Genomic DNA, 72,089 nt, shown 5'->3' with positions numbered 1-72,089 from the left:
TAAAAGCAGTAAATTTCATAAATGAGATTGCTTTTAGTGCAACCCTATAAAAATGTTAAACAGCCCAGTTGTTAAAGAATTCATACCGAATACTATAAGGCATGACATGTCTTCACCTTAGCTGACAATTCTGCAGAAAGTAACTCACCTCCTGTCACCCCCATACCTGTTCACCATCTACAGGCACAACCTACCTCCAGGCAGCAGACAGCCAAACCATTCCTGCTACTCGGAAAATGTCTTGGTGGCAAGACTGTGTCGGAAAATTCCCCAGTGTGGGTCCCCAGCATTATACTGGCTCCCATTTCTTTGTGTAGATAGTGGTACCTTAAAAGAGATGGTTTAAAGTGTGGCATCCTTAACTTTATAATGCTACAGAAGAGCTGACTGATCTGTCATGTCATTACATCTGGAAAGAGCTGTTTTCTATTGAGTAGAAACCAGTGTGAGTTGGCCAATATAGCATGGTATGCCTATCAACAGTACTACAAAGCAACAACCAGGAATTTACAATATAATTGAAGGGTTACATATGCATTTCACTTGAAAAGTGCTCAGGGTGCAAGTGTCTTATTCACCATTGCACGATCAGAGCAGCTCCACAAATAAACCATATCACTCACAGCCAGCCCATGTTTTTATTTATTGCAATAATATACTTTATTCATAGAGAGAAATCTTTGGTACATGTACAGTTAATGAACCTGCTCAGATCTATCCTCTCTTTACTCACAGAGAATAAATTAAGTCTTTGATGTTCACTGTTCACTGTACTTTATATTTACAGACAACCTCTTCGCATTTAGCTGTGGCGTCAGCGGGGCCCAGTTTCTCAATGAATCCCCTGTTACCTCTTCAGCAGAAGGACCTTACATCATGGTCTTTCCCCACCCCTCCTTGGTGGCAGCTGCTCCAAGCTTTATGAAAGCCAATACGAAGACACATCACGCGGAAGATTTAACAAAACCCATGTTAATGCTGGCAGTTTTAATACCCATTTTAAAGTTCATACGGTTACAAACATCCATTCACCAATGTCCTGTCATGGCGGGGGGGGGGGGGGGGGGATGCGGCTGCCTCCATCCCATGGTGTGGGTGAACTGTTGGAACCTTGCAGGGCTGAAGTAGCTGTCCAGTTCCTTCCTGGGGACATTTCCCCAGGTCTGGTGTTGTCACGATGAGAACAAAGTCAACAGAGTCCAGTTCTGAGTCTGACAGAGGGACTGTCAGAGGATCATAGCTCCTAGCTTCCTGGAGCAGTGGTACAGTGGGTACCCCCTTGTTCTCACCAGGTGGGGGCTGGGCTTTACCAGGCCCCTCAAGGTGTCTGTCATTTCCAGGTTGGGGAATACTCCTCTACACTTCCTCCGTGGCCCTCTGCCTCTTTTTCTGATGATGGCCATCCTTCTGCCCCTCTTTGCTATCAGAGGAGCTGCTGGTGTCTTTCTCATGTAGCTGTCTCTTTCCGCTGCGTGGTGAGGCTTTGAAAGCCTGGCAGGTTTTCCTTTCCTTATTGTATTACACTGGTATTCACTCTCCCACCTCCTTGGTTTTCTCCCCCTCCTCTATTGCCTCTGTCTGTTCATTTGGAGGTTGGGTGGATTGCTGTGCCTCCACACTGGCTACCGTCTGTTCCGCTCCATCCTATCTTTCTTTCTGGGTATCGCTTGACTCAGTTCCCTTGCTGGATGGTGGTGCCTTGCTGATAATGCCACAAACTTTGGTTTGGGATTGGTATTTTTGCAGTGCAAAGTAAAGCTAGCAGACCCTTTATATAGTTCCATCTCCACCTCACACTGAGCTCAGATACAAAGAAGCAGCATACACATTTTTTGATCGGGGACAAGGAGTTTGACTCCTTGATTGTCTTCAATGCTATACAGCTAAATAAGGAAGTTTGCTTTTTTGCTATTTATCAAAAGGAATTTGTAATAGAATTTAAAATAATCCTAGAGGTTCAATGGACAGTTTTGATTAGCAATTTCTACTTTGGAATCGTGCCACACCCTACTTGATGTGAGAGTTGACCAGCGAGAGTCGGCATTAAGAGTGCTGATATAATACTGACATTCTTCTGCCAATTTTGCATTAATGCACTTTGAAGCTGCTTTGCATAAAAATGAGAATGCACTTGAACTGAATCAGTCACTACAGTGCCATCTGGTTTCCATTAAAAGATGCTTGGTTCAGGAAGGAACGGAAATTGGGAAATTTGTTGGTATTGGATAAGAAGAACATTGCAGTCCTGGACAGAGACGATGTCCCAGAGTAGCCAAGGACAGAATCTGTTCACCTGGAGCTAAGGAATAAAAAAGCTCAATTACTTTGCTCAGTGTAGCCTCTGGATAAAGAACTACAAATTTGTGAGGAACGTACAGAAAGATGCAGGATTTTTTAGAGCAATTACAATAGGCAATTTTAATTATCAGAATGTAGATAGCAATTGTCTAAAAGACAGAGAGAGGTAAGAGTTCCTGGAGTGTGTTCAGGAGAATTTCTAACAGCATGATGTGTCAAGTCCAATTGGAAAGAAAGCATTGCGAGACCAGCTTCTTGGGAATAAGATGGGTCATATGGATAAGGTATCAAGAGAGGAATGTTTAGAGGTTGGTAATCATTGTCTACCAAGTTTTATGTTCGCTACGAAAAGGAGAAAGATCAATTCACTGTCAGAATAATTTACAGGGTCAAAGTCAATTTCAACACCATAAGAAGGGTTCTGACACAGATAAATTGGAATCAAAGATTGGCAAGCAAATTGTAGTGGCTACAAGAGCAGGTCAAAAGTTAAGAATCCTGCAGTGGGTAACTCACCTCTTGACTGCCTGAAACCAGTCCACCATCTACATGTCTCAAGTCAGGAGTCTGATGTGATACTCCCCATTTGATCTACCTTGTGCAAGATTCCTTCAACTGTGTCTTCCAAGTGATCACTACTTCCAGCCTGAAGGACAAGGGTAGCAGATACACAGGAATTCCACCACTTGCAAGTTCTCCTCAAGGAAACTCACCATCCTAACTTGGAAATATATCGCCATTCCTGCAGGGTCTTTTGGTCAAATTCTGGAATTGCCTCCCGAATGGCATTGTGGCTCTACCTACAGCACATTGACAGCAGCAGTTCAAGAGGCAACTCATCACCATCTTCAAGGGGATCTAGGGATCTGAAATAAACGCCAGCTGAGCCAGCAATGGCCATATCCTGTGAGTGCATAAATAAAATGAACTGCAAAGAAGATCTGCTTGGGGCTCAGTCAATGCATATTTCCACAAGTCAAGGGTTACAGTGTAGGTGGATGTGAGAAATTCAGATCAACTGTGATCCTATTGAATGGCAGAATAGGAAGAATGACCTCTTCCTGTTCTCCTTTCTTATGTCCTTAAATGGAAAAGTAAGGACTGCCTAATACAGTGCTTCTTGGATGACAAAAGAGATTGAGATTATGGGGAGGAAGCAAACATGAGTTTATAGCTGATGTAAGGGATATTTTACAACTGAGTGCCATACAGTCATAGAGATGTAAAGCACGGAAACACCACCCCGATCATGCCAATCTGTTATCCAAACCCAATCTAGTCCCACCTGCCAGCACCCGGCCCATATCCCTCCAAACCCTTCCTATTCATATATTCATCCAAATGCCTTTTAAATGTTGCAATTGTACCAGCCTCCAACACTTCCTCTGGCAGCTTATTCCATACACGTACCACCCCCGCGTGAAAACATTGCCCCTTAGGTCCCATTTATATCTTTCCCTTCTCACCCTAAAACTATGCCCTCTCGTTCTGGACTCCCCCACCCCACAGAAAAGACTTTGTCTATTTATCCTATCCATGCCCCTCATAGTTTTGTAAATCTCTATAAGGTCACCCTCAGCCTCCGATGTTCCAGGGAAAACAGCCCCAGCCTGTTCAGCCTCTCCCTAGAGCTCAAATCCTCCAACCTTGGCAGGCTGAATACAAAAATTTCAGAGGAGAATTGAGAAAGGAAATAAGAGAAGCCAAGAGAGAGTATGAGTTGAGGCTGGTAGCTAATACGAAAATTAATCCAACAGCCTTCTGCAGGCATAAATGAGTGGTAAAAGAACAATTAGGGCAAATTAGGGATCACAGAGGGAATTGATGTATGGAACAGAGACCATTGTTGAGGTATCAGATGAAAGATTTGTACTTCCTCCACTAAGGATGAAGATACTGGGCACTTCATGATAAAAGACAAGGTAATTCAGGAACTTGAAGGATTTAAGATTCACAAAGAGGTAAATTGATAAAGTATTAAAGATGGTCCTGGAGTGAGACAAAGATCAGATAAGACACATACCAGGATATGATCAAACTGAGAGTGGATATTGAGAAGGACATGGTCCTATTTTGTCACCGTGTCTTAGACTAGAGGCACCCAAGATTTATGGAATTGCAAATGTTAAACCTTTGATCAGAAAAAGTGTAAACATAAGTTCAGCAACTATAGGCCAGTCAGTTTATCCCCTGTGGTGCTAAAAACATAAACTGGGATTAAATTAATAGGCACATGAGCTTATATATGTTAATTAATGATCGTCAGCCCAAAATTGTTAATGTCAAATTCTGCTTATACAACTTGCTTGAGTATTTTTCTGAAGCAAGAGAAGATTAATGAAAGAAATGCTGTTGAAGTGGTGTATACATAGACTTTCAAAAGACATCTGACAACGTATCATACAGTATACTTTGAAGTAAACGTGAAGCTCATGGAATAAAAGGGAAAGTACAACATGGATCCAAAATTAGCCGAGTGAAAACAAACAGAAAGTCATGGCTAAATGATGTTTCTTGGTCTCAAGGAGATTTATAGTGGATCTCCCCAGGATTCAGGCTAAAACATATAATTATTTCGATAATGGCGTACAAAGCATTTTATCAAAATTTGTAGAAGATATGAAACTTGAAAGTGTTGTGAACTGTGAGGAGGATAATATAGGACTTCAAAGGCCATGAAATTAGCTGAAGAAATTACATCAGAAATTTAATGTAGAGAAATTGTGATGTAATTCCTTTTAGAAACAGGAAGGTAAAAGGTACAATTCCAAAGTAGGAACAGGGGGCTTGTATTTTGCTATAAATTATTGAAGGTTGAGCATTCAATTATTAGAGTATATAGTATCCCAGTCTTTATTAACACAAGCAGAGAGTAGAAAAATATGGAGGGAAAGTTAAACTTGCAAAAAGCACTCCTCAGCCTCAATTGGAGCATTTAGGTCAGTTCTGGACACCATATTTAAAAAGGATCTGAAGGCTTTAGAGAGGGTGCAGTAAAGATTGATGAGAGCTGTTTCAGGAATGATAAGATCTATAGTCACATGACACCAGATTGCAGTCCAACAGGTTTATTTGAAATCACAAGCTTTTGGAGTGCTGCCCCTTCATCAAGTGAAGTGAACAGAGTACCCAGGCACAGACTTTATAATCAGAGAGATCAAAAGATCATACAAATGGTGTGAGCGGAGTGGCAACAGGCCACGTAATAGATCTCTGCAGGTGATCAAGAGTGTCAGACTGTATGAGTAAAGTGTCAACAGCTGAACAACAAGTGAAGGGATGACCTTTAACATGATTAATTGAGGCAAAGAGATGATTACAAAAAAATTAAAATAAGATAGTTCTGGAAACAAACCAAATGACTGGAATAACATGCTAGGTATAAGAGTCACACACTAGATATAAAAACTTCAAAACTATACAAACTAATTAAAGCAGAGCGATCATAACAATTTATCAAGGTGACAGTGTCAAAACATGACAGTCAGGAAAATTTTGCAAAACTGAACATTATGGTGGGGTCAAGTGTAGTGCGACATGAACCCAAGATCACAGTTGAGGCCATCTTCATGTTTACAGAACTTGACTATCAGTTTTTGCTTGGCGATTCTGCATTGGAGTGTATCTCGAAAGCCGCCTTGGAGGATGCTTACCTGAAAGATCAGAGGCTGAATGCCCTTGACCGCTGAAGTGTTCCCTGTCTGGGAAGGAACATACCTGTCTGGTGATTGTTGCGCGGTGTCCATTCATCCATTATCATAGCATCTGTATGGTCTCACCAATACACCATGCCTTGGGGCATCCTTGCTTGCAGCATATGAAATAGACAATGTTGATCAAATCACATGAGTATCTGCCATGTACGTGGTGGGTGGTGTTGCCACATGTGATGGTAGTATCCATGTCAATGATCTAGCATGTCTTGCAGAGGTTATTGTGGCAGGATTGAGTTGTCAATGTCCTGAAGGCTGGGTAGTTTGCTGCAATTAGGTCTGTTTAAAGTTTGGTGGTTGTTTGAAGGCAAGAAGTGGAAGTGTAGCAATGATCTTGGTGAGATGTCTGTTGTCCTCATTGACATGTTTAAAGCTATGAAGAACATGGCATAGTTTCTCCACTCTGGGCAACGAAGGGTACTCCATCGGTTGTATTCTGTATCCAATCTAAAATGGCACCTCCCCACTAGGAATGACAGACATCAATATGTGGTTGGATTGGAGAAGATGGACATGTTTCATTGGAGAAGAAATGGTTAAGACAGGATTTGATAGAGATATTCAAATCATGAAGTGTCGAAACAGAAAATTGTGAAAGGGTTTGAAACCAGATGACACAGACTTAAGGTAATTGGCAGAAAAATGTTAACAAATTACTAGAGTCAATACTGTAAGATTAGATTAACTTCTACTAATCAGTAAACAAAAGGGACTTATTGGGTAAAATCAGCAGGGTTCTGTGAAAGGAAGGTTGTGTATCATTAATTTTACTGATTTTGTTTGAGTAACAGAGGAGAATTGGTGAGGGTTCTGCAATGGATGTTAGTAAGGAATTTGGCAATGTCCTATCTGGCAACCAAATCAAAAAAATTAAAATCTTTAAAATACTGAGGAATGTGGTGAGTTGGATCCAAAATTGGCTCAGTGACAGAAAACAAAACGTCATGGTTGATGGATGATTTTGCAAATGCAACATGGTTTGAAGTGATGGGTTCCTTCCTGTTTGTGATATTTATTCATCAGTCTGTACCAGACATTGGTTCGGCCACTTTTGGAATACTGTGTTCATTTCTGGTCTCCCTGCTATAGGAAGGGTGTTGTTTAACTTGAAAAAGTTCAGAAAAGATTTACAAGGATGTTGCCAGGGTGCAGGTGTATGGAAATGAGCTGCCGTAGGAGCTGGTGGAGGCTGGTGAAATTACACCATTTAAAAGGCATCTGGATGAGTATATGAGTAGGAAGAGTTTAGAGGGACAAGGGCCAAATGCTGGCAAATGGGACAAGACTATTGCAGAATATCTGGCTGGCATGGACGAGTTGGACCAAAGAGTCTGTTTCTGTGCTATATACCTCTATGACTCTATGTAGTTGACAGTGAAGAAGATGATAATTCATTGCAGAATGACATATGCTTGGATTCAGTGCACAGAAAAGTGACAAATGGAAATCATTCTGTAGAAGTTCAAAGTTATGCATTTTGGGAGAAATAAAACACAATTGAAACAACGTACTTTCTTACCTATCATTGACTCATCTGAAAATGTCACTACCATGCCTTCACACACCTCATCTACATGGAAACGATCTCAATTAGTGAAAGATCCAGAAAATGGTAAAACAACGCGTCAAAATATGGATCAGTTGGACAGAATGATTTGTTTGCTGTAAATGATATACAAGATGCAATTGTGAAAATAATTTGTCATGAGTTCTCTGTTGCTGAGAGAAGCAGAAGTCGTTTTTTTTTAAATCAGTGTTCACAATCTGATGTTAGTGGCTGCAAAGCAAATCATGACATTCTCAGAGCAAATTCTTCAAACAGAACTGGCATTCAGAACGTATCCTGCTTTAAAAACTAATTATTATTATTTCTATTTGTGTGAGAAGTAATTCATGAATCTTAAGAAAACATGATATCCAATTTTGAAGCATTAAAGCAATTAATAGGCCATGAAATTGTAATGACTCTTAAGCAATATTAATTAGCTAAGGTTGTTCTAAGTCTTAGCAATGATGTCATCACAGAAAATTTCACAAATTATGCAAGTTTTGGAAGCCATTCAATCTTTTATTTTAGCAACCAAATTGACACACAAAGGAGTGGATCTTGACTTTGTGGAAAAATGTAAAATGGATGAGTTGACAGCTCATTTTACACCTCTTCCAATTTGACTTCAGTAGGAACAAAAATAGGGAGAGGTATAAAATGGGTGACTTGCTTACTGTCACCTGTATCACATAAAGTTAAAATATATCACTGTGTGTTGAAGAGTAGCAGCACACCACCTACACAGACTGTTTCCAATTATGGGGACATAAAACCAGAGGTTAGTTACCAAGAAATCTAATAGGGAATTAAAGAGAAACCTCTTTACCAAAGAGAGTGGGAAGAATGTGAAACTTGACATGGAGAGGATGAAGTGAATTGCAGAAATGCCTTTGAGGGAAAGTTAGGCAAGTTTATAGAAAGAAAATAATAAAAATGTATTTTGTTAGATTGGAATGAAGGATAGTAGGAAGAGGACATACAGTCAGAGTTATAGAGCTATACAGCATGGAAACAGACCTTCCAGTCCAATTCATCCAGGCTGACCTGAGATCCTAAATAAATCTCACCCCATTTGCAGCATTTAGCAACTGTCCCTCTCAAACTTTCCTACTCATATACTCATCTAAATGACTTTTAAATATTGTAATTGTAAAAAAAAACATAATTGGAGTTGTATATAGACCTCCTAACAGTGGTCAGGACCAGGGATACAACATGTACCGGGAAATAGAGAAGGCATGTCAGAAAGGCAAGGTTACATTGATCATGGGAGACTTCAATATGCAGGTGGACTGGGTAAATAATGTTGTTAGTGGATCTAAAGAAAGGGAATTCATGGAATGCTTACAGGATGGCTTTTTGGAACAGCTTGTCATGGAGCCCACAAGAGAGCAGGCTATTCTGGACCTAGTGCTTTGCAATGAACCAGACTCTATAAAATATCTTAAAGTAAGGGAACCCTTAGGAAGTAGCGACCATAATATGATAGAGTTCAGTCTGGAGTTTGAAAGGGAGAAGGCAAAATCGGATGTAATGGTGTTACAGTTGAATAAAGGTAATTATGAGGGCATGAGAGAGGAACTGACTAAAATAGACTGGAAGCAGAGGCTAACCGGGAAGACAGTAGAGCAAAAATGGCAGGAATTTGTAGGTATAATTGAGGACACTGTACAGAGGTTCATTCCCAAGAAAAGAAAGATTAACCGGGGAGGGATTAGACAACCTTGGCTGACAAAGGAAGTCAGGAAATGTATTAAAGAAAAAGAGAGATCCTATAAAGTGGCTAAGAACAGTGGGAAATCAGAAGATTGGGAAGGATACAAAAGCAAACAGAGGATAACAAAGAGTGTAATAAGAAAGGAGAGGATCAAATATGAAGGTAGGCTAGCCAGTAATATTAGAAATAATAGTAAAAGTTTCTTTCAGTACATAAGAAACAAACGACAGGCAAAAGTAGACATTGGGCCACTTCAAACTGATGCAGGAAGCCTAGTGATGGGAGATAAGGAAATAGCAGGAGAACTTAACAAGTACTTTGCGTCAGTCTTCACAGTGGAAGACATGAGTAATATCCCAAAAATTAAAGGGTGTCAGGGGGCTGAGTTGAGTATGGTTGCCATTACGAAAGAGATAGCGCTAGACAAGTTAAAAAGTCTTAAAATTGATAAATCTCCTGGCCCCGATGGGATACACCCTAGAGTTCTGAGAGATGTGGCTGAGGAAATAGCAGAGGCATTGGTTGAGATCTTTCAAGAGTCACTGGAGTCAGGAAAGGTCCCGGATGATTGGAAGATGGCTGTTGTAACCCCCTTGTTCAAGAAAGGATCAAGGCAAAAGATGGAAAATTATAGGCCAATCAGCTTAACCTCGGTTGTTGGTAAAATTCTAGAATCCATCATTAAAGATGAGGTTTCTAAATTCTTGGAAGAGCAGAGTCTGATTAGAACAAGTCAACATGGATTTAGTAAAGGGAGGTCATGCCTGACAAACCTGTTGGAATTTTTTGAAGAGGTAACAAGTAGGTTAGACCAGGGAAACCCAGTGGATGTGGTCTATCTAGACTTTCAAAAGGCCTTTGATAAGGTGCCACACGGGAGGCTGCTGAGCAAGGTGAGGGCCCATGGTGTTCAAGGTGAGCTGCTGGGATGGATTGAGGATTGGCTGTCTAACAGAAGGCAGAGAGTTGGGATAAAAGGTTCTTTTTCAGAATGGCAGCCGGTGACGAGCGGTGTCCCGCAGGGTTCGGTGCTGGGGCCACAGCTGTTCGCATTATATATTAATGATTTGGATGAGGGAACCGGGGGCATTCTAGCGAAGTTTGCCGATGATACGAAGTTAGGTGGACAGGCAGGTAGTACTGAGGAAGTGGGGAGGCTACAGAAGGATCTAGACAGGTTGGGAGAGTGGTCCAGGAAATGGCTGATGGAATTTAACGTGAGCAAGTGCGAGGTCTTGCACTTTGGCAAAAAGAATAAGAGCATAGACTACTTTCTAAATGGTGAGAAAATTAATAAAGCCAAAGCACAAAGGGATCTGGGAGTGCTAGTCGAGGATTCTCTAAAGGTAAACATGCAGGTTGAGTCCGTGATTAAGAAAGCGAATGCAATGTTGTCTCTTATCTCAAGAGGGTTGGAATATAAAAGCAGAGATGTACTACTAAGACTTTATAAAGCTCTGGTTAGGCCCCATTTGGAGTACTGTGTCCAGTTTTGGTCCCCACACCTCAGGAAGGACATACTGGCACTGGAACGTGTCCAGCGGAGATTCACACGGATGATCCCTGGAATGACAGGTCTAACATATGAGGAACGGCTGAGGATACTGGGATTGTATTCGTTGGAGTTTAGAAGATTAAGGGGAGACTTAATAGAGACGTACAAAATAATACATGGCTTGGAAAAGGTGGATGCTAGGAAATTGTTTCAGTTAAACGAGGAGACTAGGGCCCGTGGACACAGCCTTAGAATTAGAGGGGGTCATTTCAGAACAGAAATGCGGAGACATTTCTTCAGCCAGAGAGTGGTGGGCCTGTGGAATTCATTGCCACGGAGTGCAGTGGAAGCCGGGACGCTAAATGTCTTCAAGGCCGAGATTGATAGATTCTTGTTGTCTAGAGGAATTAAGGGCTACGGGGAGAACGCTGGTAAGTGGAGCTGAAATGCGCATCAGCCATGATTGAATGGCGGAGTGGACTCGATGGGCCGAATGGCCTTACTTCCACTCCTATGTCTTATGGTCTTATGGTCTTATGGTAATTATAATTGTACCAGTCTCCACCACTTCCTCTGGCAGCTCTTTCACTACTCTCTGTGTGAAAACGTTGCCCCTTAGCATCCTTTTGGGGCAGCACGGTGACTCAGTGGTTAGTACTGCTGCCTCACAGCATCAGGGTCACAGGTTCCATTCCAGCCTTGGGCAACTGTCTGTGTGGAGTTTGCACATTCTCCCATGTCTGCATGGGTTCTGTTTCCTCCCACAGTCCAAAGATGTGCAGGTTAAGTGAATTGGCCATGCTAAATTGCCCATAGTGTTAGGTGCATTAGTCAGAGGGAAATGGGTCTGGGCGGGTTACTCTTCAGAGGGTCGATGTGCACTAGTTAGGCTGAAGGGCCTGTTTCCGCACTGTAGGGAATCTAATATAAACTTTTCCACTCTCACCTTAAACCTATGCCCTCTAGTTTTTGATTCCCCCACCCTAGGGAAAGGCCCTTGTCTATTCACCCTATCCATACAGCTTATAATTCTATAAACCTCTATAAGGTCACACCTCAGCCTTTCACGCTCCAGGGAAAATAGCCCCAGCCTATTCAGCATCTCCCTGTAGCTCCACCGCTCCAACCCTGGCAACAGCCTTGTAAATCTTTTCTAAACCTTGTAAAGTTTCACAGCATCCTTCCAATAACAGGGAGACCAGAACTGCACGCAGTATACCAAAAGTGGCCTAACCAATGTACTATACAGCTACAATATGGCCTCCCAAGTCCAATACTGAATGCACTGACCAATGAAGACAGTATAAATACTGTGGGATATAAAAACAGTTTTGTTTAATAGCCTTTTCCTCTACTGTAAAATTCTGTGCAATTCTATGTAATTATCTCATATACTTAACAGAATGTCATTGAATACAGGAGCTAGATTTTGCCATTTGTAATGTTATATTTTTAGTGAACATCAAGGAAGAGTGTAGTTTTAAGAAAACTTCTGCCGTGTAAATTAGCAACCCTGACAACTCTCACTTAAGGTTTGCTGGCACAAGAAACAAGCTGGAGGAGGCAGCTTCACACATTCAGCTTCACAGGGGCTGAAGCATTGCAAGAACCTCCTGAGGCATCAGCGAACAGTGACATCTGTGCACAGATAGTCAGATGCCAATTTCAGAATCTTTTTTGCATTTGTGTAATTCAGGGTAATGTCTCTCCCCTTCTAAAAAAAAACACCTGCTTTAATTCCTCTTATTTCTTTCCCTATCATCATTAATTGCAGTTTTTCAAACAACATCTTGCTCATCCATCTGTTAACGAACTGCCCAAGAAAAAAAATTAACACTAGCTCATAATCACTTTCCCTGTCTGTGTAAGTATGTGAAGTGAATCAACCATTCCAACTGGTGAGAGATTGTTCTTCTACCATGTCATAAATTCAATTGAACGTAAACTTTTAATTTGTTTAATGAATGTTTATGGAAGATCGCAGTTTTCTTTTGGATCTTTTACCTTTTGAGAAGCAAAGTACACAATCATTCCCTTGAAAGAGCAATTGAAGTTGTAAGGATGAAAACCTTCGAATATTTAAGGATTGGATAACGTGCCAGTTTACTTTCACCCTCAAGCAATTGCCTAAAATTACTTCCAGTACACGGCATCTATTATTGTTGGATTCAAAACAACATTTGTCCATTTGGTTAAATAAGCTTAATTAGCATACATTCTTGGCCTCCGTTAAACAGATCAATGTAATTTACTTTCACATTGAAGTCAATCAATGGCCTTCACTAAATTATTTGTACATTAATCTCTTTATTCTCAATCTTACTGATTAGTTTGGTGAATAAATGCATACACATGGAGCTACAGCCACATGGTCCAAGATTATCAATGCTTCATTAGTCGAGACAGAGGGTACAAAATCAGGGAGGTTATACTGAACATAAACAGGACAACCAGTTAGCCTGCAACTGAAGTATTGTGTTCAGTTCTGGGCACCGCACTTTTGAAAGGATGCGAATGCATTGGGGAAAGTGCAGGAGAAGTTGATGAGAATGATTCCAGTGTTGTGAAACATCAGTTATGTGAATAGTCCATCTTCCCGGAAGAGGAGAAAGCTGATGGGGGATTTGAGAGTTTTCAAAATCATGAGGAGTCAGGTCTGAGTGGACAATGGAACTGTTCTTAATCATGAAAGGATTTAGAACCAGGTGACACCGTTTTATAATGTTTTGTAAGAGAAACAAATGCCAGGTGAGAAGAATGTGTTGCATACAGTAAATGGTTCGGGTATGGAACACACTGTCCGGACGTGTGTGGTAGAGGCAGGTTCAATTGAGGCATTCAAGAGGAGCACTGGATGATTATTTAAACAGAAACAACTTGTAGGATTATGGAGAAAAGGCAGGAGATTGGCATCAATTCAAAATGCTCAAACAATTTGTGCAAATGCAATGGGCTGAATTGTCTCCTGCTGCATTGGTATATCTCTATAACTCTGGGATCATCGCACCCCCATCAGTTTTGTCCTTCATGCGCTGACTGATCAGACACCAGCTAGTACCTTCCAAATCTGCAGCCTATGCCACCTTAAAGCCAAGTGCAGTAGGCACATGGGAATACTACCATGGCAAAGTACTCCACCAAGTCACAGGTACCACCTTGGACACACTTCATCATCGCTGTGTCAAATTCCACAACTCTCTACCGAGTAGCATCATGAGCATGCCTTCACCAGCTGACTGCATCAGTTTGGAATGCAGCCTTACCCCACTGCCTCAAGGGCAACTCAGGATGGGCAGTTAATGCCTCTCCTTCCAGTGATACCAAGCACACAGAGAATGAATAAAATGAGTCCCACCGTTTCTCTTGTTACCACTGGGCTGGTCATCTTTATTTTCTTGTTCAATGCACAGAGATGCCCACTAGAAAGTGTTAATGTGCGGACATTGGATGAAAACAGGATTGGAATTGACTGTAGCTTTTTTTCTAACATGGAAGAGCCTGGTTATACTTCTTCACATTCCAAAGTGACAATTTAAGTGAATTTTAGGAGTGTTGTCATTGTTCATTATTAACCACTGAGGCAGTAGAGGTTGGAGAAAAATATTCCTTCTTATAAATACAAGTTGCTTGGTGAAAATTGTCCATTCAGCTCAATCAGTGTGTATCAGCTCTATCCTCCTATCATCCTCCACCCATCTTGCTCCCTTATCCATCCATGCCCGTTTCCTTCATTCATCTATCCAAATATATCTTGAATGTCCCAACCAGTAACCTTGGAAATTAATCACACAGTCTCATATCTTTCTGCATCACAAACTTTATTTTCATTCAGTTGTGGGACACTGATGTTGCTGGCTGGCCAGCATTTGTCACTCACTCCTAGCTGCCCATGTACTGAGTGGCTTGCTAGGCCATTTCAGAAGGCAATCGAGTGTCAAGCATATTGTTGTGGGTACGGAGGGATCTCTGTCCCTGAAGGACATTATTGAGCCACATGGAATTTTTCCTGACAATTGGCAATGGTTTCATGGTCATCAGTAGGCTTTTAATTCCAGATTTTATTTTAATTGAGTTCAAATTCCATTATCCACTATGGCAGAATTTGAACCCAGGTCCCCAGAACATTAGCTGAGTTTCTGGATAAATATCCTGGAGACATTACATTAGGCCATCACCTCCCCACTTCACCTGCCTTATCTTTGAAATCTTTTACATTTAATTTTCTATCCATGGTCCCTCAGTTTGAGCCCTCAACTACATTAAGTAATTTTGGAATGGAATCTTATAGGAGTCTGAGCAATGTGAATCATGGTGAGGTTTATGGAAGAATCAGATGAGAAATCTGATCCGGCCTATTTAAACATCTGGTGAATTTTGCTCCACCTTTTATGTTTTTTCACAAATGGTGTGGTGAATTTATCACTAGACTGCAGTGGGTTGTCAGTCAAGAAGGATTATAGCTTGTCAAATGCCTTGTTGATGTCTGAACTCGCCTCATTAGTAATCAGCTTTGTACCTTACCAAACTTGCCAATCAAGCTCGACATTGAGAAAACTTGACATGGAAACCAGAGCAGGTACGTGATGGATTCAGCTCACCACTTGCTCTGAGTGACCTCCAGGTTGTTTATGAACAAGGTGTAGTTCAAGGCTTGATCATTGCTGTACAACATTGTGCTATGTCAATGTCATTCCTGCACCATGAACCATCAGCTTATGCATCAAACTTATGTATGTGCAGCAAGCAGGAAGCCATGTCTCAACATCTTAGCAGAGTAGTCCTCACTGAAGGACACAGAGACACCCATAGCTCAGGAAGTTCTGGCACAGCAAATCAATGATAGCCTGTCGTACTGGTACAAAAGATGAGTCACGGTCAGACCACTCTCACTGGAGGGGGGGAAGTCTTCACCTCTGCCACCCAGGAAATGGGTCACGAATAGTCCTCTGGTTCAGCAGTGTGCAATCTAGCATGGCGTAGGGCTAGCACTGTCAGGGAGATGTACAGTCAGGGATCTGGGTAAATGTTATCTGGGGATGTGCAAATTGGTTACTTAAGTAGGTGAGCCATGGTGAGTCAATTGGTTCTATGTCAGAAACTAAGGGAAAGGAGGATTGAGTTTGAGGCAGGACAAGGAGGAGAGGTTACTACAATGGAAATGAGACTTTATAAGTTAGTCTTTGGAACTGGGCGCTGCAGGCTAGGGAAGTGGGTAACAATTGTGAAGGGCCAAAGGGTTCACAGGTACTGCAAGGGGAGATACCGTACAGTATGGAGGGCAAAGGAGGGTCATATAGAAGAGGGCATTTTGTTCATAGTCAGGTGATCCCTGGTGAATGAACACTTGACATGGTCATCTCACATACAGTCATAGAGTCATAGAGATGTACAGTATGGAAGCAGACCCTTCAGTCCAACCCGTCCATGCTGACCAGATATCCCAACCTAATCTAGTCCCATCTGCCAGCACCCAGTCCATATCCCTCCAAACCCTTCCTATTCATATACCCATCCAAATGCCTCTTAAATGTTGCAATTGTACCAGCCTCCACCACTTCTCTGGCAGCTCATTCCATACTCGTACCACCTTCTGTGTGAAAAAGTTGCCCCTTAGGTCTTTTTTATATCTTTCCCCTCTCACCCTAAACCTATGCCCTCTACTTCTGGAGTCCCCCACCCCAGGGAAAAGACTTTGCCTATTTACCCTATCCATGCCCCTCATAACTTTGTAAACCTCTATAAGATCACCCCTCAGCCTCCGACACTCCAGGGAAAACAACCCCTGCCTGTTCAACCTCTCCATATAGCTCAAATCCTCCAACCCTGGCAACATCTTGTAAATCTTTTCTGAACCCTTTCAAGTTTCACAACATCTTTCCAATAGGAAGGAGACCAGAATTGCATGCAATATTCCAACAGTGGCCTAACCGATGTCCTGTACAGCCGCAACATGACCTCCCAACTCCTGTACTCAATACTCTGACCAGTAAAGGAAAGCATACCAAACGCCTTCTTCACTATCCTATCTATCCTATCTATGTTCAAGAAGCTATGAACCTGCACTCCAAGGTCTCTTTGTTCAGCAACACTCCCTAGGATCTTACCATTAAGTATATAAGTCCTGCTAAGATTTGCTTTCCTAAAATGCAGCACCTCACATTTATCTGAATCAAACTCCATCTGCCACTTCTCAGCCCATTGGCCCACCTGGTCAAGATCCTGTTGTAATCTGAGGTAACCCTCTTCGCTGTCCACTACACCTCCAATTTTGGTGTCATCTGCAAACTTACTAACTGTACCTCTTATGCTCGCATTCAAGAGGTACAGTTAGTAAGTTTGCAGATGACACCAAATTTGGAGGTGTAGTGGACAGCGAAGAGGGTTACCTCAAATTACATGCCAGGGGCTGGTGGGAAAGGTGCCTAGGTGCAGGCTCATGTAGGTATGTTGAGTGGAGACCTGGGGAACTATGATGCCTATGGACATGAAGGACAACCAGGAAGGGGATTTGGATGTTTAGGGACTCATTGGCATGATGAGGTGCAGGCTATAAGCCACTGGCTGAGGAGCACTTGCTGACACACAGTGCAATAGGGAAGAAAATGGCTACATCTTGGAGTGGGCAGGGTAAGTGACACGGTAAAAACAATGACTATAGATGCTGGAAATCAGATTCTGGATTAGTGGTGCTGGAAGAGCACAGCAGTTCAGGCAGCATCCAATGAGCAGCAAAATCGACGTTTCAGGCAAAAGCCCTTCATCAGGAATAAAGGCAGTGAGCCTGAAGCGTGGAGAGATAAGCTAGAGGAGAGTGGGGGTGGGGAGAAAGTAGCATAGAGTACAATGGGTGAGTGGGGGAGGGCTTGAAGGTGATAGGTCAGGGAGGAGAGGGTGGAGTGGACAGGTGGAAAAGGAGATAGGCAGGTAGGACAAGTCCGGACAAGTCATGGGGACAGTGCTGAGCTGGAAGTTTGGAACTAGGGTGAGGTCGGGGAAGGGGAAATCGACGTTTCGGGCAAAAGCCCTTCATCAGGAGTAAAGGCAGTGAGCCTGAAGTGTGGAGAGATAAGCTAGAGGAGAGTGGGGGTGGGGAGAAAGTAGCATAGAGTACAATGGGTGAGTGGGGGAGGGGATGAAGGTGATAGGTCAGGGAGGAGAGGGTGGAGTGGACAAGTGGAAAAGGAGATAGGCAGGTAGGACAAGTCCGGACAAGTCATGGGGACAATGCCGAGCTGGAAGTTTGGAACTAGGGTGAGGTTGGGGAAGGAGAAATGAGGAAACTGTTGAAGTCCACATTGATGCCCTGGGGTTGAAGTGTTCCGAGGCGGAAGATGAGACGTTCTTCCTCCAGGCGTCTGGTGGTGAGGGAGCGGCGGTGAAGGAGGCCCATGACACGACCTGTGAGAGAGGGAGTTACAAGACCCAGCAATATTAGGGCTATTAAAGGGAAAGAACATTGCATACAGCCCCATGTCCTGCACAGGACACAGAACTGCAACTATGACAATTTTGACCTGGAGACAAAAACAGTTTGTGACCAGGACTCCAATCAAATGAACTAATCTGGCATCAGTGTAAAACATTATTGAAAAACAATTAAATGGTTTTAATCTAATTCATCTGCATTTAAAGCCATGTGTTTCTTTGCATCTGAGTGGGTCTCGGTGGGATGCTCTGCAGCGTCAGTGTGAACCTGATGGGCTGAATGACCTGCTTCTGCACGGTAGGGATTCTATGATTCTATGATAAGTTAAAACATTTGGATAAAATGGAATAAGAAAAGTCTATTCATAAAATGGAGTAAGAGGATAAGAAAACAGAAGTTGGAATTAATGTCAGAAATTGTGAATTGATATATTTCAGTAAATATAATGCAGTAATTGCATTTTTTAAAAATTCAAGATTGTTCTTGTTTTAAATTTAAGAGATTTAAAGGTCAGAGAGGCTCAGAGGATATTAAAGACAGTTCTTCAGATTAATGAAGAAGGCTTTGTTTGATTTCTATGAGCTATATTGGACTCTGAATTAGAAGGGAAGGGTCTTGCATTCGGGAGGGTACAGTGCAGATTTGCTACAGTAGAAACTGACAAATCTTTGTTTGAAAAAGCACTAATTATTTAGAAATATGATGACATTGGTTACTATAATTTGAGAATGGGGCAAGGTGGACTATTTTTTCAAGCTGCTTCAAGCCTTTGGAGGGATTTCGGATGCAAGGCCTAGTGAGTTTTCTTGCTGTATCTAACCATTCATCACATCTGATTCTGGCTCCATTTTACCACACCCAGAACAACTCACCACTCACTGTATGTCCCCTGAAGACCAGCATCCTTTGTCCACACTCCACCTTTAAAAGGTCCACTATGCACCCAAACAAGAGTTGATATTCTGAAGTTGGTTGAAGAAGCAGTTGTGCCTCTACACCACTCTGTCCAGCAGGACCTGCAGGTATCTGCCCACACATCAGGCTGTCAACTTCCTTTTGTCTGCTATGTCTGTGCAAATGCCAGGAAATGTTCAGGGCAGCTCTGAACTCACAGTGCTTGTCCTGATACACAACAGGCATTTAAAGATATCTGTCATCAAGTCAAAAGGGTCATACAGCACAGAAATCGATCCTTTGATCCAACTAGTCCACACTGAACATAATCCCAAACTAAACTAGTCCTACCTGCCTGTGCCTAGCCTATATCCCTCTAAACATTTCTTATTCAGTAACTTATCCAAATATCTTTTAAACGTTTTAACTGTACCTGCATCCACCACTTCCTCTGGAAGTTCATTCCACACGTGAACCACTGTGTGCGTAAAAAACGTTGTGCCTCAATTCCTTTTTAAATCTTTCTCCTCTCACCTTAAAAATATTCCTCTTAGTCTTAAAAGTCCCCACATTAGGGAAGAAAGATACCTGCTATTCACCTTACCCATACCCCTCTTGATTTTAAAAACCTTTATAAGATCAGCCCTCAATCTCCTACAATCCAGTGAAAAGAGTCGCAGCCTATAGAGCCAATTTCTATAACTTAAGCCTTCCATTCCCAGCAATGTCTCATTTATGCTATCTGTAGGGGATATCATTTGTACAATAGTAGTTAATAATCCATTTTTCCACTGGATGAAGGAAAACACTTTTTTATAATAAATCAGCTTCTTGATAGTTATTGATGAAACCAGTTATGAATTCCTTTTGCCTTGGATTGTAGTCAAAGTCAGGCAAATGAACTATCTTGGGGATGCAATCATTGATATATTTGTGAAGTCTCATAGTACAGTGGGACTTCATTACTTATGTACTCTTTCCAACTGGGTCACAGCAAATATTTTGGGGCTCCATGCCAGATCTTTGAATGCAGATGGCATGAAATTGAATGTGGAGGAAAATTAATTGGTAAATGATAAAATGACAGATACCATAATATAAAATAAAATCACATGAAATTAACTTAAACCATCCTCCAGATAAATGAATGATTTATTGTCATGTAGATCTTGAAGCTACAATGAAAAGTGTTTTGTTGCCACAATCCTGTGCCATTTTGAGTTACAGTAAGAATAAAAAGAAATTGCTTAAATAACAGCACAGATCCAGGGCTTCCGCAAAGTATCTACAAGATGTTCCAGTTCTCAAGGAGTCCTGCTCCAGGAACAGCAATGATGATGCTGTTGCCTGAGGAGACTCCGACTCTGCTGCTGCTGCCTTTCTTACACTACACAGAGTTCAGGCTCTGGGCCTACTGCCACCAGGAATACCTGCTGCAGGCACCACCAAGAGTCCAGGCTCCAGGCCTATCACTAAAGCTAATCCAGGCTCCAGGCACTGCCAACACCACCAGGAATCCAGGCTCTGAGTCTACTGCTGATGCTCTGGCCTTTCCCCCACCAACACAAATCCAAATGAAGAATATGAAGATGAAATAAAAAACGACGAAAAATACATTGAGAAAACAATGCTGCCAGCCTGGAGCAGACAGGCCCAAAAGAGCCCAAACAATAGCTACCTTTTCAGTGCCATCTTACTGAATAACAGAGATGAAGAGTGAAGCATTATCCCCAATTATTTTACAAGACTTATCTGAGACTAAGGCAATAGAATTCATAAATGAGTTAAAGTGGATTTTCCTGAAAAAGCCAGGGAGGCAAAGATGATTATAATATTGGCACAGCACATAGGAAATAATAAAATAACTCTGTACACCTAAGGAAGAGTCACTTGACTTGGAGAGAATTCAAATGCAGCTAAAGGACCTTGAACATGAGAAAGCACTAAAGCAGTTTGAAAAGGAAATGGATCTTCAAAGAATTGTGTTTGAGGAAAACTAAAGTGAAAGAGAATTTAATGGGCTGAAAGTAGAGATTCAGCAGAGATGTAAAAATGATAGAGAGGAAATTGAGAAAAGAATACAGGCTTAGCAAGATGGGAATTAAAATAGTGACATTTGATGTAGAAGTTTTTGATGAAGAAAACCCTAGCCATAATTTAAGTTTCTATAAGGAAATGTTTAAGTTTTCACAGGCCCTGACAAAATTTGGGGATACAATTTTGAAATCATGAAGTAGATTCATTTGGAAAGACTGAATTTGTTTTCCTGCATCTGAGGGCAAACTGGACACTGGTCATCCAGAATAAGATGAGATGAGGATGGCACAATAGCTCAGTAGTTAGCAGTGCTGCCTCACAGGACCAGGGGACCCAGGTTCATTTCCAGCCTTGAGTGACTATCTGTGTGGAGTTTGCACTTTCTCCCCTTGTCTGCTGGGGTTTCCTCTGGGTACTCTTGTTTCCACATACAGTCTAAAGATGTGGGGGCAAGGTGGGTTAGCCATGGGAAATGCAAAGTTACAGGGATAGGTTGGGGAGTGGATCTGGTTGGGATGATCTTTGGAGGGTCCAGGCAGCCTTGGTGGGCTGAATGGCCTCCACAGATTATCTATGAAGCACTGATCTTTAGATTTATGGACCACTGTTAAGAGGAAGTTTCTGTGAATTATAGCGCTGTAGAAAAAAATTAATTTGCATGTGCACGATTTAATTCCTGAAGCATACAGGCAACCGTTTCAAAACTCAGGGTAAGATTCTACATTTACATACATTGAATTTGAAAACAAAATAATTTTCATCAGTGAACATGGGCATTAGGAGTAAATACTACATATGAAGCTCTGAGAAATTATTCTCTTAGAAGAATTTAACAACTCACTAGCTTTAGTAATTAATAGCCTTGTTGAAAAGCACAGCATTGCCATTCTGATTCAGGCAGCAAGAATTGCTAACGACTGTGGGCTCATCCATAAATCTAAACATTTTCTCTGTTACTCCCATAAATCCAAGAAGGATACAATATAGGAGAGTGAAAGGAAAAGAAATAACCAGGGTAAAGAAGGGACAGCAGGGATTATTTTATAAATTGAAAGGGAATGTGTAGAGAGTAAAAGTGAGAGATGTATGCCTAAGTGTTTCCCTTGAGGGCATTGTGGGTAAAAGCACATTGACTGCTGTGGTTCAAGATGGCAGCTCACCAACACTTTCTCAGGGAAACTAGGGGCAGGCAATAAATCCTGGCCATCCAGTGACACCAGCGCACTCCATGAGAAAACAAAAATAGACAGTGAGCTTTGGAGAGATGCCGTGAGATTCACGAGGCAAAGATTAAGGCATATTATCAGGAATATGCAGAGTTGCAACAAAGGATTTTGTTATCTGCTACTGGAGATTCATCTAATTAATGAACTGGATTTAGTCCATTTGCATTGATCTAAGATCATGGGTTAAGAGGTAAGTAAAAATGTTGAAGAAAATACTTTGAACACAAAGTAATGAATCTTCAGTGTTGGACTATGCATCCATGTTTCTGGAGAGGTTCACAGGAGCATGTACAGTAGCACAGAAGTATTTAAAACTTAGCAAGTAAAGGTTAAAAAAAAGGGGCAGCCAAACATGCTGCAACAAGGGTATTTCAAACAAGAGATGAAGTGTTCGTGTTTTTACCTTTACAATATGAATCTCCCAAAGCAAGATTCAGTGATCCCTACAAGGTAATTACGAAGGTCAGATAAATGAGTTTGATTGAATTGAATTAGCTTTATGGTCACGTATTCACATGAATACAGTGAAAAGTTTACAATTCACCACTTATGGTGCCATCTTAAGTATGAAGCCAGCTAGGCACACATTTATGAGTACATACAAAAAACATAGAAAAATAAAGAAATAAAGTCCAGCACTGCAGACTTTCAAAAGTACAAAATCATACTAATAATTAAGAAAAATAAAGAAATAAGAAGTTCAGAATAGCGGTCCTTCCAAAATATTACAGAGTCATAGAGTTATAGAGATGTACAGCATGGAAACAAATCATTCAATCCAACCCGTCCATGCCGTCCAGACATCCCAACCCAATCTAGTCCTACCTGCCAGCTCCCAAGCTCATATCCCTCCAAACCCTTCCTATTCATATACCCATCCAAATGCCTTTCAAATGTTGCAATTGTACCAGCTTCCACCACTTCCTCTGGCAGCTCATTCCATACATACACCATCCTCTGAAAAAGTTGCCCCTTAGGTCTCTTTTATATCTTCCCCCTCTCATCCTAAACCTATGCCCTATTGTTCTGGATTCCCCCACCCCAGGGAAAAGACTTTGTCTATTTATTCTATCCATGCCCCTCATGATTTTGTAAACCTCTATAAGGTCACCCCTCAACCTCCAACACTCCAGGGAAAACAGCCCAAGCCTGTTCAGCCTCTCCCTATAGCTCAAATCCTCCTACCCTGGCAACATCCTTGTAAATCCTTTCAGAGCCATTTCAAGTTTCACAACATTTTTCTGATAGGAAGGAGACCAGAATTGCACGCAATATTCCAACAGTGGCTTAACCAGTATCCTGTACAGCCAAAATATAACTCCTGTACTCAATACTTTGACCAATAAAGGAAAGCATACCAAACACCTTCTTCTCTATCCTATCTCCCTGTGTCTCCACTTTCAAGGAGCTATGAACCTGCACTCTTTGTAACACTCCCTAGGACATAACCATTTAGTGTGTAAATCCTGCTAAGATTTGCTTTCCCAAAATGCAGCACCTCGAATTTTTTATCTGAATTAAACTCTATCTACGACTTCTCAGCTCATTGGCCCATCTGATCAAGATCCTGTTGTCATCTGAGGTAACCCTCTTCGCTGTCCACTACACCTCCAATTTTGGTGTCATCTGCAAACTTACTAACTATATCTCTTATGCTCACATCCAAATCATTTATATAAATGACGAAAAGTAGAGGACCCAGCATCAATCCCTGTGGCACTCCACTGGTCACAGGCCTCCAGACTAAAAAACAACCCTCCTCCACCACCCCATATCTTATACCTTTGAGCCAGTTCTGTATTCAAGTGACCAGTTCTCCCTGTATTCCATGAGATCAAATATTGCTAACCAGTCTCCCATGGGGAAACCTTGTCAAACCCCTTACTGAAGTCCATATACAAAACATCTATGGCTCTGCCCTTATCAATCCTCTTTGTTAACTTCTTCAGAAAACTCAATCCAGTTTGTGAGACATGATTTCCCACACACAAAGCCATGTTGACTATCCTGACTATCCCTAATCAGTCCTTGCCTTTCCAAATACATGTATATCCTGTCCCTCAGGATTCCCTCCAACAACTTGCCCACCACCGACATCAGGCTCACTGGTCTATAGTTCCCTGGCTTGTTCTTACCACCTTTCTTAAACAGTAGCACCACGTTTGCCAACCTCCAGTCTTCCGGCATCTCACCTGTGACTATTGATGATACAAATATTTCAGTAAGAGGCCCAGCAATCACTTCCCGAGTTTCCCACACAGTTCTTGTGTACACCTGATCAGGTCCTGGGGATTTATCCACTTTTATGCATTTCACGATACCCAGCACTTCCTCCTGTGTAATGTAGATATTTTTCAAGATGTCATCATCTATTTCCCTACGTTTAATATCTTCCATGTCATTTTCCACAGTAAATACTGTGGAAACACAGTAAATATTAAATTATAATAAAGAGAAAAACCCAGAATTTAAGATTAACTCCATTTTACAGCTCTGGGCTCAAGGACCAACCACTGTTGGAATCCCACCATAAAGCTGAAGAAAACATCACGTGGAGTCACGGACTGATCCACCGACTAGTAGATGTTACAGATCACAGGAGGAAGAACTAGTTTTGTCAGATTAACATGTTACAGCAGTATAATCACAGAGAGGGAGGTAACAAAGCACCAGTATAATTAGATTCCCTACAGTGTGGAAACAGGCCCTTCGGCCCAACAAGTCTACTCCGACCCTCCGAAGAGCAACCCACCTGGACCCATTCTCCTACATTTACCCCTGCACCTAACACTTCTGGCAATTTAGCATGGCCAATTCACCTAACTGCACATCTTTGGACTGTGGGAGGAAACCCACACAGACAATGTGCAACCTCCACACAGACAGTTGCCTAAGGCAGGAATTGAACCCAGGTCCCTGGAGCTGTGAGGCAGCAGTGCTAACCACTGAGCCCCAGTATGTCAGGTGGTAAGATCAGTGAATGTTGACAGAGTCAGAAAGACCAAGGTAAACAGTACGCAAAGCTAACCTCTTACAATCCAATCTGACAATACTGAAATATAAAACTGTTGGACATTGTGTTCTCATGTATTGAGGGAGGAGAATAGGAAGTTCTCGACAGGATATGTAGGAAATTCAAGAATACCTGGACAGATACATCAGTACGGTAGTGCTGTACAATAATAGCCAAGCATGATGCGATTGTCATGGAATCAGTGTCAATAAAACAACATTTTTGTGTTTAAGCCTGGAAATATAAGCTCAAGTGGAAATAGTGATTCAATACATCCTAGAAAATCAGTTGACAGAACCTATTCAAAACAGTTGGAGTTCACCACTGCTATTAATTTGCAAACCATATGGGTCAACAAGATTCTACACACACTTCAGAAAAGTAAATGGAGTCACAAAAATAAATGTAAAACATAGAACATTACAGTATGGTACAGGGCCTTCAGCTCTTGATGTTACGCTGACCTGTGGAACCAATCTGAAGCCCATCTAACTGACATTATTCTATACTCGTTTGTATGCCTGTCCAATGAACGTTTAAATGCCCTTAATATTGGTGAGTCTACTACTGCTGCAGGCAGAGTATTCATGCTCCTACTACTCTCTGAATAATAAACTACCTCTGATATATGTTCAATATCCATCACCCTTCAATTTAAAGCTATGTCCCCTCGTGCTCGTCACCACCATCCGAGGAGAAAGGATTTCACTGTCCATTCTATCTAACCCTCTGATTATCATATGTGTCTCAATTAAGTCACCTCTCAACCTGCTTATCTCTAATGAAAACAGCCTCAAGTCCCTCAGTCTTTCCTTGTAAGACTTTCCCTCCATACCAGGCAACATCCTGGTAAATCATCATTTGGAGACGCCGGTGTTGGAGTGAGGTGTACAAAGTTAAAAATCATACAACACCTGGTTATAGTCCAATAAGTTTATTTGGAAGCACTAGCTTTCAGAGTGCTGCTCCTTCATCTCCTCTGAACCCTTTCCAGAACTTCCATATCCTTCCCAAAATGCAGTTATCACAACTGTACACAATATTCCAAATGTGCCACACCAGAGTTTTGTTCAGCTGCAGCATGATCTTTTGGTTCCAAAACTTAATCCCTCTACCAATAAAAGCTAATACACCGTATACTTTTTTAACAATCCTATCAACCTGGGTGGCAACTTTCAAGGATCTATGTATGTGGACACCGAGATCTCTCTGCTCATCTACACTACCAAAAACTTTACTATTAGCCCAGTACTCTGCATTCCTGTTACTCCTTCCAAAGTAAATTGCCTCACACTTTTCCACATGAAACTCCATTTGACACCTCTCAGTCCAGCTCTGCAGCTAATCTGCGCTCCTCTGTAACCTACAATATCCTTTGTCACTATCCACAACTCTACCAATCTTAGTGTCATCCACAAATTTACTAACACATCCTTCTATGCCCTCATCCAGCTCATTTATAAAAATGATAAACAACAGTGGACCCGAAACAGAGCCTTGTGGTACCCTACTGGTAACTGAACTCCAGGATGAATATTTCCCATCAACCAACCCCCATCTGTCTTCTTTTGGCTAGCCAATTTCTGATCCAAACTGCTAAATCACCCTCAATCCCATGCCTCCGTATTTTGTGCAATAGCCTACTGTAGGGAACCTTATCAAACACCTTACTGAAATCCATATACACCACATCAACCGCTTTACCTTCATTCACCTGTTTGGTCACCTTCTCAAAGAACTCAATGAGGTTTGTGAGGCATGACCTACCCTTCACAAACCGTGTTGTTGACCATCTCTAATCAACTTATTGCTTTCTAGATGATTATAAATCCTATCTCTTTAACACTTTCCAACACTTTACCCACAACTGAAATAAGGCTTACAGGTCTATAATTTCCAGGGTTGTTTCTACTCTCCTTATTCAACAAGGGGACAACATTTGCTATCCTCCAGTCTTCTGGCTCTATTCCAGTAGACAATGACAATATAAAAATCAAAGCCAAAGGCTCAGCAATCTCCTCCCTGACTTCCCAGAGAATCCTAGGATAAATCCCATTCGGCCCAGGGGACTTATCAATTTTTACACATTCCAGAATTGCTAACACCTTCTCCTTATGCACCTCAATTCCATCTAGTCTAGTAGCATGTATCTCAGTATTCTCCTCAACACTGTCTTTTCCTTGTGTGAATATTGATGAAAAGTATTCATTTAGCGATTCCCCTATCTCCTCTGACTTCACGCACAACTTCCCACTACTATGTTTGATTGGCCCTAATCTTATTCTCGTCATTCTTTTATTCCTGATATACCTATAGCAAGCCTTAGGGTTTTCCTTGATCCTATCCATCAACAACTTCTCATGTCCCCTCCTGGCTCTTCTTAGCTCACTCTTCAGGTCTTTCTTGGCTAACTTCTAACTCTCAAGCATCCTAACTGAGCCTTCACATCTCATCCTAACATCAGCCTTCTTCTTCCTCTTGACAAGTGATTCAACTTCCTTAGTAATCCAGGGCTCCCACACTTGATAACTTCCTCCCTTCTGACCAGGATATACTTATCCAGGACCCACAGTAGCTGGTCCTTGAATATGCTCCACATTTCAACTGTGCCCATGCCTGCAGTTTCTTTCCCCATCCTAAGCATCCTAAATTAGATTACATTACAGTGTGGAAACAGGCCTTTCGGCCCAACAAGTCCACACCGACCTGCCGAAGCGAAACCCACCCATACTCCTACATTTACCCCTTACCTAACACTACGGGCAATTTAGTATGGCCAATTCACCTGACCCTGCACATCTTTGGACTGTGGGAGGAAACCGGAGCACCCGGAGGAAACCCACGCAGACACGGGGAGAACGTGCAAACTCCACACAGTCAGTCGCCTGAGGCGGGAATTGAACCCGGGTTTCTAGCGCTGTGAGGCAGCAGTGCTAACCACTGTGCCACCGTGCCGCCCACAAATCTTGCCTAATCACAACATAATTGCCTTTCTTCCAGCTATAACTTTTGCCCTGCCGTACATACCTTTCCCTTTCCATCATTAAAGTAAACATAACCGAATTGTGGTCCCTATCACCAAAGTGCTTACCTACCTCCAAATCTAGCACTTGGCCAGGTTCACTACCCAGTACCAAATCTAATGTGGCCTCGACCCTTGTTAGCCTGTCTCCATACTTTGTCAGGAAATCCTCCTGCACACATTGGATAAAAACTGACCCATCTAAAATACTTGAACTATAGAATTCCCAGTCAATATTTGGAAAGTTGAAGACCCCCATAAAAACTACCCTGTCACTCTCGCTCCTATCGAGGATCATCTTTGCTATTCTTTCCTCTATATCTCTGGAAGTATTTGGAGGCCTATAGCAAACTCCCAACAGGGTAACCTCTCCTTTCCTGTTTCTAATCTCAGCCCAGACTGCCTGAGTTTCCCATGCTGTTTCTGCCACCGTAATACTATCCTTGACTAACAGTGCCACACCGCCCCCTCTTTTACCATCTTCTCTGTTCTTATTGAAGCATCAAATCCACGAACCTGCAACAACCATTCCTGTCCCTCCTCAACCCATGTCTCTAAAATGGCCATATCGAAATCCCAGGTACTAACTCATACTGCAAGTTCACCCACCTTATTCTGGATGCTCCTGGCATTGAAGTAGACCACTTCAAACCAACTTCTTGCTTGCTGGTGCCATCTTGTGATCTTGAAATCTTAGTTCTGACTTTACTACTCCCAACCTCCCATATACTCAAACTACAATTTCGGTTCCCATCCCCCTGCTGAATTAGTATAAACCCACCGAAGAGCATTAGCAAATTTCCTCCTTCAGGGTATTGGTATCCCTCTGGTTCAGGTGAAGACCATACTGCTTGTAGAGGTCCCACCTACCCCAGCAAGAGCCCCAATTATCCAGGAATCCAAAACCCCTCCTCTTTCACCATTCCTGTAGCCACATGTTCAACTCCTCTCTCTCCCTATTTCTCACCTTGCTAGCACATGGCACGGGCAACAAACCAGAGACTACAACTCTGTTTGTTATAGCTCTAAGCTTCCACCCTTGCTCCCTGAGTTTCTGCCTTAAATCCCACCTCTCTTCTTACCTGTGTCATTGGTGCCTATGTGGACCACAACTTGGGGCTGCTCACCCTCCCCCAAAACTTAGCCATTAACAAGTGGCAAATGAATGATCCTGAAAATATGATCCCGAAAATATGATCAGAGACATCACAAACCCTGGCACCTGGGAGGCAACACACCGATCGTGAGACTTTCTCATTCCCACAGAACCTCCTATCTGTCCCCCTAACTATGGAGTCCCCAATGACTAATGCACTAATTAGTAGAGCTGGCAATGCTTCATGTCTTATTAAGATTGATCTATTTATTGAAATCATACTGGCTAGTAACATCTACTGGTCAGTAGATCAGTCCTCACTTTCTCCTAGGAACATTATCATCAAGAGTTAAGGAATTATCAGATTGTTTTCACAATGTATGGATCGTATCAATATTGAGTTCAGGTTTAATAACATTCTAACTACATTCCAATGACTCATGAATCAAGTTGAAATTAGTATGCCTAATTGTGTAGATTATTTAGAATGTTTGGCTTCATACAGAAATATTCTGGGAGGAATATCTAAACCAATTAGAAGATTTATATGAACAATGACCATTGATAGAATTCAGAAAATAGGACTGACTTACATCACACAGACAATGGGACAAGAGCAAGTGTTGCCAAGAACAGCAAAAGTGAAGGGACTGAGAGACTTCCCCATCTTACAACCAAACAGAAAATCATGACATTTCTGGGGATGGGTGTTTTGTTTTTAGTTAATCGTTCATTTGCCACTTGTCAATGGATAAGTTTGTTCGTAAAGGATAAGTTTATTTTGTTTATTAATGGAACTTGCTGGCAATATCTTTTATCTTTGATAGCAATCAAGTTCAGGCAAATCAGTTCTGTCAGTGATTCAAAAAATTATCATTTATGATGGCTCATGGAAAAGCAGGGCCTGACAACTAGCGCACTCTTCCCATCATGGATGTGATATTCCAGAAATGCTCCTTCACAATTATCAAGTATCTAGTACCACATGAATAGAATGGTATTAAGGCATGATATTACAATTTATATTTCAGTGTTTTCTTCAAAACTTAACAAAAAATTGTTTATGTGGATTTTCAAAGAAAACAATGTTTGCTTGTGTCAAGAAACCAAAGTAAGTTACATTGCATTATTTAATACTACTACTGGTTTGCTTCAGGTCGACTTTGTTTTACAATGTTGAGGGTCTGAGTAATAGTTTTTCTCACCTCTTGTCCCTTCCTCATTTTGCTTCTTTTTAATACCTGTGCTCCTCCTTTTAGAGGTTTCCAAAATCGCTGTATATTTAGTTGTAAATGGTATGTGAGATTTATCTCCCAAGGCAGTATCATTATCACTGCCCAATTTATCAGACTTGTAGCTGAAAAAGCAATTTGGCAATAGAACAGGATCTCTAATTCATCAAAGTGCATATCAGTGACCTAAGATCACTGGTACATTCCCTCAGATGAACCAAATCATAAATTTTTTGTGCACATTGAAATTTGGCTTTTACTTCAAATGGCTGTAATGATAAGGAGACTTACGCAAATAATATTCTTGATTGATTATACACTTAGGTTACTTAAAAGTAAGATTTTTAAGATCCTCCAATACATAAAGGACTATTTAAGAAAATGTGGGGAAGGAGGCGTTAATAGATTACTTTATTCTTCACCTTGTCGATTGGATTCCATGACAGGATTGATGGTAAAAAGGACATCAAGTGGCACTTTGTTGTTTTAGTGCCATTTGTTTCATTTTATGCAATACATTTTATAATTATTATTATACTAATGGTTTAGAATACTGTCAACAGTTGCTGTATATCAGGCAAGGAAGAGATTGTTTAACAATATCATATAGCAAAATATGTGGGATAAGTCTTGCTTTCAAAACATCACTGCTTTAATTTTCAATTTTATTGCAGCTATCCAAGAAAACCCTAACCAGTTGAAACATGTCTCTCAGCAGATTTGGCTGCTGGAGCCCTATCTTGCTCTGTATAGAAAGAAAGCAATTCTATAATTTATTTTTGTCAAGACCTTTCCCACTTATTAAGCACTGAAAAAAAACGTGGTCACTTTAGAAGAGTTATACACATGCAGGGTTTTGCATATACAGCCATTGTAAAGTTAATGCAACCATTGTAGAAGCACCCCTGCATGAAAAATTCAACAGGTCCACCACTAGAGGAACTTAAGTGTGAGCAGAAGATCACATGACCATGGGCTTTAGAAAAATTTATATGAGGGAGGTGAAACTGGCATTCCAATGAATAAGTTTTTAAAAAAAGATTTAGAAGGATAATAAAGCCACTTTGAAAAACTGAACAGACTGGTACTCTAGAATCTTCAACTTTGAGAGATTACCAAGTCTTTCAAAGCATAAATGATTTTAATGAAATAATTATAGAGAAGACATTTCTGCTTGTTCAGTGAATCCAAACTTAGGATCAGTAAATATGAAGTCATCACAAAGAAATGTACTAAGCAGTTCAAGAAGAAGTTCTTTACTCAAAATCCCAGAAATTCCTTGTGAATAGCACTGCGGATGGAACCACATCATATAGACAGCAGCATTTCAAAATGGCTGCCCACCACCAGCTTTGCAAGGGCAATTAGATAGGCATAGCATATGTTGATCTAGCCAATAATGCCCATATCCCACAAAGGAATAAACAGGTATTCCAGCAAACATGGAGCTTGCTACCATATGGATGGAATAAGCAAAAAGCATAAATGTTTTTCAGAATAGCTAGTCTCTTTAATTATTCAACGTTCGGTGTTTGGTTGCATGTAACTGATTACTGCTGGCTGTGCTGTCTGCTGTGAATCAAGCCTGTAGCTGTGGTTACAGAGAAAAATAAACTGAAAACAAGCTGCAAGTTTGAGGGAGAACACCTCTTGAAAAAGATTAAAAGTTCTGTTCCCAGTTAGAATCTGATGTCTGTCATCTCTGGATATCTCCAAAGCACAAAACACAGTGGATGCTAAATAAATACACAAAGGAAAATGAATCAGAAGTGTCCAGAGCAGGATAAGATAAATTAAAGGGAGAGGAAGCTTGCAGGGAGCATAAATTAAGGCATAGACCTTTCAGGCTGAATAGTCAGTTCTTCATAAAGTCACGTTTAATTTGAGTACGATCTATACATATTGATGTTAATACTTCATGACATATCTAAACCAGTGATATATCAGAACTAAGTTTGTGGGATACCACAACAAACTTTTAACCTCTCAGACTCAGTCTTTAGCTCTTACTCTATTTATTCTCTTCAATTTATTTCTCCTCATTCCATCTTCCTTCACCCAATCTCATCATTTGTCAAAGTTGTTCTCCTCTCTTATAAGTGTTCCTCTTACAAAATGTTTTTAATCTGAGCTCTTTTGTTCTTGATCTATTTATGGGCAAGAACATTCTATCTTCATTTAATCTGAACAGACCCTTCAGGATTTTGAAAGTTTCTATCAAATCTACTCTTAGTCTTGTCTTTTCCAAGGAAAAGAGTCTTGATTTCTCCAATACTTCTGCACAATGAAGTTTTTCATCCCTGTTACCAGTCTTAAAAATGTCTTCTGCACTCTCTCCAATGTATTCCCATCCTTCCTTGTGATGTTGTGCGTAGTATTGAACATTATTCAAACTGAGTATAAAAGGTTAGCTCAATTACCGTGCTGTCGTATCCTATACCCCTATTAATGAAGCCGAGGATAGACTGCTTCTTAACTGCTCTGTCTACCAGTCTTGTCACAAGCACCTATACACTTTGATCTTTCTGCTCCTGCACACCCGTTAGAATAACGTCCTTTATTTTATATTGTCTCTTCATGTTCATAGAATCCCTATGTTGTGGAAACAGGCCCTTCAGCCCAACAAGTCCACACTAATGCTCTGTAGAGTAATCCACCCAGGCCCCTTCTCCCTACCCTATATTTACCCATGACTAATGCACCTAACTTACACATCCCTGAACACTATGGGCAATTTAGCATGGCCATCTTACCTAACTTGCACATCTTTGGACTGTGGGACGAAACCGGAGCACCGGGAGGAAACGCACACATACACCAGGAGCATGTGCAAACTCCTCACAGACAGTTGGCTGAGGCTGCAATCAAATTCAGGTCCCTGGTACTGTGAGGCAGCAATGCAAATCACTGAACCACTGTGCCACCTGTTCTTTGTATCAAAATGCATCACCTCACATTTCTGTGCATTAAACTTCATCTGCCACCTATTCACCCACTCCACCAACATGTTAATGTCGTTCTAAAATTCTACACTGTCATCCTTACAGTTTACAATGCTCCCAAATGTTGTATCAAGTGCAAATTTTGCAATTTTCTCCTTTACACCAAAATCTGGATCAGTTATCAGAGAAAGCAAGAGCCCCAGGACAGACCTTATGGGAGGTCTACTACAAACCTTCCTCCAGCCTGAAAAATACCCATAAACCACTAAGCTATGTTTCGTCACTCAGCCAATTTTGTATTCGTGCTGCTACTATCCATTTTATTCCATGAGCTATAAATTTTTTCACGTCTATTCTGTGGCACTTTACCCAATGCTTTTTTGTGGAAGTCCATGAACAGAGCACCAATACCATTGCCCTCATCAGTTTTACCTCTTCAAAAATCTCTAGTGAATCATCAGGTATGACTTTCCCTTAACAAATTCATGCTGGCTCTTCCCAACTTCCCTCTTGCTGTCCATTTGACCATTTGGCAAATAACTGTTTCGAAAAGTTTCCCTAACATTGAAGTTTAACTGACTGGTCTGTAATTTCTAGGCTTATGTTTTGACCAAGAGCATAATGGTTGCATTTCTTGAGTCCTCCAACACCATCCCAGATCTTGGGAAGGTTGAAAGATCATTGTCAGTCCTTCTTCCATTTCCAATCTCACTGCTTTCGTTGTGTTCAGAAGTGTCACATACATCCTATGTGGAATCCTATGAACTTTATGTATCAACTGCTTATCCATTATCACCTCCTTTTAAATCCCTCTAGTGACTGAGTTTCCCTCTCTCTTACCATGGCCTGAGCACCAGCTGCCTTGCAGGTGAAGTCAAATGCAAAGTATTCATTTCATACCTCTGTCTCCATGGACAATCCTCATTTCGATCCCAAATCAGCTCTACGCTTCCTTTTGCCACCCTTTTATTATTTATGTCCCTATAGCAGATTTTGGGATTTTTTGGGTCAGTCTTTTTTCACAATCCCTCATCACTTGTCTCGTTTCAACAACCAGGGAGCTCAGATGGGTTTGTTCTATTTTGTTGGAATACACCTTCAATGTGCTCAGTCCATTGTAATTTTGAAGGCAACCCATTGTTTAGCTACTATTTCTCCTGCTGATCATTACTTTCAATGTGTCCAGTCCAGCTCTGCTCACATTCCCCTCAGAATGCTGCAGTGTTCCAGTGACTCACAGCGCAAACTGGAGGAACAACATTTTAACTTCAGACTAGGCTCTTTTACAAACTTGTAGACTTAATATTGAGTTCACCACCTTCAGATTGTGAACTCACTCCCATTGCTTCTCTTTCTTTTAGCTTTACCAGTTGCATTCCCTATTACGATGTCCTCTCTCCCCTCCCCCTACCCCAGCGGGACTATCTGTTCTTTCCTCTCTAGCAGTTAGACACACCACTGTTCTGCCATTCTCTCATTCTGGTTACTTAATCTGCACTATCAGCAGCCTTTCTCCACCAGCAAGCCACCGCCACACTATTGCATAAACGCTGCCTCTTCCACACTTCATGTCAGCTCTGAAGAGTCATCGAGACATGAAATGTTTGCTTACTCTCTCTCCTTGGATGCTGCGGGTCCCATCGCCATCGCCAGCATTTTCTTATTTCAAACTCTGTTCATGTCCCATTGACATTGGGTCTCTACTGTTTGGATATTCTTAATCTTGTTCATTGTTATTTTCCATTGCTGTCCTTATCCTTATGGCATAATGACTGATGTCCCACTAAATGTTCTCTTCCTCAACTTGACCCACCTTATTCCAAAAAATCAGGTTTAGCAGTGTCACCTGTCTTGATGGACTGGATATATCTTGCTGTAGAAAATTCTCCTGTACATAATCTAAGATCTCTTGCTCCTTGCTGCCCTTTGGAGGGCCAGTAATCCAGTTTATATTCAGACAAGTAAAGACCCCATTACAACTACTTTATGAATATTTGCACTTACCTGTAATTTTTATGTGGATTTCTCACTAACGGCTGGTTGATAGATTATATTCAGCAATGTAATTGCCTCTTTTTTGTCCCTGAGAGTCATAGAGATGTACAACAATAAAACAGACCCTTCGGTCCAACTAGTCCATGCCAACCAGATATTCTAAATTAATTTAGTCCATTTTCCAGCACTTAGCCTACTTCCCTGTAAATCCTTCCTATTTATGTACCCATCCAGATGCCTTTTAAATGCACCATCTCTTTGAGAAACTCATTCCATACATGCACCACCCTCTGCATGAAAACGTTGCCGTTGGGCCTCTTTTAAATCTTGCCCCTCTCAAGTTAAATCTCGAGTTTTGGACTCACCCACCCTGGGAAAAAAAAGCTTAACTATTCAGTCAATCCATGCCCCTCATGGTTTTATAAATGTCTGTAAGGGTTCCCCCTAAACCTCCAAAATTCCAGGGAAAATAGTCCCAGCTTTTTCAACCTCTCCCGGTAGCTCAAACCCTTCAATCGCAGCAACATCCTTGTAAATCTTTTCTGCACCCTTTCAAGTTTAACAACATTAATTCTTCACTTGAACCCCCAGAGATATCTTGTTTCTCCAGTGCTGCAGTGTCTGTTTAATCAAAAACACCCAACTCCATTCTTTTTCCTTTCCAACCTTATATGAACACCTTATAGCTATGCTACTTCCAATAGCTTTGGAGGATGAGTTGTTGGGAGCCATTGAGTGGACACAATGCATACAATTGTGCTTGAGCTTTGGTGACAGGCTTATGCAGTGTGTGTTTGAGTGAGTGCTGTGCCTATGGGTATGAGACATCCTGTGGAGTGCAGCGGTTCATTAACCCTCTCCTTGCACTATTGTGCATTGTGAAACACTGCAATGACCTGGACTGTTATACCACTCCAGTTTGGTTGGAACTGGTAGCGTGTTCAGCATGAAGACGCACCTCTGCGTCCCTGTGGGTGAACTGTGGAGCTAACTCATCTTTCTGGGCCATTTTCCTGGGATTGACAATGCAGAAACACAGAGTGAAGGGCAGTTCTTGGCTTGCACCATGCAAAATGTTGTGATGCTGTGGTTTAAATATGGTACCAGCAGCAAGAATGTTGCAAAGCTCTGGCAGTGGAGAGGCCAATTGCACAATTACTGAGATAAAGAGCAGAATATTGTGCAATTAAAGTCAGCATGAGCCATGGGAGACTGGGTGCCCTGAATCTCACTTGGGAAAACAATTCAACAAAAAATAGGAAAATTCAACCATTTAAAAGGTTTCTCCAGTGAATGTAAATCAATCAGTCAGTGACTAAATAGATCAGCTCAAACCCCCATAGGCAGTAAATTGACCACACTCCTGTACAGTTCAGCATGACTTGTCAAAACATCATAGCTTCATTTCTCATGAAGCCAATTACTGTTGTGATACTCAGGTGCATTCAAATTGAATTCAAGTAATAACCATGAACTATTACAATGCTGACTGGCCTACTGGGTGTTTCCTGTATATTTCTGCTTAAATTAACTTGCTATTGGTTTGATTTTTGTATTCATGACTAAGCTGTGAATTTGACAGTAATCTTCCACCAGGTTATGATAAGACATATACTTTGCATGATTAAGTGATTAAAAAGCCACTGAGAAATAAGGGTGATGTTTGCATTGACCTGGACTGTATTTTTAAGAAAGTCCTGTTTAAGTAAGTACTCTGCAGTAGATATGGAGAGCAGACAACTTGTATGTTTCTGATATCTGTAATATAATGAGGACAGGCAAAAGAGGACGCATAAGGAGAAATCTCTGGGAAGAACGAGAAGGAAAGCTTTCCTCACAACACACGATTCACAATTAATCCTCAGAAAACCTCACTTCTACATTGAGATGGAACTCAAAGTCTTTGTTTCACCAAGAGTCATTGTCACAGTGTGGTACAATGTTCTGCCGACTGAAACTGGAATGGTTAAAACCCATGCAGTTCAGTGTTTCAGTTATCCTTTGATATGGAGCCTGTGCTCTTTGAACGGAAAAGCTGCCGAAGCTTGTGTTTTCTTCAGAATGCTACTTGGCTCCAGGGAACGTGGTGAATGCCTGCACAGAAATAATGTCCAATGTTATGTGTTTGCTCACCTTATGCAGGCACCCTGTGTGGAGGGAATCATGATGCCCTCCACTCAAGTATTGGCGCACATGACATTTATACCTGAAGAGCCTGCTGTCAGTATGGATTTCGCCCACAGCTGTTAGTATTTGATATCTATAAACTGATTAGTATTACACAATTAACAGGCAATCTTCAGCCACATTAAATCAGCTCAGTTGGCATGTGCTCAAATTTTAATGATGTTGTGCTTGTCCTTTATCTTTGATTTGTCTGATCTGCCTCATCACTGTCCACTGCAGTGAAACAGCTTTCCAGTTAATGCAGTAAATAATTACCTGTGTTCTGAAAAGATTACTAAAACTCTCTTTGAATGCAGTACGCATTTGTGTAATGAGTATTATACAGTATCATAATTTAGGTTGGAGTTCTGTGATTGCTACCTGATTTAAAAAGGTTCCTTTCAACTGAAAATATTTGAGAAGCACAGGTCTAACTAATTTCGTTAACATTTTCCTCTATTCATCAGTATATCATCAATCCAGTGTAACATAGGACTCTTCAGTAGAGATTGAAGTAACATACTTATTGAACACCTGCTGAGAGTATCTGTATCATTTTTGATCATCATTTACATAATTGACAATGCTCCTCTGAGATACAACTTTAACAATTCTCTTTTCACTGATATATTTCTAAAGTACTTTACTATTCCTTTTGATGTTTCAGAAATCCTGCTCACGTTGCTTCTTGAGTTTTCTCTTCCATCTTCTAACCTCTGTTTTCTTTGCTTTCTGTATTACCCTTTAAGCTTCATTAAGTTTCTTGCTTTTCCTTTTGTCCTTTCATCATTCTTATTAAAGTCCTCTTCTTCAAATTTAATTGGCTTGTTTAACCACAGCATCCCAAAACTGTAAAGAATTTGAAACATATATATTTAATACTTTCTTTCTTTTTTGAATGGAATATACTTATTTTGGTTTTTTTTTAAGACAAGATCTCCCATTGTTACTCCATAATCATGTGGACCAATTTTAACTTCCATTAAGTCTTCAGTCCCTTCAGTCCCTTCACTTCAGTCCCTTCTAAAAACTGCTCAATCCAATTTAGTATTCTCAATTTTGTATGTAGTATCTGTCATGATCACCAGACACTCAGAAACAATGTAAAGTCAATGAATGAGTTGTGAAGTGAAGTCACTGTCATTAACAAGGACACACCATGCAGTCCCACAACCAGGGTGTGATAATGACCAGGGAATATACTGTTGTGGTTTTGACTGAGGCTAAGATGCCACAGACAACCTCCCTGCTGTTCTTCAATAAATATTGCCTTTGCATATTTAAAATCCATTTGACAAGGCAGATCAGCTTAAATGTGTCAACTGAAAGGCAATCTGTAGTAATTATAATAAGATCAGGCCAGATGGACCTCATAGAAAATGAATTCCTTGACTGGGGCTGTTCATCTGGTCCAGTTAGGAGCCCTGGCTGACAGATATAAACAGGAGCGTTGGAGGTTCTGTTCACTCTGAGAGCTAGCTCTGAGGAAACTGGATCAAAATCAAATACTATGCCCATGTAAATGAAGGGTAACTTGGTGACAGGATAACTGCCACCATGGAATTATGTCAATGGTGATGAGAGAAAAGCATGCTCCTGAAGAAATTCACTCGCAACAGTTGCCTTTGAGTTGGGGTAAGCACTTCGGGCAGTATGTTATTATTTGGAAAACTTGCCTTGTTCGATCCTGCTGTCAAAGATTGGGTCCACTACCTGGAAAGAATGTGTTATTCTTTTTTCCTGGCAAATAACATTGAGGCAGAAGAAAAGCAATGAGTAATCCTGACAGCTTGCAGACCCACAGCCTTTTCAGTTATTTGGAGCCTAATCTTTCCTGAGACACCAGAAATGAAAACCTTTCAAGAGGTGATAGATTTAGTTAAAAAATATTATGTGTCCTCTAATTCCTAGACACTATTTATCAGTTGGGATTCCATATTGGGATTTTTGACAAGGTAAAGATGATTGGCAGAGGCATATGACTTTGGACGCACAAAAATCCAGTCTTGGCAAAACTGAAGCAATTGGTGCTGGGGTTGGGTGGGGTAGGGAGACTAAAAGGCTATCACAACATTGATAAAACACTGTTTGGACCTGACAAGACCAGATCACAAGAGTGATTGTCCCAAGCAAAGGTCACCACCAGATTCTGACTAAAACTCACTAGGGTCATCCAGGGGTTTCCCCAAAATGAAGATGTTGGCAAGAAGTTATGTCTGGAGGCCAGTATTGAATGTTAGTGGGGTAATGCCCAGAGTGCCAACAAAGACAAAATTACCACCAGCTGCTCCCCAACATTTATGGGAATGGCCATGTAAACCATGGACCTAGTTACATGCCAGCTATACAGGGTCTTTCATGGGTTCAATATTCTTGGTCATTGTGGACATCCACTTAAGGTGTGTGGACATGCACAGAGTTCATTCGTCAAACACAATCCAAAAACTGCATGCATGTTTTGCAATGCATGGAGTCCAGCAAGTGTTGATCACACATATGGGCCACTGTTCACCAGCAGGGAACTTGAGTATTTCCTAAAGTTGAATGGCACTCATCATATAAGGACAGCTCCACATCATCCATCATTCAATGGGCTGGCAGACAGACCACTCCAAACTTTAAAGGCAGGTTTAACAAAACAGCCTACAACTTCACTAGATACCAAACTGTCCCAGTTCCTATTTGACTATAGCTGCAGCAGAGCTGCTAATGGTGAGAGAACTCTGCACCAGATTAAATCTGATCTTTCCAGACCTGGGGTGGAGGGTGGAACAGCATGAGGAACACCCACGGCAAACACAAGACTCCTCAAAGTGAGACAGTTAACTTCAGATGAAGTTTGGCGTAGGATCATTGGACTGACCCTGCATGGGTAAAAAACAAAGTCAACGCAAGGTCAGGTGCAGTCACGTACAAAGTTTGGTTAGGTACAATGTTTCTGAGCAAGCACATGGACCATATGAAAGCTACAAACATGCAAATGGATGTTGGATCAAGTTACCCAACTCTTCGACTGCCTTTCCAACTGTTCGAGAACCCTGGGGTTCTCCCTTCTGTCAGGCATTGAAGGTACCTCAGAATCTGAGATGGGCATGATGGATATTGCTGTGTCAATGTCTTTGCTGCCTGAAGTTGAGAATAAGTTTCCACTGAGACTCTACAGGCACAAGTGAGCTACAGTGGATTACACTCCAACCATATCAGAGGCAGACTTGGAGGAACTTCATCCAGTGCTAAAATGCCCCAGGAACAGCTACAAAAAGAAGAGCCAGCCTATGTCCTCCAACACAGCTGGGGGGGGGGGGGGGGGGGGAGGTGGGATGTAGTGATTGTAACAAGGTCAGCCAGATGGACTTTATTGAATATGAATTCCCTGTTTGGGCTGTTAATTTGGTTGAATCAGGGACCCCTGGCTGACAGATATAAACAAGAATGTCAGAGGTTCTGCTCACTCTGAGACCTGGCTCTGAGAAGCTAGATCAGTGTCAAGAACTCTCTACAGGTGAACAAAGGGTGACTTGGTGATAGGATAGTAGCCTCTGTGGTGTTATTTCATAATCCCTCCCATAGTTTAGACCTGCAGTGACAGCCTCTAATCGTTTTGCTCTGCATCTGGGCTGGGATTCGAACCCAAAACTTTCAAACTGATATAGAAGAGTACACTAATGCTAGTTGTACTTTAGTTGTTATTATATTGTGCCCAAAGTGCTTAGCTACTTTTATTCATCTCGCTGACCTATTTATCCTTAAAGTCTTCCCTTCCCTTCCTGCTTCTCTATATCATTCAAGCATTGATTCCATCATGGGTTAAGGAGAATAGTTGGCGATAACCTTTTGTCTCAGTAATTTTTTTCCAATGTTACTGTTCAGCTGTAGAGAGCATGGAAGCTTTCTTCATCTGTTCAGCTCTGAGGGGCGGTTAGGAACAACTAAGAACTCATTTCCTACAACTTAATCCAAGAGCTTTGAACTCCTTCATAATGATCTCTATTATTGAGCTCAGGGACTAAGCCTGAAATTGTTGTTGTCGGTGTGGATCATTGACTGACTCAGTGAAGTATGACCTTTTACATTTGACAATGATTCCCTCAATGCATACTGGTTACCTCTAAGCAACTCCCTGTTATGTTTAGGACAGCTGTCATTGTCTCCAAATGCATTGACTACAACCCAGAATTGTCAAACCATCCAGCAGTTGGCCATTCATTCCTCATGCCTGTGCCAGCTATTTGAAAGAGCTGCCTCATTGGTTTCACTCTCTGCTCCTTTCTACATTGTTCCAATTAAAACAAATTACCAATTTCCCCTTGAAAGATAGAATTGAATCTGTTTCCACCATTTTTTCAAATAGTTCATTCCAGACCATTGAAACCTCATTCCAAATTTTAAAAAATAACTTTTCATCTCCCCTCTAATTCTTTACTGAATTATCTTTATATTGTAACCTTTGGCTCCTGATTGCCCTGCCAATAAAACAAACTCACCTTATTTACTCTGTGTAAATCATTTGTGATTTTTGACACTTCTGTCAACTTTCTCTCCTTTCAGGATATTTCCAGATTCATAAGTTTCCCCACGTAATGGAATTTCAATCTGACTTTCTGGCTGAAAGAGAAGACAAAAGCAAAGGAAAATCATAGAACTTTATACACATTCAGTGTACATACATGGTTTGTGACACACTTGCTATAATATACAGCCTACTCCCCGTAGCCTAACATCATGTGATTCAAGTGAACTGATCATTCAGACGGAAGCATGTGATTACCACTTGCCATAACTATTTCTCTTGTGAAGTTCAAATTATTGATGAATGAAATTTTAAGCTCAAAAACTGGGTTATCAGGAGGGAAATGGTCCAGTTTAGCCATTCAAGCATTCAAATACACAATATCTCCATAGTAACCAATCATGAGTAGTTATCTCTACTCCAGTTATTATCTGCAGAACAAATAGCATTGACCTCACAACCTCAGCAGCTTCTTTAACACTGCAAATAGTTTGCAATAAATTGCTCTAAAGAGGTGATGATAAAGAACATTTGAGCCCCAGTATGGTGCAGCTCTGTGGTGGCAAGGGAGGTCACACATTTAATCAGTAGCATGGGGAGGCATTTGTCTTTTCAATGTAGCTCTAAGGAGCCGTTGCATGAAAGGCAGGCAATTCAAAGAGAGGGAATGAATACAATGAGAAACTCACCTCTGCACATTCTCTTCCATCTTCTCATGACTGATTCCTGACTGGAAATGATGAGCCTATGACACCTCCTTCAGTTCTTTTTGAGGCAACTGAGACAAACTGGGTGGAGAAAAACATGGATGGTCATAGAGTAGAAGTAAAACAAATATCCATTTTGTGTGGTAAAATTTGGATTGCCAGACTAGTAATAACAAATGAGAAGCAATGTTTTACATTGAAATGTCAAGTTTTTTCTCAATTGTTTTTGCAATAACTACCTATATTTAAAACAAAACCAGAAAATGCTGGAGAAACTCAGCAGGTCTGGCAGCATTGGTAGAGAGAAAAGCAAAGTCAATATTTCAGGTCCAGTGATCTTTCTTCAGTTTTAAGGAGACACTTTAAAAGCGGAAAATGATTTTGAAAGGCAAAACCTCGCACCTTTAATACATTGTTTGAGCTGAGATGTTAATTTTTTTATATAAAACCTTAAGTTATCTCAAAATTGTGACTTAAAAAAAAGTTCTGGGATCTGTACATTAATGAACCGAAACTTGAAACCCATTCTAAAAGATGAAAGACTTAACAGCAATCTAGGTTTGTTCAACATATTGTTTTTATTGCATGACACTGTGATCTTTTGCTATAAATTCTGTCTCATGGTCCTGCCCCATTAGCTACCTGATGAAGGAGCAATGCTGTGAAAGCTAGTACTTCCAAGTAACCTGTTGGACTATAACCTAGTGTTTTGTGATTTTTGAATTTGTCCACCCCAGCCCAACACTAGCACCTCCACATCATGATTTTGAAAGGCAAAGAGGTGCTAGGAGAGACTTTCTGAGCTAGGGGTCATGGCAATTGATGGCATGGGCACCAGTGGTGGGGAACTAAAATCAAGAATGCGATTTGTGAGTGGGGCAAGATATAAGTAACATTGAAATACATGAAAGAAGTGCTGCATATATTTATATGAATCACTTTGGGAAACTCATTAAAGGCTTGAAATGAGAAAGATTGTGAACAGATTGGCTTGATCTCAGCCTGTGTCCAGGAAAATGGAAGTGATTTTTTAAAAAATCTTTTGTGGAATATGGTGTCACTGGCTGGCCAGCATTTATTGCCTTTCCCTAGTTTCCCTTAAAAAGCTGTTGGTGAGCTGCCTTCTTGAACTGCTGAAGTCCAGGTGTTGTCGGTAGATCCATAATTTCGTTAAGGGGAGAATTTCAGAATTTTGACCCAACAACTGAGAAGGAATGGCAATATATTTCCAAGTCAGATAGTGAGTGGCTTGCAGGTGGTTACGTTCCCGTTTATCTGCTGTCATTGTCCTTCTAGATGAAAGTCATCATGGGTTTGGTAAGATGTTAAGATGTTGTCGAAGGAACTTTAGTGAACTTCTGAAATGCATCTTGTAGATAGTACATACTTCTACTACTGAGCATAGGTGATGGATACTTGTAAATGTGGTGACAATCAAGTGGCCTGCTTTTTCCTGGCAGGTATCAAGCTTCTTGAGTGTTGTTGGGGCTGCACCCATCCAGGCAAGTGGGGAGCATTCCATCACACTCCTGACTTGGACCTTGTTGATGGTGGACAGACATTAGGAAGTCAGGAGGTAAGTTACCCACCATGGTATTCCTAGCCTCTGACCTGCTCTTGTTGCCTCTGTATTCACATGGTGTCCAGTTGAGGTTATGGTGAATGGTAGCACCCAGGATGTTGGTAGTGAGAGATTCAGTTATGGTGATGTTATTGAGTGTCATAGGGCAGTGGTTAGATTGTCTTTTATTGGAGATGGTCATAATCTGCCATCAGTATGGCATGAATATTAATTGGCACATATCAACCCAAATCTGTATATTGTCTTGATCTTGTTACATTTAATATGGACTGCTTCAGTATCTGAGGAGTCACGAATGATGAAGAGCATTTTGCAATCATTGGTGAACAACTCCATTTCTGACCTTATGATGCAGGGAAGATCATTGATGAAACAGCTGAAGAGGGTTGATTTTATTACTCGACCTGGAGGAACTTCTGCAGAGAGGTCCTGGAGCTCAGATGACTGACCGCCAACAGCTACAGCAATCCTCCATGTGCCAGATCTGACTCCAATCAGTGGAGTCTTTGCCCCAATGTCTATTGATTCCAGTTTTGCTAGGGCTCCTTGATGCCACACATGGTCAAATGTGTCCTTGACATCCTCAGCTGTCTTTCTCGCCTCTTCTCTGGAATTCAGCTCTTTTATCAAAGCTGTCATAAGGTCAGGAGCTGAGTGGCCCTGGCAGAACCTAAACTGGGCATCACTGAGCAGGTTATTGCTAAGCAGGTGTGATAGTGCTGCTGATGACACCTTCCAGCACTTTATTGATGATTGAGAGTAGAATGATGGAACAGCAGTTGGTTAGGTTGGATTTGTCCTGATCTTTTCATGACAGGACATGCTTGGGCCCTTTTTTTCCCATAGGTATATTAATGCCATTGTTGTAGCTTTGCTGGAAAAACTTGACAGGGCAGGCGATGAGTTCTAGAGATAAAATCTTCAGTACTATTGCTGGAATGTTGTCGTGGCCCATAGCCGGCAGTGCTTCAACAATTTCTTGATTCACATGGAGTGAATTGAATTAGCTGATGTTGGGGTCTCTGGACTGGCCAAGATTGATCATCCTCTCGACACTTCTGAGTGAAGATTGTTGTGAATGCTTCAGCCTTATCATTTGCCCTGATGTGTTGGGCTCTTCCATCACTGTGAGTGGAGATATTTGTTGAGGCTTCCCTCCAATGAGTTGTTTAATTGTCCGCCACCATTCACAACCAGATGTGGCAAGACTGCAGAGCTTCGGTCTGATCTGTTGATGGTGAGATCACTTATTTCTGTCTATCACTTGCTGCTTATACTTTGGTATGCAAGTAGTCCTGTTTGGTAGCTTCACCAAACACCTTATTTTTAGCTTTCCTTGTGCTGCTTCTAGCATGCCCTCCTGCACTCTGCATTGAACATAGTTTAAAATCTCATCAAAAATTTGACACTTTCAGCAGTCTCTCTGTACTATGCAGGACAACAGCCTGAACAGTGTGCTAAAGATGAAGGAACCTAAACCCACAATCAACTGAAACAGTGACAACAGTCCTACTCACTGAGCCATAGGTCCCAATGGATAGTAAGAGCACATTCATCAGGTCAGGGTAATACTAGGCAGTCACTTTGAGTACCTCCAGCTTCATTATCTGACTGTATGCTTGGTGGGTGGACACGCAGGGAAGGAGGAGAGAATGAAGAGTCATTTAGAAAAAGTCACAATTGGCTATGTTCATAATTTTGATCTGAGATCAATGAAATACTAAAGAGAAATGCAGATTCGAGTTGATAACAATTAATATGTTTTGAAGTCAAAGAGCAAGCAATTACAAGTAAACCCCAAACTGCTAAAGTTCAGAATGACTGTTCATAGCTGACTTTTCACCGAAGTGGTTAAAAGAGAGCTGAGGAATTAAAAAGCAAACTCAGATCAATTTTTTCCCCTTGCAAAACTTTCCAACAAGTGATGCCACGGTATAATATCAGAATGCAAAGAAATTGGGTTCCCATGTGAAAGAAGAAGATTAGAGCCACCAGTGAAAGAGTGAGCAGAATGTTAAAGGGGCCTTGATTGTTCCAACCATCTAAAGCCGAAAGAAATGAAGGATTGTGTGGTGATCTATGTAAGATGAGTGTTAGAGTCAAGAAGTGAAAAATGAACAAGATGAATATTGTGGATATGTTAATCTGAAAGTCTTCTTTGTACTTGTGAGCAGTTCTATCAGACAAAGGGCAGAACATTCTTGGCTGATTTACTTTAGATTTGAGCTCAAAGTAAATTGGAAATCGTGAATCATTTTGACAGTGGAGTGCAGAGATGAATTATCCGTGTTATGCAGGTTTTTCCTTTTTTCTATCTTTTCTCAGTGTTTTCCTGAATCATAAGAAAATGTATTTTAGTTTTGCAACAGATATGTGGCCCAAGCCAGTTCTAAAATTAGTAACTTGCTAACATGGTTCCTACCATGTTACAAAGCACATCTTTACAATGCTTATATATCATTCTCTCAGGTGGGTGGGAAATACATGAACAGACAGAAACACAAGGAGTGTAGCCTGAGAGATTGACAGGAATATGAACTAAATGGAATGCAGATAGTTCTCCTACAACACTGTAGTTGCATTTCAGTGAATCTCACTTAATAGAAAATCATTTAATAGAAATAATGCAGCCGATGGGAAAAGTGTGGTTAGGGGATGGCCAGCAAAACAAAATCACTCATGATCACTCAAAAATCACCCAGACGTCTAACACATGGTATAGCACAGCCTGAATGAAAGTTGAAATCATAATTATTAATAAAACAAAATTAAATTTCTCACAGTACATTTATAAAATGTAAGAAAGCTGCCCTCTGTACAGTACCTCTCACAGAAAGCTGCTTTGTGGGCAGCTGACATTGGCGCACGCACAGAACAGCACAGAGATTTCAACACGGACATTGGCGCATGCAAAGAACAGCACAGAGATTTTGGGATGGACATCGGCACATGCACAGGACAGCGCAGAGATTCGGCATAGACCTCGGCGCATGTGCAGAATAGCACGGAGATTTTGGCACAGGCCTCGGCGCATGTGCAGAATAGCACAGAGATTTTGACACAGACATCAGCGCATGCACAAGACAGCGCGGAGATTGCAGCACGGACATTGGTGCAGGCGCAGATTAGCACGGAGATTTTGGCACGGACATTGATACATGTGCAGAATAGCACGGTGATTTTGGCACGGACATTGGCGCAAGCACAGAATAGCACGGAGATTTTGGCACGGACATTGGCGCATGCACAAGACAGTGCGGAGATTTTGGCACAGACATCGGTGCATGTGCAGAATAGCATGGAGATTTTGGCACGGACATCGGAGGAGAAATTGTTAAGGGTGAGGACCAGTTCGGCCAGACGAATGAGCGTGTCGGTGGAAAGGTACTGTTGGGGACGTTGGGAGAGGAAGAAACAGAGGGCTTGGAGGCCCCTGGTCATGGCTGATGGAGGTGTAGAGGGATTGGATATCCATGGTGAAGATGAGGCATTGGAGGCCAGGGAAATGGAAGTCTTGGAGGAGGTGGAGGGCGTGGGTGGTGTCTCGAATGTATGTGGGGAGTTCCTGGACTAGGGGGGATAGGACAGTGTCGAGGTAGGTAGAAATGAGTTCAGTGGGGCAGGAGCATGCTGAGACAATGGGTCGGCCAGGGTGGTCAGGCTTGTGGATCTTGGGAAGGAGGTAGAACCGGACAGTGCAGGGTTCTCGGACTATGAGGTTGGAAGCTGTGGGTGGGAGATCTTCTGAGGTGATGAGGTTCTGTATGGTCTCTCCTGAGGTAACCTCTTTCAAATCCTCCCACTTCCTCCAGACCAAAAGGGTAGCCATGGGCACCCATATGGACCACAGCTATGCCTGTCTCTTTGTTGGCTACGTAGAACACTCCATCTTCCGTAATTACACCGGCACCACCACCCACCTCTTCCTCCGCTACATTGATGACTGCATTGGCGCCACCTCATGCTCCCAAGAGGAGGTTGAGCAATTCATGAACTTCACCAACACATTCCACCCTGACCTTAAATTTACCTGGACCATCTCTGACACCTCCCTCCCCTTCCTGGACCTCTCCATCTCCATTAATGTCGACCGACTTGACACCGACATTTTTTACAAACCCACCGACACCCACAGCTACCTGGATTACACCTCTTCCCACCCTACCTCCTGCAAAAATGCCATCCCATATTCCCAATTCCTCCGCCTCCGCCATATCTGCTCCCAGGAGGACCAGTTCCACCACAGAACACACCAGATGGCCTCCTTCTTTGGAGACTGCAATTTCCCTTCCCCCATGGTTAAAGATGCCCTCCAACGCATCTCGTCCACATCCCGCATCTCCGCCCTCAGACCCCACCCCTCCAACCGTAACAAGGACAGAACACCCCTTGTGCTCACCTTCCACCCTACCAATCTTCGCATAAACCCAATCATCCGCCGACATTTCCGCCACCTCCAAACGGACCCCACCACCAGGGATATATTTCCCTCCCCACCCCTTTCCACCTTCCGCAAAGACTGTTCCCTCTGTGACTACCTGGTCAGGTCCACGCCCCCCTACAACCCACCCTCCCATCCTGGCACCTTCCCCTGCCACCGCAGGAATTGCAAAACCTGCGCCCACACCTCCTCCCTTACCTCCATCCAAGGCCCTAAAGGAGCCTTCCACATCCATCAAAGTTTTACTTGCCCATCCACTAATATCATTTATTGTATCCGTTGCTCCCGATGCGGTCTTCTCTACATTGGGGAGACTGGACGCCTCCTAGCAGAGCGCTTTAGGGAACATCTCTGGAACACCCGCACCAATCAACCACACTGCCCCGTGGCCCAACATTTCAACTCCCCCTCCCACTCTGCCGAGGATATGGAGGTCCTGAGCCTCCTTCACTGCCACTCCCTCACCACCACAGGCCTACTGGAAGAATACCTCATCTTCCGCCTCGGAACACTTCAACCCCAGGGCATCAATGTGGACTTCAACAGTTTCCTCATTTCCCCTTCCCCAACCTCACCCCAGTTCCAAACTTCCAGCTCAGCACTGTCCCCATGACTTGTCCTACCTGCCTATCTTCTTTTCCACCTATCCAATCCACCCTCCTCCCCCCCTGACCTATCACCTTCATCCCCTCCCCCACTCACCTATTGTACTCTACGCTATTTTCTCCCCACCCCCACCCTTCTCTCACTTATCTCTCCACCCTTCAGGCTCTCTGTCTGTATTCCTGATGAAGAGCTTTTGCCCGAAATGTCGATTTTACTGCTCCTCAGATGCTGCCTGAACTGCTGTGCTTTTCCAGCACCACTCTAATCTAGACTCTGGTTTCCAGCATCTGCAGTCATTGCTTTTACCATACTTTCAATAAAATCCAATTCATGGGTCATATTTTCAAAAAGCAATGCAGCCTCTTTCCATCATGTGGTCTTTTGCAAGTTCAGATCAATGCAAACAACGCCACTGACATTTCTTCAGTTAAACTAATGTAGCACAATTGTTTCATGGGAGTAACTCAACATTTAAATTACTGTTTTAATAAGAAACTGTTTTACTACAACTGAAATCCAGACTATGACATCACTTACTAAAGAAATATTGACATTGACAATTTCATCGAAATGCCATGAGCATTATTGGAAAAGAGGCAGAATCACATATCACAAAATTGTTATGGTGCAGAAGGAGGTCATTCAGCCCATCAATCCTGCACCAGCTCTTCAATCAATCATCATTACCTAGTGTCAATCTCCTGATATACCATACTCTTGAAAACTATTTCGATCCAAATAATCAACTCCTGCTTCAATCGAGCCTGCCTTCACCACACTTCCAGCTGGTGAATTCCATCAACTGTGTGAAAAAACATCTTCCGCACACCACCCTTTGCTGCTTTTGCCCTTCACTTGAACGCTATGCTCTCTTGCTCTTTTTCCTCTTACAAATGGGAACAATTCCTCACTATCCACTCCATTCAACCCACACCTCTCAGCCTTCGACTCTCCTTGGGGGCCAACCCCTAAATCTTTAATCTATCCTCGTAACTGATGTTTCTCATTCCTGGAAACATTCTTGTAAACTATTTTCCCTGGAGCATCAAAAGTTGAGGGGTGTGACCTTATAGAGGTTTATAAAAACGTGGGTGGAATGGATGGGGTGAATAGCCAAGCTCTTTTCTTTAGGGTGGGCGAGTCCAAAGCCAGAGGGCATAGGTTTAAGGTGAGAGGGGAAAGATTTAAAAAGGACCTTTTTCATGAAGAGGGTGGCCCATGTATAGAATGAGCTGCCAGAGGAAGTGATGGAGGCTGATACAATTACAACATTTAAAAGGCATCTGGATGGGTATATGAATAGGAAAAGCTTAGACAGATATGGACCAAGTTGCTGGTAAGTGGGACTAGATTAGTTTGGGATATCTGGTCAGCATGGATGAGTTGGACCAAAGGATCTGTTTCTGTGCTGTACATCTCTATGACTCTAAGTCACTTCTGCATTCCTTCCAATGCATTCTCATCTTTTCTATAATGTGATACTGACAATGATACATAATACTTAGATCTACCAAGAGTTTTATACAAGTTAAACATCACCTCCTTGCACCTATACTCTATGCCCCTATTAATAAAGCTGAGGACAATATTTACTTTATTAAGTAGTCTCTCCACCTGTCCTGCCACCTTCACTGATCTGTGCATGAGTACACCCAGATCTGCCTGTTCCTGCACATCCTTTGGAATTTTACCAGCTATTGTCTTTTAATGTTTTTCTAAAAAGTGCATCACTTCGCACTTCGGTGTACTGAACCTCATCAGCCACCTATCCACCCATTGCATCAACTTATCAATATCCTTTTGGAGTTCCATACTGTCCTCCTCACAGTTTACAATTCCTAAAATTGTCATGCTATCAGCAAACATCAAAATTGTCCCCTTGAAAATGAAGGGTCTCAATACTGACTTCTGGAGAATTCCAGTACAAGTCATCTTCCAGTTCAGAAAATGTTAATTGAACATTACTCTCTGTTTCCTACCACTCAGCCAATTTTGTATCCATATTCTCACTGACCCTTAATACTGTGATCTTTAACGTCCTTCGCAGCGCTGTTATGTGGCAATGTATCAAGCACCTTTTGGAAACCAAATCAGAAATTTATTACAAAAGTCATTAGATGTTGCAGAGAAAGCAGTTCTGAAGAAGGGTCACTGGACCTGAAACTTTAACTCTGTTTCTCTCTCCAGAGATGCGGCCAGATCTGCAGAGCTTTTCCAGCAATTTCTGTTTTGTTGTTACCCATGTGACTACTACTTCAATGCAAGTATTTTGTTTCTAGAAGCTTCGCCATTACTGCAATTAAAATGACTGGTCTGTAATTACTGGGATTATCCTTATAACCTAGAATATGGCTGTAATGTTTGCAATTCTCCAGTCCCCTAGTGCACCTCCCAAAGCCAGGGAAATGAATGATTATGGCCAATGGCCCACGATTTCTGTCCTCCCTTCAAAATCCAGAGATGCATCTCATCCAGTCTCAGTGCCTTGTCAGTTTTAGGTGCCAACAGTCTTTCCAACACATCTTCCTTATTAATTTTGAATTTTTCTAGTCAGAGTTTCACCTCTGTCACCATCATCTAGGCATCCTCCTCCTCTTCTGTAAATACAAGTGTAAAGTATTCAGTTAAGAGCTCAGCTGTGACTCCTGCCTCCAAGTGTAAACTCCCTTTTCCGTCTCTCATTGGTTCTAATCTTTCAGCCACTAGTTGATTATTTATAGGCCTACAGAATACGTGGTACTCCCTTTTATGGTGGCAGCTAATTTTTTTCTCATAATTCCTTTTTGCTTCTTTTTTTCACCTCCCCTCAAAACTGAGGATTCCTCTTAGTTCTCAAATGTAATTTCTGCCTTACACCTGTTATGAGTGAACTTATAGAGTCATATAGCATAGAAACAGACCCTTCATCCAACTAGTCCAGGCCAACCAGATATCCTAATCTGATCTAGTCCCATTTACCAGAATTTGGTACATATCCCTCTAAACCATTCCCATTCATGTACCCATCCAGATGCCTTTTAAATATTATAATTGTACCAGCCTCCAACACTTCTTCAGACAGCTCATTCCATAGGCACACCACCCTCTGCATGTAAATCTTACATCTCAGGTCCTTTTTAAATCTTGTCCCTCTCACCTTATACCAATGCCCTCTAGTTATGGTCTCGCCTACTCTAGGAAAAAGACTTGGCTCTTCACCCTATGCATGCCCCTCATGATTTTGTAAACTTCTTTAAGATTTCTTTCCTTCTAACGTTAATTCCTCCCTCCTTTGTCACCCAGGCAACTCTGGATCTGTTTGTCCTACCTTTCTCATTTGAGGGATTACATTTTCACTGCATCCAATACACTGTCCTTTGAAAGTACTCTATTTTCCAGTTACTGTTTATCCTGGTTATCCTTATGCTGTTGGTCTGGCAATCCTGCCCAGCTCTGTCCATGCACCATTGAAGTCCCCTCTCCACTAATTGATTTTTCTCACTCTGGATCATTCTCCGCCATCATTCTGAAACCTTATGATATGATGATTGCTGTCTACTAAATGCTCCCTCACTGACAATCAAACCTTCAACCTCGGGCTAGCTCATTTCCAAAAGCCCAGTCCAATAATGCATGCATTTTTTTTTTGGATTGGACATATACTCCTGCAGGAAATTCACCTGAACACAATTTAGGAACACTCACCCTTCACTGTCCTTCACATTACCAGTACTCTCGTCTATATTTGAGGTAAGTGAAGTACCAATTTTAACTATTCCATAATGTTGTCATTTGGCAGACATTTTCCCGCAGTTTTGGTCATCTACATCCTTTCCATTAATTGGTCATTGACAGATTATATTGAGCAATGTAATTGCACCCTTTTTATTCCTTAGCTCTAGCCAAATTAACTTTGTTCTTGAATCCTCTGAGACATCTTGCTCCAGCACTCTAATGCTCTCCTTAACCAATATTGCCATCTGTCCTTCTTTCCTTCCTTTTTCTTTTCTTCATGAACAACTTAGAAATATTTAACACCCAGCATTGTCCTCCCTTGAGATATGTCTCTGTTATCACAACATCAAATTTCTACCTGTAAATCTGTTTCTGTACCTCCCCAACCTTATTTACTTTACTCTGTACGTTTATATCCATGCACATTAACTCTATTTTAGACTTCATTTGTTTCTCTCTTGCTCCAATTTCTGTTATCCACTTGCTTTTCCCTCTGCCAGAGCTAGCTGAATTCCCAAGTACTTTGTGAACCCTGACATTCCCCTTGACTATTCTTGCTTCATCCCCTCCTCCCTGAGCAAGTTAGTTTAAAACTCTCCCAACAGCAATGGCAAAATGCTCTGCAAGTAACTCAGTGCCATCTCTGTTCAGGTGCAAGCTGTCTGGTTCTATGGGTACAATCTTCTTCTGAGAAAATGTCAGTGTCCCAGGAGCCTAAAGCTAACCCTCCTGCACCATATTTCCAGCCACACATTTATCTGTGTTGTCCCTATTTCCTTATTTTTACTTGCATGTGGCGCTGGGAGTAAATCAGAGATTATTACAATTTTGATCCTGCTTGCTAACTTTCTAATGAGCTCCCTAAATTCTGATTGCAGGACCACCCCTCCCTTCCAGCGTAAGTTATTGGTACCAACATGGACCACAACCCCTGGCTGTTCACCCTCCCCCATAAGAATGTCCTAAGAGTATTGACATCCTTGACCCAGACGCCAGGGAAGCAACATACCATCATTTTGACAGTCAAAGAAATGACTTTGACTAACAAATCAAACAAATAAACCCCTTCTCACTATTGTTTGCCTCCTGTACAGTCAAGGTACTCATGGTGTCAAAAGCGGGGTTCTGACTACACTCCCTTGAGGAACAATCATTGTCATCAGCTTCCAAAATAGAAAAACTATTTTTGAGCGTGACCCCAGGCCACTTCTACACTACCTGACAGTTTCTTCTTGACTGTCTGATGGTTACCTATTCCCTTCCTTCTGCCAGTCCCTTTGAGCTGCAGTGTGACCAACTCTTTAAAAATGCCATCCACGCAACTCTCAGTCTTGTGTATTTGTCACAGTGTCTCGAGCTGCTGCAGGAGCTCAGTAACTTGGAGCCCACATGTCTGCAGTTGGGGGCACTTCCTGCATATATGGCTATCTAGAGACTTGTGTGGTCCATGGCCTCTGACATATTACATGACACATGTTCTGATTAACATAAGGGTCGTGCATTGGAATAGGGCCCCACATTTTCTCATGTGAGTTAAAATGCAATGTAGTCAATGGGTGGCTTTTGAGAAATGAGAAAAGAAGTGGTCAAAATCTCCGTCAATAATTTCTTTTCAAACATGACTATAAATAGTCGATTACTTCAGCACACTGAACTACTGTAAAGCCTCACAGGGACTGGTTCAAAACGTATTTCATTGGAGAGTTAGAACAGAGCAGTACATTTACTATTTTTGAACTAGAGTGAAAGTGGAGTTCTATAACAAGAGTAACCCAACTAGATTAGATTAGATTACCTACAGTATGGAAACATGCCCTTCGGCCCAACAAGTCCATACCAACCCCCCGAACAGTAACCCACCCAGACCCATTCCCCATATTTACCCCTGACTAATGCACCTAACACTATGGACAATCTAACATAGCCAATTCACCTGACCTGCACATCTGTGGACTGTGGGAGGAAACCAGACCACCCAGAGGAAACCCACGCAGACAGAGGAAGAATGTGCAAACTCAACACAGGCAATCACTCGAGGCTGGAATCGAGACTGGAATGGGTCCCTGGTGCTATAAGGCAGCAGTGCTAACCACTGAGCCACCGTACCGCCCCATGACTTTTATGTGCCATGTACATTTTGCATGCTGAACTTCATTGGCGACATTCACTGAGGGAAGAAATATGTTCTTGGCTACATTTTGTGTATGTGAACGTCTCAAGTTCCATCCAACATAGGATTGTGAGAGAGGAGGGAAGATTGAAGTGAATGCCACCTCTCAACAATTCGAACACAAATGTCAACATGAATACAAATTGGAATTTTGCATTCCTATCCAAGCTGTGTTTTCTTTTAAAATTATTAAAAGGAGCAATTACAACCCATTTTTCTCAGCAAACGTAAGTGGCAAGTTGACAGTTCCACAGGGATCTTGCATAGAAGTGAACTCCAACTGCTCCAGTTCAGAGTGATTCATGAGTACCCACATTTTGCCCAGTTCTGACTGCCTTTTAAACAATGACAGTCCACACATGCTTCATTATTTTCTCCCTCCCATTGCTAGCTGGCCTGCATCATGGGATATATTTTTCAAGCCATTGCTGCACTGACTAACACTATAATAATCCTGGCATTTCTCCCTTTCATTTTTCACTTCATTCTCTTCTATTTTTGGATTATTTCAGATGGTTTAATTTGTGGTATTTTCACCAAAATATCTTTTGTCTCCAGCCTGATTTTTCCTCTCTTTCCAGCTTATTACAATATCAATTACAGCCTTGAACATTCTATGGAGAAAATCAGCATTAGCCCTTAGCTAATGGTATCCTCTTTGCCACACATCCTTATACGGGTCAGTTTTATTAAAATTTGAATATTTTCAAGGAAGAGTTTTACATAGTTCTTAGGTCAAAAGGGATCAAAGGGTATAGATGGAAGGATGGAGCAAAAGACTGAGTTGATTGGTGGAGCAGTGTGAAAGACTGGATGGTCTACTCCTGTCCCTATATTCTATGCTTCTATGTTGCTTTATTCCAATTCTGATACAAATAATCATCTCAAAATATTAATCTGGCCAAGTCTGCTGTGTTTCCAGCATTTTCAGTTTCCTTTTAGATCACTTTAGACTTGTCTTCACTCCACAAAGCAAATGGTACTATCTTCTACCTGTGACCTCACACTCTAATGCTGCTAATGTACACACAGAGAAGGAGAGAGAATAACCAAGTAAAGAAACAGAGAAAATGAGCAAGTATCTGTTGCAATATGACTGAAAGCATCTTAGAACAAGGGTGGTGTAGTCGGGCGCTTCAGCCAGAGCTCGTCCGCTCTATACGTCCTTCTTTCTCTTCTCCTTTTATCCCTCTCGGTGTTTTTCCTCTTCTCTCCTGGCTCCTCCGAAGATGACTGCCCTCAACCTCCGATTGACTCTTGCCTCTGACAACAACTCCCAGCCTCAGTGCAGACACAATGAGGGGTCCTCTCAAACTGGCATGGCCTCAGCGTAGTCACCCGGTCTTGAGGTGATACCAGAGCAATCTCCTAGCTTCTAGGAGAAAGCGAGGACTGCAGATGCTGGAGATCAGAGTTGAAAATGTGTTGCTGAAAAAGCGCAGCAGGTCAGGCAGCATCCAAGGGAATGAGCCGAATCGACGTTTCGGCTCATGCCCGAAACATCGATTCTCCTGCTCCTTGGATGCTGCATGACCTGCTACGCTTTTCCAGCAACACAATTTCAGCTCCAATCTCCTAGCTTCATGATTCTCAAGGTGAAAGCCCAACACAGTCTGGAGCCAGGGCTGGGTGCAGACTGGAGGCTAGGTGACAGCTTGGCTTGGATTGGAAGACCTTTGTTTTGAACATGTCATTGTGCAATGCTGGAAATTTTATTTCTCTATTTTCTAAGATCTTGTAACTAAAGAAGCTGTACTTAGGTACCTTTGAACTTAAGGTGGCATTGTAAGTGGCAACATATAAACTTTTCACTGCACTCATTTGAGTTTATGTGACAATGAAGCTAATTTAGAAAGAAAAAAGCAATTCGAAATAATACACAGGATTTAAGAACTAACATTGAGATGACACAAGACCACAATAAGGTGACAGATATCTTGTATAATGGGAATTCTTATGTTTTATTATTTTGAATTCTCATCCTTTTATTTTGACCCCTCTAAAACTTCAGAAAGCTTAAATTACCTGTATATTGAATAAGCAGAAATGTCCTCCAATTAAATATTGTAAGACGAAAGGTTCTGCTTGGTCAGAAACTCTGTTCCCTATAGACCTTTGCTCCATGCTGCTACAAAAGTAAAGTATTAAAAATGCTGGAAATCTGAATTGAAGCAGAAGACGCTAGATATGCTGAGCAGGTCAGGTAGCATCTACGAAGAAAGAGAGAGTTAACATTTCGAGCTGATGAAATTTTAATGAAACTTTGGATGAAGGTTCATCAAATACATTCCTCTCCCTCGCAATTGTAGTGTGAGTTATCCTATTCCAGGAATCCATGGGAAAGCAAGGACAGGAACCAAGTTTTGCCCACTTTTATTTAGAGTTACTCCGAAGATTTAATATGTCTAACTTTTATATCTCTTTTGACCAACCCTTTAATAATTAAGTGCTCTAAATCAAGGGATCAAAACTAACCCTCTGCAACAAAATAACAAATTTTAAAAGAAAATTTAATGCTCAAAATAAAATTGTAGGATTAATTATGCATACCCAACATATCTAATTATGTTAAAGCCTTAAATAGACCCTCAATTAATGCTCAAAATCTACATATAATTAAAGATAATTAATATACAATTAGCATGATGCTGAATGAGACTGTTTATGACCTTAACATTATAATTAATCCTGATATTAGCTTCTTACAACATACCCATACAATTAGGAAAACTCCCTCATTCCACCTCCATGACATCATCCAATAATGACCCTGTCTCATCTACTTCTGAAATCCTTGTGCATTTCTTTGTCGCCTCTGGGTTTAACTCTTATATAACAAGGTCCTGACCGAACTCCTATAATCCAAGTTTGAAGGCTTTTAAAACTCTGCTAGCTTTGCCTATATCCTAGCTTACACCACTCCTGCTCACAAATCTCCATTGTGCTCACTGATGTATGTCGGCTCCCAATCAAGCAGCACCTTGATTTTAACATCCCCATCCTTTTCAAATCCTTCCATGAATACAGTTTTCCCCATCTCTTTCAGCCCTACAGCTCTCTGGTGTGACTGTATTCCAATAATCTGGCCACTTGAGCATTCCAGATAAAAACACTCACTATTGCCAGCTAAACCTTCATGTCTCTTTAAGTCCGGAATTTACTTTCGACAGGGCAGCATGGTGGCTCAGTGGTTAGCACTGCTGCCTCATAGCGCCAGGGACCTAAGTTTGATTCCTGCCTTCGGCGACTGTCTGTGTGGCATTTGCACATTCTCCCCATGTCTGCACGGGTTTTCTCCAGTTTCCTCCCACAATCCAAAGATATGCTGCTCGGGTGAATTGGCCATGTTAAACTTCCCAGAGCATTAATGCATTAGTCAGGGTTAAATATAGGGTAGGGGAATGGGTCTGGGTGGGTCACTCTTCTGAGGGTTTGTGTGGACTTGTTGGGCCGAAGGGTCTGTTTTCATACTGTAGGCCATCTAATCTCTCAATTTACCTTTCCCCTTTTAAGGTGCCCCTTACAATCTACCTCACCCACCCTATTATCTGCTGATGTGTCTTCTTGTTAAACCTGGTTCCATAGTGTGACTCTATGGCATGTTGGACAGTTTTCTTAAATTAAAGACACTTTAATGCAATGTGCAAAAGTAAATTGCAGTTATTGTCAGATGTTATGCTGAGCCCATTGAGTTAAAAAATAATGAAAACCAGTAGGAAAATACACCAACTTGTTTCTTGTCATGCAACCCTTATAGACGTTTTTGAAATCATGAGGGCCATGGATAGGTTGAATAGTCTTTTCCCCAGGGTAAGGGAGTCCAAAACTAGAGGGCATAGGTTTAAGTTGAGTGGGGAAAGATGTAAAAAGGACCTAAGGGGCAACTTTTTCAGACAGAAGGTGATGCGTCAAAGGAATTAGCTGCCAGAGGAGGTGGTGAAAGCTGGTACAGTTACAACATTTAAAGGGCATCTGGATGGGCACATGAATAGGAAATATTTAGAGAGATATGGGCCAAATGCTGGCAAATGAGACTAGGTTAATTTAGGCTATCTGTACATCTCTATGACTATAACTTTATAACCCTTTGAACTTTTCACAGAATCTAGTCTCTGGATCCTTGTAGAATGACAGCCATTTCTTCAGAGTTAAACTACCATAGAAATTGGATGCTTGGAATGTTAGAGACCAGTGGACTGGATGACTGTTTTATAAAGCAATATGACACCAACAGCATGAGTTCAATTCCCATTCTGGTGGAGATCATATGAAGGTCCTGCCTTCTTCACTCTTTGTATGTGGCTTGATGAACCTCAGGTTAAATTTGCCACCAGTTGTCTCCCTATATTGAGAGAGTAAGCTCTTGGACTGTGATGACTTTCACTTTCATAGCACTGTCTTCAAAAAGGAAGGACAAGCTCTTTCAATCAATGCTGACAATGTGGATGCTAGTTATTCATCAGTGATTGAACTAAACCAAACTGGAGATAGAAATTCCACCTGAAGTAGGTTGAAAACTAATTTAGATGATAGGATATATTGCCACCTTCAGAACCCATTGTCTTATGATGTTCATCATAGCCTGAACACCTTCACTGCCTCATGCAGTGCTTGAAAAATGGACTGTGTGCTGAAGTACTGTGCACTTAAATAACTTAGATGCAACAAAAGTCAGAACTTCCAAGGTAGAAGGAAGGAAAGAGAAAATTAGCCTATATTAGGGGAGCTTTAGGTAGGACATTTGATATCCTTCATTCACACAGATGGATAGAATACTGGGGATATTAAATTCAGAGCTTGAGGAAATGCTGTTACCTGACTGCAGGCTACAGAACAGTTGATCCCTTTCATTGACCAGCACAACACTTGATGCCCAAGAGAAGTATCAATTTATAAAACTGATTTTCTGAGTAGTATTGTTTGGCTGAGTATTTTGCTTTATTCTAGTTGATAAATTTGCACTGAGGAAAGACTGAGAGCTCAGACAATGAAAGTCCATTTGCATCAGCCTCTTCACAAAAACAACCTATTTTGTCACACTCCAGCAAGCATTAAAATTCAATGAATTATGGAAATTCTAGTTTTATATTTTAATTGCTTTTGGAACATTGGAGGTGGACATTACTTACATGATTAATTTGTGTGACTGTAAAACTGCTTCAGAAAAATACTGAAGGATTCATCTGCAGTACAGCTGGTGCATTCAAATGAAGATGACGTCTACAGCAAACATTTCATTGCAGTGCTTCCAGTTCCTGAATTTATTTCATAAGTTGCTTGACCTTCATGTTAATTGGTTTTATTCAGCCCTTCTTTTGTTGCATTTCTTCAAATAGATTTTTCCCGTGAATGCATACACACCATTTATTTTGCTAACTGACAGTCATACATAACCTTGGGTCTTACTCTACAATATATAAGACAAAACATTGCCACAAGCTAACTAGACTAATAATAACAATGTCCCTCAAAAGTACCAGCGTTGTTATTTTAAATGCATCAGCTCTGTAATTTGTTGTCCTTGCATTTTATCTCCATTAAAAATATGTTTTTACTTGGCAAGTTCTATCAATAAGTTGTAAAAGAATTCTGAGCTTCAGCCTGGCAATTAATGAAGATATCTTTGAAATATTTAATTTAATAGCAGGATTTAATAAATGTAGAAGACTTTGTTTTGAATTAAAATGCAGGTTGTTGTAAGGTTGAACAAAATGGATGGTGGTGTTGCCATGTTGTTTGTACAACTGATCACTAAATGACAGACCAGCCAATAGTTGAGGAAACCTCCAATAAGTTAAATAGAGTTGATCTGACTGCAGTTAAACTCAATCCGCCATCCTGGGAGTGAAAGCCTTAATGTTAACTAGATAGCACTGCTTCAATGCCCAGGATTGACACAGGTTACAGTGGTATTGGTTGTGTTACTGCATTGGTCATCCAATTGGATTAATGATTCAGAGAATGTGAGGTATAATTCCGCAACGAAATAAAAATTCCACCACAGAAGAAAAAAATGTAAAAGGTTTGAAATTAAAAAGCTGTTTTCATACCTGAAGCAATTGGATTGTTGTAAAAAAAATCCAACACTGCTTCACAATGTCCTTTAGGGAACAGACACCATTAGGAGATAGGAGCCATGACCACCCTGTCTGACCAATGCATCATTCCACCCCTACACCTAGGTACGTGACTGCTAACTACCCTCTGAAGTGATTTCCTAAGCTCCACATCAGTATTGATTCACTGTGATGATTAAAGTGTAAACTTTAGAGTTTGAGGAAAACAAAAGCCAAATCCACATTTTCAAAGCAAATAGGACCATTAGGTGTCAGACTTACATGTGAAACCCTGAGAAGGAAAGAAAAATTACCTTCAAAATTATCAGATGATCTAAAAGTAACTATGCTCTTAATTTACAAGTTACATTTAAATATGCAAGGTGGAACACTTCATTCAGAGCTTCTTAAAATCCACCGCCATCTGTTCTTATTTTTCATTTGATAGCTCCCAATCCAGTCACATACTTCTGTAAATGTTTAAGAATTGCAATAAACTGTGTGGCAGTCTTTCCAAACTCCAGTCCACAGGGAACCCTGAACTTGGCGTGCAATTTCCAACTTCCAGCTTAAACAAAACACCAAACGAGCCTAACTCCAAACTAGTTCAAACACCATCCAGGTCCCAAACTCCAACAACCAACCATTCAGCATTTCTTTCCAATTCCAACTCTACCCACCCTGTAACTTGTTCTGTTTGCTTATATTCTGGTGTATGTGTGCATAAACCAGGATTCCAGGTGGGTTGTAACCATGAATAATATTTATACCTCTAATGAAGTAAGTTTGTTTTTAAATATTAATCTTATTCTTTACTTGCTAACTCAATATCTGTCTAGCCTGTTTGTACATAGTTTTACAAATAGTCATTTTCATCTTGAATTTTTAAAAAAGCTATCTTTTTAAAAAATCAAGCTTCATTATATCCAAATTCAGGGGTGAAAGAGAGAAATTTATTAATCCCTCTGGACACAGTTGTAACAGCACATTGTAATTTTTAATCATGAAGTAGGAAATGAATCAGCAATCAGTTAATTAAGTAATGCAATGTATTAGAAACAATTAGAAGATGTTACTGTGTGAGATCAACTACCATATTTGGAAATGAAAAGGACATAACAGCTGTCAGCATTGGACGGTTAAAGACTCTTTGAAATAAATTGTTTGAATCTCTTCTTCCACTGTGCATTTGAAGTATGACAATTATTGATCTAATGGGTCATAAGTTCAAAAATGCAAATAAATACTATTTGCAATTCAGACTGACAACTGAATAAATGCTGCTCGAAATGCAGTGCCCATATAGCGATATGCAAAATTTTGTGAATTTTCTGGAACTATCCAGGATATATAGATTTGCTTTTCTGCATCTGAGATGTCAAGGGGCTGTTTCATATTCCAGCTCATCAATGTTCTGGGCAATTCCCTTCAAATCAGCCAGGTCAGGATTTCTGCATCATCCTGACATACATTTCAAGTCTGCCCAGAAAATTGAAAATCCTAATTGGATCCAGCAACCCACTTTCAACCCCATCCAACATCACCTCAGACCCAATAGCCTGACCTAGTCTATGCAATGGTCCACAAATGTGCACCCAAGCATCCTACTAACCAGGCATCGAATCCCCTCACTACGGGACACCATACACTCTCACCCAGAAAACAGCAAACATGGCTTTAAGAGTGCTTTTAAGTAGGATATTCTCCACTGTTGAATTAAGAAATTCCTGGACAGGTTTCTAACAGAGGAATCTCCAGCATAGAAGTCATCAAAATCTAAGGGAATTTTTTTTAATCTGCTCAGCATTAGCAACAGTTTTTCCAACTTTAATGAAATATCTGGGCACTTCTATGGTTCTTAAAAATTTATGATTTGACCTGCGTGATCTACAGATATTAAAAGAGGACTTGAAGGCTCCAAGCAATATTAAAGTTCAATACTTAGATCTGTCTCATAATGAGATAAGGTGACAATTTTGTGATATCTGTAGTAATGATGACAACTCTCAAGATGCTAATAAATGTGAATTTCCGTTGAGAAATTTGCTCAAAAAGAAAGAATGGAGGGAGAGAAGGAAGAGTAAGAAGAAGGAAAAAGGGAGAGAGGAGAGGAAAAAGCAAAAGAAAAAAAAACGATTGCACGTATATAAATTTCTCTGCGTAAGTACATCCCAAAATGCTTTACAGCCATTGAAGTACTTTTAAACTCTAGTCATCGTTATAATGTAGAGAACAGAGAAGACAACTTTTCCACCAGTTTATAATAACATTTGTTTCAAAGTTGATTTGGGGATAAATATTGCCCAAACACTTGTGAGAAACTTGAGATTTGCTTCACAATAGATAGGGACTTGATGAAACACCTTGACTGAAAAATGGCACATCTGACAGTGCAGCATTCATATCGTCCTGCACTGAAATGTGAACTGAGTTTCTGTGCATTAGTCTCTAAATGAGGATTTAAGCACAAACCTTGCTGAATCAGGAATGTAAGAGCTATCTCAACTGAGGCTGGGTACATTGAGGTTCATAAGGCAATATCTGTGCTGACCTTAACATGCAGGCAATTCGAGCCACCATTAACCAGTGGTTTTATATGATGTAAAAGCCTAATTATTTTATCCTGTTGTCACTCAGAATTGATCTCTCAAATGCTCTTCCAGCCTAAGGTTTGAATTTTCCCAGAACATATCAGAGCTCCAAAGAAAAGCAAAAAGGAGCTTATGTCTGTGATAGTTCAAATTTTGAATGTTAAATTATTCTAGCACTTCAAAGTTTGGCAGTGAGCCTATGTTACTATTACCACTTTTCACAAACTTCAACACAGCCTGAGATTCTGCAGCCATTTCTCCTCTCATGCCAATTCCATGGCTGTTGATCTGTACTAAGTTCCAGAAGATTCTTTTTTTCCCAGCAGCAGATCCCTTTGCTGCCAGGAAATCTTGTCAAAAATCACATGACACCAGGTTATAGTCCAAGGGGTTTATTTGAAAACACTAGCTTTCAGAGCGCTGCTCCTTGGTCAGGTGTTGGTGAGAGACGAAGACCTTAGACACATAGGTTGTAAGAAAAAGATGAAAGGGTCATACAACTGATGCAAATGAATTGAGCACACGTAAGATGGCTCTTATATCTTTAATCAGTTAGAATGGAGGTGTCACCTCCTTTACATTGATAACACCTTAAGTTATTTCAGGGCTGATGACTTGAACGAAATTCTAGGATTTGCAAATTAATCAATTGAAATCTGCATCTCCATTCTAACTGATTAAAGATTTAAGAGCTATCTTAGGTGTGTTCAATTCATTTGCATGAGTTGAATGACCCTTTGTTCTTCTCCTTATAAAGTCTACGTCTAAGGTCTTCCTCTCTCACTAACACCTGACGAAGGAGCAGCACTCTGAAAGCTAGCGTTTTCAAATAAACCCCTTGGACTATAACCTGGTGTTGTGTGATTTTTGACCTTGTCCAATGCTGTCCAACACCAGCATCCCCACATCATGGCTATGAAACCTGGAATTTGAAATGACCACAGGGATTAATGTGTCAGAAACACGGTCAAATACAGCCAAACATCATTTTAGCCAAATTCCTCGGTCACATTTTCATTCAGCAGACAAAATAATAAAAGGAACATAGAGATTTGGGAAATATAAGCAGGACTGAGCCATTTAGCCTCTCAAATCTGCATCACAATTCAAGCGAAACACCGCTGGCATCGATCTCAGTGCCAGTGGGTTCCAACGTCTGGGGTTTTGTATGAAAAATCAATAGCCTGATAACAGATCTAAAAATCAGGAGAAATTCCACCTCAGCTAATGTTGAAAACCTGATGAAGGACTTTTGCCCAAAATGTCGATTTTCCTACTCCTCGGATGCTGCCTGACCTGCTGTGCTTTTCCAGCGCCACACTGATCTAAACCCCAGGTTAATGTCTGGCCTTTACTTCAAAGGGAATGGAGTGTAAAAGTAGGGAGGTTTTGCTAAAACTGTACAAGGCACTAGTCAGGTCATACCTGGAAAACTGTGAATAGTTTCCGTCCCCTCATGTAAGAAAGGATGCATCAGCATTGTAGAAAATTCAGAAAAGCTTCATTAGATTAATCCTTCTTTGGAAGAATTTCATTCTGAGGAGAGCTTGAGTAGGTCCAATTTGTAATTATTGAAGGTCGGAAGAATGAGTGGACACCTTATTGAAACATATCAGTTATTTAGAAAAGTTTATGGGGTAAATGCTGAGAACGTATTTCCCCTTGCGGAGACTTTAGGACCAGAAGGCATAATCTCAGGGCATGGAATCACCCATTTAAGAAAAGATGAGCAAGATTTTTTTTTCTGTCTTGCAGAGTAATGAACCTGAAGATGATTGTTGAGGCTATGTTGTTAACAATGTTCAAGGTTCAGACAACCACTTCAAATCAATAAAGGTAACCAGGATTATGAGGTGGGAACACTGAGTTGAGGATGATCAGATTCAGTCATATCAAATAACAGAGCATACTTGATGGGCTGAATGGCATATTTCTTTCCAACATCTTGTGGTCTTATGGGGTAATTGGCATGGATGTGGAAATTCCTTGCTACAAGCAATTGAATGAGACCTCAGATAGAGGCCCAGATTCCCGACAGAGCAGAGATCCCACCTCCTGCTAGGAAAATGACAATATTGTGAGAAGTTGGCAGGCACTTCTGCCCCCAATCTTCCCTCATTATTTTAGGGGGACCCCTTTGACACACTGCCAGCTGAAAGAACACACAAGCATTTGCAGATTTAACCTTAACAAAAATTAGTAAAGCTTTAATGAGGCTGTTTTTTACTGCTGGAAATGTGTTGCTGGAAAAGCGCAGCAGGTCAGGCAGCATCCAGGGAACAGGAGAATCGACGTTTCGGGCATAAGCCCTTCTTCAGGAAACTGTCCATTTGCAATCGGACTTTTCTAGGCAGTACCCATTATACTGTCAGTTTCTTATTCATGGACCATGTAGTATCTAATACTCAAGCTGACAACCTGTTGCCCAAACATCTCCATCACCTAACCCCCATGCCCACCTCTCTACCCCATCTTCACCTGATATAAGTGAGCCCAGAACATGACTCTGGAGAAGAACAAGTGAGGTAAAAACAATGACTGCAGATGTTGGAAACCAGATTCTGGATTAGTAGTGCTGGAAGAGCACGGCAGTTCAGGTCTGGATTAGTAGTGCTGGAAAGCGAAGCTCCTTGGATGCTGCCTGAACTGCTGTGCTCTTCCAGCACCACTAATCCAGAAGAACAAGTGAATTCTCCAAGGTATATTTTTAATTTTTTTTCACAGGAGATGGGCGTGATATTTATTACCCATCCCTAATTTCTTAAAAAGAAGTTTAGAATTACCCACATTGGTGTGGGTCTGGAGTCACATGTAAGCCAGACAAGGTAAGGATGGCTGATTTACGCCCTTGAAGAACATTAGTGAATGAGGTGGGCTTTTATGACAATTGAAGTTGGTTGCATGGTTATTATTAGCTTAGCTTTTTATTGCATTAAAATGTCATTATCAACCATGATGAGATTTTAACTCAAGTCCCCAGAATATTAACCTGGAGCTCTGGATTACTAGACTAATGACATTATCATTACACTATCACCTTCCCAACTGGTATAAGGTAATATTTATCCCTAAACCAGCACCACTAAGACAAAATACCTAATCAAAACCATGTTCCTGGTTGTGGGTCCTTATTGTGTGCAAATTGACTGGCCTGATGATTGTACTTCAAATGTAGTTCCTTGGCAGTAAAGCATCTTAAGGTTTCACAAGCTAAAGGAAGGTACTATGCAAATGCAATTTTTTTTTAAACCTTCTGTTGTACTATAAAATAAGAGACCAGACTTCCGGTCTGGATAATCAATGAACAACAAGTTGGAAGATTTACAAACAGTAAGGAATTACAGATACTGGCATTTGGTTTTAAGTTCTGAACTAATGGCATGAGATTCAAGAGACAATTTTTCCATCAGGTTGAACTCTTTGATTAGATCAGGGCCAATTGTAGATCTGAATTATTCTCTATTTATCCAGCATTAATGTACTGAGAATTATTTATGAAGCCAATTTTAATCAGAGATATTTTTGTGTGAAACAGACAGTTCTGTCTCTGCTAAAAATGCATTATTGAAAACATTATTAAAAGGCTCTTTAATCTGTGACATGTGCAAACATTACATGGTTCCAATCATATGTTTAAAAGTTATTTCTGAAATTCAAACTAATAAATGTTCTTGCTTCATAACTGAGAATAAAATTACTAACTCTTCTGGTTTAAATACAGTCTTTGAACTAGGGAAAAATACATAATTTGAATCTTAGTGGCTGTTGCTGTGTCAAAAATGAGAGATGTAGGATTGGATTTGACCAGGCCTCTGAGGGGGAGCTGAGAGGGTGGAGTGGGGAGGCTGCAGGGAACTTGGTGTTGGGTGAAAGTGGGATAGAGAGGTGGGTTTGGGTTTTGGGTGGTGGAGCAACAGGTTAGGACAACAGGTTGTCAGCTTGAGTATTTAGATACTGTATGGTCCATGAATAAGAAACTGACAGTATAATGGGTACTGCCTAGAAAAGTCAGATTGCGCATGGACAGGAGTGAAACACAGCCTCCGTTAAAGCTTTACTAATCTTTGTTAAGATTAATTCTGTGAATGCTAGTGTGTTCTTTAAGCTGACAATGTGACAAAGACATCCCCCTAAAATAGTGAGGGAAGACTGGGGGCAGAAGTACCTGCCAACTTCTCACAACATTGTCATTTTCCTATCGGCAGGTGGGATCTCTGCTCTGGGTAGGGAATCTGTGCAGTGTACCCTGGGCGTCCCTTGTAGTCCCAGGGAGAACTGGGCCTCTATCTGAGGTCTCATTCAATTGCTTGAAGCCAGGAATTTCTACATCCATGCCAATTACCCCATAAGACCACAAGGGATTGGTATATTTGGCACGACGGATCAGTGGTTAGCACTGCTGCCTCATAGCACCAGGAACCCAGGTTTGATTCCAGCCTTGGGTGACTGTCTGTGTGGGGTTTGCACATTCTCCCCGTGTCTGTGTGGGTTTCCTTCCACAATCCAAAGATGTGCAGCTCAGGTGAATTGACCATAAGTGTTCAGGGATGTGTAGCTTAGGTGCATTGTCATGTGTAAATGTAGGGGAGTAGGTCTGGGTGGGTTACTGTTTGGAGGGTCGGTATGGACTTGTTGGGCTGAAGGGCCTGTTTCCACACTGTAGGGATTCTATGTACAGATGTAATCTTAAAAATGAAAGATAGAGAAGAGGTCAGTGATAGGATTCAACCAATGCCAACAGTTTTTGGACAGAAGATGAAAATTTACATAATCTCCCCGTGTCTGTGTGGGTTTTCTCCAGGTGCCCTGGTTTCCTCTCACAGTCCAAAGATATGCAGGTTAGGTTTCTCAGATGTTTCCCTCTTGCACATTCACGTGCTCCTTGCCCACACAGAATCACAGCAGTGTTGCACCACAGATGGAGAGCATCCATTGCATCATGTCTGTACTGGCTCATTAAATTGGTACCTTGTACAAATCTCCAGCATATTTTATTACCAATACACTTGCATATAGATTGTTTTTCTCCAATGAATCAGCCAATGCTCTCTTGAAAGCCTCAGTTGAACTTGCATCCATCACACCTCCAGGTCATGCTTTCCCTACCCTAACTATTCACTAAAATCTTTTTCACTCATTTCAGCCTTACATCTTGCACAGATCACTTTAAATCCATGACGTCTTGTTCTTGTTCTTGTGAATGGGAAATGTTTCTCCCTGTCTGCTTTATCCAGCCAGCTCTTAATTTTAAAAAGCACTTTCACGTCTCCTTTTAACCTTCTTTTCTCTAAGCAGAACAGCACCAACGTCTTCAATCTGTCCTCATAACTGAAGTTCCTCATTCCTAGAACTGTTCTCATAAACCACTTCAGTACTTTCTCCAAAGTGTTCATATCCTATCTACAATGTTCTGCCAACAACTGTATACACTCCAGCTGAGGTGTAACCAGTGTCCTATGTAAATTCAGCATCACCTCATTGCTCTTGTATTCTATCCCCCAGTTAATAAAGCTGAAGATGCTGCATGCTTTACTTACTGCTCTCTCCATCTGTCCTGTCGCTTTCAATGTTCTGTAGCCATATAAATCCAGGTAGCTCTGTTCCTGCAACCCCCCTTTGAAACCCCTACTTTATGGTATTCTTCTTCCTTCTTTCCACCAGAATGCATCACCTCACACTTCTCTGCATTGAACTATTTGCCCACTCCATCAACTTATCCATGCCCTTTGGATTTCTACATTGTCTTCTTCAGCGTTTACGATGATTCCAAGGTAGCCTATTGTTCAGTTGGCTATTTTTACTCTTGTTCCAGTCAATCCTATCCAGCTCTGCTCTTGCCCCTCTGAACCCAGTTTCTGCCAGTTGATGTTTCTCACTCTGGATTGTTGCATGTCTGTCTCCAGCACCATTCTGGGACCATTGGCAGCTACTCTTCAACTTTCTGAAGTTCTCTTCCCAAACCATTTTGCATCTCCTACTCACTTTTATTCTTTAAGATGATATTTTGAAATCTGTCTCTCAGATAGAGCAATTGATCACCCATACTAATAATATCTTCTTTAGTTCAATATGTACTTGAATCTAATTTTACACCTTGGCACATTTCACTGCAATAAATGTTATATAAAGACAAGTTGTTGTTGCTTTGTATCCAGCTTTGTACACTGGATTGACTGCACCATTACTTTGTGAGGAGTAAATATGTCCCCCAGGAGCAGTTCACATATATCAAAACGCTGCTTGTAATATGCCTCAATTAATAAGGATTGTATACACATCTATTCAAGTTCATCTACTATTTTATAGCTACAATGTACCATTTTATTACTTGATTACTAAATTTCCAATGTTTCAGGAGAATGGAAGGTGAATTTAACATTGTTGTGGGATGTAAAGTAAACAATAACTCATTCAAACATTATGCCTCAGGCATCACTACATAAAGTTGCCTCTTGCATTTTCAAATCTATAGTCTCTCATACCTGAGAGAGAACAGTCAGGAAATTTTTCAGAACTGATCCCAGTCCCATTTTTAGAAGGATTTTATGAATGCATCTGCAAGGTAACATTGAAATCATGAAGGAGAGGATTAATTTGTCTTACATGTGAACAGTGTTAATGCTGTGTTAGCAATGATAGACTCTCTGACATCAATGATATTTAATTTACTTTCTTTTTTGGTCTTTTTTTCCTCCTCAATCCTTCTTCTCAAAGTCTCCTGCTCAAAGCCTCTGTCATAAAGCCACCTTCTCCTGTGGATTGGAGAGATAGTGTTTAATGAATACACAAAGGAGTTCTTATACAACTGTGAACTCAGCGGTAGAACTGGATTAGTAGATTGTAATCAGAACAGCTTGGGGTACAAATGCCTGACATAGAACCTCCTGTGTATAGTATAAATAAAGACTTAGACCAAATACCTTGGGGAATTCCTTCCATGAATAAATGAACCCCTCCTAGCATATAGATGACAACTCATGCTATCTTATAGTGTTGAAGTTTCCTTAATTCTGTTCTATTCCAGCCCTTTAATTCCCTTTTATTCTCCTTTGTCAGACGTCTCCCTATGCAGCTCTGCCCTCACCATCATAATTGGCCTCTTCCATCAAGTCCTAAACCCTGAAATTGCCTCCTTAAGCATGTATACCTCTCCACTGTTCTCTACCTTTAAAGATCCTCCTTAAAACTTGTCACTTTGACCCAGATTTAAGTTTGGTTTTGTTAGTTTGATGTTTTTGTTTTTTGTAGAGTCATAGAGTTATACAGCACTGAAACAAACCCTTCGGTCCAATCAGTCCATGCCGAACATAATCCCAAATTAGACTAGTCCCACCCATATCCCTTCAAACCTCTCCATGCTGTATGATTCTATAACCCTACAAAAAAACAAAAGCATCAAGCTAACAAAACCAAACTTAAATCTGGGTCAAAACAATAAGTTTTAAGGAGCATCTTCAAGGATAGAGGACAGTGGAGACCTTGGAGTGCAAGTTCATAGTATCTTGAAAGTAGAATCGCAGATAGATACGATAGTGAAGAAAGCATTTAGTATGCTTTCGTTTATTGGTCAGAGCATTGAGTATAGGAGTTGGGAGGTCATGTTGCAACTGTACAAGACATTGGTTAGGTCATTTTTGGAATATTGCATGCAATTCTGGTCTCCTTCCTATCGGAGGGACGTTGTGAAACTTGAAAGAGGTCAAAAAAGATTTCCAAGGATGTTGCCACCGTTGGAGAATTTTGCAAGGAGCTGCCAGAGGAAATGGGGGAGGTTGGTACAATTACAGAACTTGAAAGGCATCAGGATGGATATATGAATAGGAAAGGTTTAGAGGAATATGGGCCAAGTGCTGGCAAATGGGATTAGATTAGGTTGGGATATCTGGTCGGC

The sequence above is a fragment of the Chiloscyllium plagiosum genome, unplaced genomic scaffold (genome assembly GCF_037043375.1).
Source record: "Chiloscyllium plagiosum isolate Xiang-an unplaced genomic scaffold, Cpla_swu_hap1 HiC_scaffold_30, whole genome shotgun sequence".
Classification (NCBI taxonomy): domain Eukaryota; kingdom Metazoa; phylum Chordata; class Chondrichthyes; order Orectolobiformes; family Hemiscylliidae; genus Chiloscyllium; species Chiloscyllium plagiosum.
The sequence above is the reverse complement of the archived record's forward strand: the minus strand, read 5'-3'. Positions refer to the sequence as shown.